Source organism: Leiobunum rupestre, chromosome 8, assembly GCF_980474605.1.
Source record: "Leiobunum rupestre chromosome 8, qqLeiRupe1.1.hap1, whole genome shotgun sequence".
NCBI classification, from domain to species: Eukaryota; Metazoa; Arthropoda; class Arachnida; order Opiliones; family Sclerosomatidae; genus Leiobunum; species Leiobunum rupestre.
This window is the reverse complement of record NC_143391.1, coordinates 50,450,838-50,511,785: the sequence shown is the minus strand read 5'-3', so window position 1 is coordinate 50,511,785 and position 60,948 is coordinate 50,450,838. Positions and strand designations below refer to the sequence as shown.

The 60,948-nt window shown below is 38.6% G+C and overlaps 6 protein-coding genes across 8 annotated transcripts; 3 read left to right on the top strand and 3 right to left on the bottom strand.

The window, feature by feature from the left end:
* Positions 1-10,680: 10,680 nt before the first annotated feature.
* LOC149933648 (uncharacterized) lies at positions 10,681-13,875 on the bottom strand. 3 transcript variants are annotated; one of them, XM_090156649.1, is made up of 3 exons: positions 13,780-13,875; positions 13,682-13,749; positions 10,681-13,012 (listed from the first exon to the last, which is right to left on the bottom strand). In XM_090156649.1, exon 3 carries the CDS (start codon positions 12,991-12,993, stop codon positions 11,572-11,574), a length of 1,422 nt encoding a protein of 473 aa, XP_090012775.1. In that variant the 5' UTR covers positions 12,994-13,012; positions 13,682-13,749; positions 13,780-13,875; the 3' UTR covers positions 10,681-11,571. The 3 variants fall into 3 exon arrangements, with proteins under 3 accessions (XP_090012775.1, XP_090012776.1, XP_090012777.1); XM_090156650.1 differs by having other exon boundaries at positions 13,713-13,749; XM_090156651.1 differs by lacking the exon at positions 13,780-13,875 and having other exon boundaries at positions 13,713-13,756.
* LOC149933647 (uncharacterized) lies at positions 13,543-20,075 on the top strand. The gene is made up of 3 exons (XM_090156648.1): positions 13,543-13,628; positions 13,698-13,864; positions 17,275-20,075. Exon 3 carries the CDS (start codon positions 17,276-17,278, stop codon positions 18,755-18,757), a length of 1,482 nt encoding a protein of 493 aa, XP_090012774.1. The 5' UTR covers positions 13,543-13,628; positions 13,698-13,864; position 17,275; the 3' UTR covers positions 18,758-20,075.
* A 597-nt stretch (positions 20,076-20,672) lies between these two features.
* On the top strand, positions 20,673-30,450 carry LOC149933646 (uncharacterized). Its single transcript, XM_090155722.1, has 6 exons — positions 20,673-20,833; positions 21,893-22,128; positions 25,824-25,992; positions 26,726-26,819; positions 28,239-28,489; positions 30,014-30,450. Exons 2-6 carry the CDS (start codon positions 21,918-21,920, stop codon positions 30,168-30,170), a joined length of 882 nt encoding a protein of 293 aa, XP_090011848.1. The 5' UTR covers positions 20,673-20,833; positions 21,893-21,917; the 3' UTR covers positions 30,171-30,450.
* A 7,951-nt stretch (positions 30,451-38,401) lies between these two features.
* On the top strand, positions 38,402-43,751 carry LOC149933645 (uncharacterized). The gene is made up of 3 exons (XM_090157361.1): positions 38,402-38,654; positions 40,201-40,942; positions 43,308-43,751. Exons 1-3 carry the CDS (start codon positions 38,485-38,487, stop codon positions 43,749-43,751), a joined length of 1,356 nt encoding a protein of 451 aa, XP_090013487.1. The 5' UTR covers positions 38,402-38,484.
* A 2,424-nt stretch (positions 43,752-46,175) lies between these two features.
* Positions 46,176-47,588, bottom strand: LOC149933644 (uncharacterized). Its single transcript, XM_090156590.1, has 2 exons — positions 47,360-47,588; positions 46,176-47,073 (listed from the first exon to the last, which is right to left on the bottom strand). The coding sequence occupies exons 1-2, from the start codon at positions 47,523-47,525 to the stop codon at positions 46,412-46,414; spliced, it is 828 nt and encodes a 275-aa protein (XP_090012716.1). The 5' UTR covers positions 47,526-47,588; the 3' UTR covers positions 46,176-46,411.
* LOC149933643 (uncharacterized) lies at positions 47,537-48,441 on the bottom strand. Its single transcript, XM_090157360.1, has 4 exons — positions 48,303-48,441; positions 47,706-48,230; positions 47,598-47,641; positions 47,537-47,545 (listed from the first exon to the last, which is right to left on the bottom strand). The coding sequence occupies exons 1-4, from the start codon at positions 48,439-48,441 to the stop codon at positions 47,537-47,539; spliced, it is 717 nt and encodes a 238-aa protein (XP_090013486.1).
* Between the last annotated feature and the right edge of the window lie 12,507 nt (positions 48,442-60,948).

Sequence of the window (60,948 nt, the reverse complement as noted above, 5' to 3'; positions counted from 1 at the left end):
TGTCGTATGACTCCGGGAGACTACATAACTGCATGCAGGCTACGTACGAATCTTTCATATTCTCTTCAATCCCTCGTAAACGTTCCACGACCTCCATCATGGCGGTGATATGCTGTTGCATAGTTTGACCTTCTTTGAAGCGCATTTTGTGTATCTTCCGAAGCAGAAAGAGCTTGCTCGAGATGGTGGACTGCTCGTGGAGTTGCTGAATTGTTAGCCACATCTTTCGGGCGCTGTCGTCGTTCATTATATGAACTAGTTGATCGTCTTGTGCTTGTCGATCGCGTTTATCCCAATCAGGCGACACGTCCGAGGCTGGTTTTACTTCATCAAAGACTTGCCACAAGTTATCCCTGGTCAGAAACATCTTCATCTTGAATTTCCAAAGCGGGTAATTCAAGTCTTTCAGCTTCGCTATATGGTACACCTGGAGTCTGCATTCGAAGTCATGACGTCTGCGATGAAGGAGCCTGAGGCGTAACCGGAACAATTAGGAAGAAGCTAAGTACTTGCGACAACTACAAAGGTGGACTGGCATAGCGGTAACTGCGTACTAACTGGGCGCATAACCTGATAGAAAATAGACGACGAAACTAATCCTATGAATGAAGAGAGTCATTTCAACGTAACATATTTATTTGAAACAAGAGAAAAGTGAATGCATATAACGACTAATGTATACAGTATATATATGAAGTTAAAAAGAACAATTTGTATTTTGCCTAAACGGTTATTTACATTTATATTGCGTTATCAGACGGACGAAGGTCACGTAATAGAGGCGCCGTCGCTTATCTCCAACATATTTTACGGTGTCATCATAGCAACCCCAATTTGAGGAATCTAGAACATTTTACGTACGCTTTATAATGGCTACTCGTAGAATCGTCTCCGGCGAGAACTACGCAACTTTTTAAATTGTACTTCAAACCATAGAATTTTAAAATTCCTGGTAATTTGCACTCCTTTTTCGTATGTTCCCCCTGTCGTTTCTCCTCTGTAAACTAAATATCAATAAGGGTTTTTTGGGAGGGGTAGACACATGGTGTGTCGTTTCATTTACACGTCTGCAATTGGGACAAGAACGATTTTCTCCTACTTCTAACCGATCCGAGTAATCGATAATTTATTTTCAATTAGGATTAATTTTGTAAATTGCCTCGAGATTATCGATACTAAAAAGGGGCCAAAATTTTGAAATTATTAAATCGAAGAACTCGACTGGGTCTTCAGTTCTACCTGATATTAATTTGTTTTCTTCTGGGGATGAAACGGTACTTTCGGAACTACTATTAATCACGTCAACGCATTGATTTAATTCATTTAGAATACTTGAACTATTGGAAAAAGCTGTAGTTTCTATTAAACATTGAAATAGGGACGCAAACCAACCATTTTGATAGGCGTTCTCAGCATCTCGTCCCGTGACGTTTTTAACGCATAAGGGTCATTTTAAATTTTTATCCATTTTAACTCGCGAAAGGGTATTTGGACTTTCGCTAAGAAATACACATCTAAAATGCAACCAGTCTTCACATTGACAACATTGAAAATATCGCGTCCCATCATTCGGTTTCTTGCAAATGCAGTACAACTTTTTTGATTTAACTAAGGGAGAATAATTATAGTTAGGCTCGATTTTAGGTTTTCTAACGCGCCCAGTTTTCCTAGTTTTGATAATTAGCAGTTGATAGACAATCAACCACCTCGTTCCCTTCTACTCTATTTTGAACTGCAGCCTCATCAGTCGAACTGTCAACTAAATTAATATCCTCACTCCTCAGTGGGGTCGGAACGCTCTATTATGGGCTGAGAAAGGTTAATTTTATCTGGGCATTGAATATAATTTTTAGCATTGTTTATTAAATCGGGTGTAACCTCGATTTCTGTAGGTATAACATACTCATGATCGAGAAATAAGCTATAAAAAACGGGAGTAGGAATATTTGTACGCGAAGAAGATACAGAATTGTTATCATCGGTAAAATCGTTAATTGGCGAGGATTGTTCTGTAGGTGGGCTTAATGGTGGACTTATTTTAGATGGGCATTGAATAGAGTTAGTGACCTGGTTTATGTAACCTCGACGTCTGTAGGTATACAGGGCCGGTCTTAGGGCAAGGCGAGTGAGGCGACTGCCTAGGGCCCCGCGCTTCACAGTGCTTTCCATGATCGAAAAATATGCTATTAGAAACGGGTGTAGGAATATTTGGATTTGAAGGACAAACAGAATTGTCAACATAGGTACACACTACACACGTTAATTGCTGAAGACGGTTTTATCGATATGCTTAGTGGTGATCTCTCTTTTTGTTCTGAATTCGCGCATAAAGGTACGACCGCATACCCATAAAGCTATCCCTATATCTTAAAAACAAGTTGGCAAGCCAAAATATACCTCTCCTCGGAAGAATGGTCCCTAGTGGTATTAATTTCTCGACATAACCCCCAAAGATATCTCCGCAATTCAGAGTTATTTACGAAAAAAGTATTCTCGGTTCAAACCCTGCCCGGTATAAAATTTTAATTTTAATATAAATAATTGAGACGAAACAATCGAATTTAATTTATTCAGAATATTATAAATTAAGTAGTTACAACAGCGAGTTAGACTTACTAAAACAATGCACAATTGTATTTAAGCCTTTTTACAGTACATGTTTATCAGTTGAATATAATACTAAGCAAATTTTAATGAAAGAAATATCTACAGATGGTATTTGTATTTTTCTCGCTTACGAAATACTTGCCGCATCTTTAACGCTCATTTTATTTCAACGCTCGTAGACTTCCAGTTGACGTTGTGACACATACCGCATGAAAAAGACCAATGCCGTCCAATTTCCAATATCATATAATGACTCGCACACCCAGGAAATCATTGACTGCGTTAGAAATCGTAGATATCCAAATATCCACACCAAATATATTTACAAGAAGCAAAAACCTTACCATCAACAAAGCACAGAGAGCCACTTGACTAACCGCCAGCTCTTAAAGCAATTAACGTTAAATTATCTCCTTTGAATTAACACAACTATATATAGGTCGTTAAGAATACCCGTAAATAAATAACAAAAAAACTAACAAAGTGGACCACCAACAGGGTCTACCCTTTAACCCTCTTATCTCGGCTGACTGCGCTAAAAAAAGATTTAACCTTTAAAAAAACCAGATTAGGCCTTCATAAATTCATTAATAAAAAAAGACTTTATTACCTATTATGCTTACGATGCGTGTCTTAATTTCAGTGAACCTAAGGAGCTATCGGTGGTTCTGTGGTAGAGCGCTCGACTGCCAAGCCGAATGGTCTGGGTTCGAAACCTGGGTGGCGCATTTGTTTTTAATCAATAGAGAAACGCTAAATTATAATTTCTTCGATGCAATAATTTCAATTTCAATTCTAGTTCAATTAAACCAAAATTTCGTACTCTATTAAATACGCTTCCGATAAAGCTGAAGGTCTAATTTTCAATAAGGCGTAACAAGTGTCGGTGGTTCTGTGGTAGAACGTCCGCCTGTCAAGCAGGAGGTCTCGGGTTCAAATCTCGCCCGATGCGATCGCAAATTGATACTAAGACGAATACCGTGTACAACTGGTGGAAACCCTGCCATTGGACGTTGAGAGGTAGTATTAAGATGAAGTTGGAGAGAAAACGCCCATATAAACACAACAGCCTCAACCATCAGAACACAAACACAACAAATTCAACACTCACAACCTACGTATAAACATTACAAAAACGTAAAACACCAAACCGTCACGACGGTGAGCGAAAAAACACCATCCGAACCAAACTGCAAATGAATCCGTTAACGCTCACCGTCACACGGTGGTTTTGCCAACCCTTCGAGAAACTGCGAACGCAGAGATCTCGAGAAACTGCGTACGCAGTGATTACACTTTGCACCGAAAATGCGAACGCGTTCGCAGGCCTGACAGACCCACAGACAGACACGGTGGTTGTATAACCCCTCCTAGGGGACTTTGTCCCCTCGGAGAGGTAACAAAGTGCGTCGTGTATTCCTAATAATTTTCTTACTTAACTGTAAATCAGAAGTAGAGACTTCCACAGGTGTTAAATTCCTCTAATCTAGATAATTCGTAGCTGATAGCGTTTAACATAGCTTCTGCTAGATCTTCATTTTTAACTCGACTCTGTTTGACAACAAATTTGCAGGCCATTTAAAAAAAATGGAAAATTGAAATACCTTATTTTAAAATAACACTATATATAGCTTAATATACATATGTCTTTACTCTTTAGTAGTAATGGACATGTTAATTTGTAATTTTAAAATTTAGGTAATTTTTTTAATGTAAAATATTTTTGCATAAGATAATTACGGAAATTTTAAGTTTCAAAAGTAGATAAATTATAATAATAAAAAATTCTTACTTTGAAAAATAGCTCTTCAGGTGTATCAACACCCACCAATAAACTATTTATTAATTGATAATATCTGAGAAAATTAGAGAATTCAGACAGAAACTCGTTTCTTTTATCCGAATGGGGAAGCTCAATCAGAAAATATAGAATGCCTTTCCAGTAAATTTGCTAATACCAGAGTATTAGCACCTGCTCAGAAATTCTTCAAATAGAAGATTGAACCAAAAACTACGAGCTGGGTTATAAGACCCCTTGAATCGTACGCCGGAACTTGGCAAAGTCGATTTCGAAAAAAAGTTTCCGAATGCGCTCCAATACCATAAAAATTTTCCTTGTAAAATTGTTTGGTTATGAGGGGGCATAATCAGGTAACGTTATCCAAAAATGTTGACGCTAATTGACTTGTCCCAAGGTTCCTAGAAAAATCTGGACTTGTACATTGCCATAGAAATTAAAAAAATTAATAGTTGCTCTTGTTTTGTCAAAAATATTTTGAGAAAATAATCTCGAGCAGTCAAATGCGAAACGCTATTAGCATTATAATTATCCTTTTCAGTGTACCAAGGAGTGTACATCGAACTATGTCACTAGCTGAAGATTTTATAAGATAAAAAAGGCACTGGAATCGTAGTAACGCGTCGCCGAGATCACAATTTTATATTTCGATATTTTGGTTTATATTATGGTAACAGATTAAGAGAAAAATGAAAAAGATTAACTTTGGTTGGAGGGGTGATTTAAAATTATTGAATTTAAAGGGAGTATAACCCCTCTTGTTTGGTAGGGTGCGCTTGGACTATACCGACTAGCTTCTACAAGCCGAGTGATACAACCAAGGCCTATTAAAAATTTAATGCTTTCAAAAATGTAAATAACGCTTACTTTGTGTTAAAATATTTATGCATTATTATATCACGAGATAAAAATAACTATTGTAAAATTATTTTAATATTGTAAACATTAAACATTAGCTAGTTATTTCAGAGAGGTTACCCGTAGACCTCTCTACAATGTCGAACGGTTCTCTCCCGCCTTTACGGGCACTACGAGCTAACCATCTAATTGTACCACTATTGAGTAAACGCAATATTTCTTGTCCCGCCTCCCAATCCCCATATAGGGCGGGCACGAAATAAAAAGAGAAAGTGAGTCACCCTTTTTTCTTTGAAATAATACACTACATGTCTACATCTCTGCTACTGACGAAGAGAACTATATACAAGCCTTAAATAGATAGCTTGTTGTTTGTTTATTTTTATCTTTGTCACACCTGTGAGATTTCGTGTCTCGTCTAGCCACGCGCGTAACTCCCCCTCAGCGGGAGGAGAAGTGACGGCCGCGTTTTTGCTTACGCCCTTACCCCCTGGTATTATACAATGGGAATTATCCTTTTTAAATGGAGTAAATATAAACCCATAAAATATGTGCATTAGTTGATAGTCACAAGTTTGAAAATTTTCAGCAATTTCTCTATTAATTCGGCTACGGAAAATTTAACAATATGAAAAAATAGGGCCCCCTTTTTTAATAAATTTGGGGCCCCCTCTAGTTTTCCACGTAGGCACGTGCCTACTCGTGCATATTGCTGGCGGCGCCACTGGCTTCATGCTTAGAAAAGATAGGGCCATCTAATTCCTGTCAACTTATTGTGTGAAGAAATAGCAGATAACTTTTCAATATGAATGTTATTTAACTGAAATGTTCAGCTTTATATCGATAAAATTTTGAATGAGCAGACAGCTTTCACATTCGATTTAAAACTCAGTCGGTAGGCCTCGATACTTCACACCAAAGTTTAAACTACGCACGAAGCTTATAGGCCTCCTATCCGGTAAAACAAATCAAGACTAACTAGTGCGGAGTTGAAAAGGCCTGCACAAAGTGAGAAATTCACTAAATCCCACTATAGGCTTCATGCGTCGTTTAAAATTTGGTATCTCCGCCTTCCGACCAAGTTTCAAATTGAATATATGAAAGCTGTCTGCTCGTTCAAAATTATCTCTGCACAACAGAAAAACATTGAAATTCAAAAGTTGTCTGCTATTTCTTCATATATTTAGTTGACGGATATTAAATCAGATGGCGCTATATTCCCTAAGCTCGAAGCCTATAAAGGGCTGTCATAGAAGGAGTAATTCTCGACCGAAAGCTATCGCTTCGTCCTCTTTTGGTTGCCGTCGAAAATTAGACAGGTAGCATATTAGCAGACGCCATACGGAGTTGCCAGCAAAGGATTTACGCTTATCAGAGGACTATGATGGATGAAATAAAATATGTAAAATCTTAATATTTGCATTTTAGTATAAATTTACAATGTTTTGTACTGAATCCATGATAGCACAGAGCAATTACGAAGTAAAGAATTTCGAATTTTTCTCTAATTTGGCAATAGAGTAGGAGCACTCTGTAGCTTGGGCCATGACCGCCATTGTGGCCGCGAATTTTTTTTTGAATAGAAAAAATCATGGGTGACGTAGCAAACGCTAGATCACGGTGCACCTCAGCAGCACGGTCCTCAGGAGAGCGTGGCGCCGAATCGTCACCTAGACTCGTTTCGGTCGCGATGTCCTCTCGATTAAGTCCAATGAAGAATTAGCAGGAAACCATGAAGGGAGGAAACTACAGGGGACCAGGAAAACATTAAGAGCTTGCCATCTACGACCAAAAACCACTGCCGTTCGAAAAAGGCGAAAAACTAAGGAATGTCGAAAGCTTGAGGCTGTTAGCTGTCTGCAATATCCCCTACATTGGTGAGACAAAAGGCGCGCTTAAGTAGGTTTGAATGCGGGCTTTTACCAATGAAATTTAGAGGAACATACCATGAAATTCGGTTTCAAGCGATAGTGTGACCATGGCTTTTGAGACTCTGGCGAAGAACCCCGTCACTGATCGTTAAAGGTCTACTGGCGACGCTTGAGTTAGGTGGACCATAGACAAATAAAAGATTATCCAGGACAGCTATCCTTTTCAAAACGCATCTTCTCAACGTAGCCCTCGACTACTAGCGCCACCTTCCGGAAAAATGGTGAAAGCGTAGAATTTCGTCACTTTGGGTACAACTTACGTCACATACTTTTTAAATAATTTTTACACTGACGAATACCGACCGGAAAAACCAGCCGGATATTGTACCCAATTCCGGTTCATCCCCTTCCCCACCCCCAAATGGAGTGTTACATTGGGGAGACGACAATATTAGTACGGGGTAAGGCACGGGATTGCTGTCCTGGATAATCTTTTATTGGTCTATGGGTTGACATAGTACCCTCAAGCCCTCACTCTGGTAAGAGTTAGAACTACTAGACCGTCGCTGACACTTTCTGTGGCCAAAAATTAATTTTTTTTACGATATTGTTTTAAATTAAGTCAGGAAAGTAAACTTTCTTTCACATTTATATTTGTTCGGATTAGCCACGTAATTAAAAATTCAAAAGGGGAAACAAATACAAAAAATATCACCAAATATAGTAACTTACACCTTACCATCTGCTTAGGTAATCAAAGAATACAAGTTGAAGAATTAAAGGGATGATACTATTACCAAAAGCGACATAAGACCCAAAAGTGTGTCAGTACGGTAGAATGTTTAATGGGTGCTTGTCTCAAAGTAAAAAGAGGGAGTGGGAGAGGGGGTTGAAAATACGTCATAAAAATTTTAAATTTTCTCCACTCCAGCGCCGCCGAGTGAGGCGTTTAAGAACGTACATGTATGTCTACGGGCGAGTATAGACTAAATATACAGTTGCTAGTACTGTTCCCACTAGTAGGTTATGTAGTCTATTGTGAGACTAGCTCTCAGTAAATATTTTAATTGGCGCAAAGGTAGAGTTGACACACTTTTGGGTCTTATGTCACTTTTGCTATTACCGCTCGGGGATCTCGAAATTTTGGCGCGATATTCGTTGGTTGGTTGACCACAAATGTAATTCTCAATGTAAACTTGATAGAAAACCACTCTTTATTGACATACACAAAATAATATTCATTATTACTTACGCTCATCCGACCTGGCTCCGTTCGAAGGGGTACATAGTAGCTAATAAACTATGAAAATTATACTCTAAAACACTAATAATATGGCACACTAGAGAAAACTGGTCAGAAGAACTTAATATTAAACAAGATGCCACGGACATTTGAGTACAACAAACTGATATAAATTACAAAAAGGAGGGGGCATTTTCTATCGATTGATTCATCAGTTACTGTTATACACTATCGGTCAAAGAGTTCAGTAAAAGAATACCAAACTCACAGAATTGGAAGTTCTGGGTATTCTGTCCCAAAAATCAATATTGGACTATCAAGATTCTCTGCCCAATAAATTTACGTATCAATGAACGTTCTAGATCTAAATTTTGAAGAGTTATGTGAGATTCGGCGGCGGCTATTAATAATAATAATCAGCTAGGCTAATACCCAAGGCACCACCTTAGGCCTAAGTCATCAAGCGACTTTTAAAGCCATTAATTCAGGTGGCTGGGTTACAATGCGTGGGAGGGTGGTGGCAAGCTCTTCAAGCCACGCGAGCCAACAGCTCCCTACACTAACTATTAACGTTAACCTCCACACGTTTTAAGGTACGTGATCTTAGTACACACAAATCCCTGAGGGATTGTGTGTCAAAACCGTGTGGTAAAAATATCGAGCGGCGGTCAAAGTATCTGGTCAGAGATAAGCTTTATTTTCGGAGGGAATTCTTATATTCGCGACCGAAACGAGTCCTGGGAGCGTATTCTGTAAATATTCGAAATCGAATTTTCGATCGAAAACTAGATTACGAACTTCGAGATCTCGACGAATGGTATTCGGTAAAGATTTCGAATAAGCATAAATCAATGCAAATTGTCGAAGTCGATCTCGACATGGTATAGAGTATTCGATTTTTTACAGAATCGCCCCCTAGGGGGCGTAACAGCTCTAGCTTCTCCGAGGTAGCGCCTATGATCTAGCGTCTGCTACAGACCAATTAAAAAGTCATAAGAACGATTTTTCTGAAATAGACTAATTGGAATATAAGCAAACGATGCAAAAATTAGATTAAAATGCAAGTATCATTATATATAAAGTCAAATTTACGAATAACGGTGAGGAAAAACTAATCTAGCGTCTAGTTTAGAAGCGACCTATATAGGTTTCAATGGCGAAACGAAGGGGGTTTAGCGATGGTTTTTGGTGGCAATTACCCGTCTAACACAATGAGATATTGAAAGGGACGAGACTCAATATTATTAAATTTTCGTGGGGATGCTTTTGCTACGGTGAGTTATTTCGACCAGGAGAAGGAGAATAAGGAAAGTTTCTACGTTATGGCTGACTTCAGACCTTTTCACACGAGCCAACTTTTTAAATCAAAATGCTGAGTCAGCAAAAATGGATCAGTGATCCATTTTTTTCTCGCGTACATTTTTGGTGGATCAACTCATCGAACTTTTATTCACACGAACCAACTAGTTGACTCAACTCAAGTTCACTCATCTAGTTGGATCAAAAAGTTGGCTAGTGTGAAAAGGCCTTTCGAGGGATCTTGGTTTCTTCGGAGGACTCTATCACTTCGGTGTCTTGAAGCTCCGAGTGTTTCAAACGCCTTCGGGGAAGACGGTACCAGATGAAGCGTTGTCTTGACGGGATGAGAGACCTGTATTTTAATATGCTAAAGGTTTAATGAATGCTCGACTAGAGATCGACCACATAAAAGACTATTTATGGACGCCTTTCCGGATCTTTTTTTAGTCTATGGTATTATATCGTAGGTAGATGGCGATAGCATCTTCACAGAACGACGAAAAATCAAAAAGTACACTAACTTTGACCATTGCTACTTAGTTCCTCCGTTCCTCACTACGAGGCGTTATTTGTTAGTTTTAACTTCCTCCCCTCCCAACTTGTATTTCGCTCGTAACATTCATTAAGAAATAGGTCCGATTGACACACTTTTGGTAATTATGTTACTTTTGATATTATTTTATTGCCACAATCTTTCTTTTCCCTTTAAAAAGGAAAGTTCTTCAACAATGCTTGGCTTTAGTCTTAGGTTTTTTCCCACGACTTTCAATTAAATAAGATTTTTTTGCCACTAAGCGCGCAAAACTTTGGGGAATCAAAGATCGTTTTTAAAAGACCTAAAGAGTGATTGGCCGCGCCACGTACGCCAGACTTCAGAAGCTAGACTACACCACTTTTTAGACAGAGTGTAAACAAATAAAAAACCACGATATTCGATTTAAACTTTTTTTAAAGAAAATTTTTAATAAAACCGTCTTTTACAATGATTTATCATATACAGGGTGTTTCAAAAGGTTATGCAAAATTTTAAGGAGTTGTAGGGCGTGAGTTGAGAAGTACGCCTGTTTTTTCCCATTTTCCTACGATGAGCTAAAAGCGAGGGGTCGGACATTTACCAAAATCCCGTACACTTTGTCTAAACTCGCAAAATCTTTTAACTCTCTCTATGGTAAATTAACATTGAAATCCCAAAATCACTTCAAAAAGTACTGATAAAATCGCCAAAACCTCTTCGAAATCCTGAAATCCCGTACAAATCAATGGCAAGTGTCCGACCCCTCGGCTAAAAGAGCGTCAGAGAGCTTCAAAGTGAGGCCTACTAGCCCCTGGAAGTAGGAAGCAACAAGCGCAAAACCCAGCAGCAGGGAAATGCGAACATTAAGGTTTGGGTTCGTGTGATTGGTAAAATAGGACTTTGTAAACAAATCGAGATAACCAGCGTAAAAAGGTAACTTAAACATTATTTATAGTCCCGGCTGCTTGGTTTGGCGCTAGTTTGAGCCTACTTCCAGAGGCTAGTAGGCCTTACTTTGAACCTCTCTGGGGCTCTTTCAACTCATCGTAGGAAAATGAAAAAAAAACAGGCATACTTCTCAACTCACCTCCTACAAGTCCTTAACATTTTTGCATAACCTTTTGGAACACCCTGTATACTACTGTTATGGTAGCGCAATTGTCATTTGAGTATCAGTACGAGTTATCCTGTTTTGAGCCAGTCTTGTATGACGGGGGAAAGGTTAAAGGGGACAAAAAGAGGTCACTCCTACTCTTCGCTACTTCGAGATAGCAGTTACAATCATTTATAATTTTCATTTTTCGAGCCCCGTTTCTGAAATTCAAACGATTCTGTGACCCTTTGAAAATTATTGAAAATGTATTTTTATTTCAACATATATTTATTTATACGAATTATTAAGTAACGTCTTCGGCGATTTCTTGTAGTCAATGACTTTGCTACTAGCTCCGGGGTAGAGCCCATTCAAATACCCGGATATCTTTTGCATGACAACTTTCAGTCGCGAATGTTCAAAATTCTTCAATTTTTCGAAGGTATACCATAGCTTTTCCATTTCAGTTTTGAGACAAATCGCCTTTTCTTCATTTCGTACGCATTCCCGTACGAAAAATTCGGCGAAGGAGTAGTCCTCGCTGTACCCAGCCGAATAAAACAGTGTCGAACAAAGGTCGAAGCCCTGATAGCTGAAGAGTATTTCCTCTTTCTTAGAAGGCGTGGTATTGCGGAGAAATAGGCCAAGATTACGAGCGTCTTCCTTATTAGCGAAACTTTCGAAGATGTCCGCGAGTATCAACGCAGGCATCTCCAAAAATTCATTTTTCAGATCGAGAGGTAACAGCAGCCAAAACGAGTGTAGAAGTTCTCGAATGAGGTAGTCACAGTCAGGAATATCCATGTTGCGAATTATAGCTCTGATGATGTAAAGTAAATCTTCGACGTTCAGTTTATCAATTACCAATCTGGCAACCGGAAGGAAATGATCTTGCCAAGGCCATTCTAACAATCTCTTGAGTACCAGACAAGGGCTGTTAGTAATTAAATTCATTTGCGACTCACGATCCAATTTTCCCATTTCATTCAGCGTGAAACAGAAAATGTCAGTGTACCGCGCAATTGGGACGAACAATTTCAGACTACGAATCTTTTGCTCTTGGCTCAGCTTGTTGAAATAGAATCTAGTGGTTGTTACATTTCCACTCGAGCACATTAGTTGAAACGCGTATTCGTATATAGAACCATCATCATAAAACAAGTTTTTAATGGAGTCTAATTTGCGCAACTCGCCACGAATTTCGTAGGCCCAAAACAAGTCCCAGGAAAAACACGTCATTCCGCAACTTTCATACTGGTCTATAAACTCATCTTGCTTCATTTCGTCCCAAAGTTGCCGAATCTGCGGCACTAAACAGCTCTCGCTGGCGATGTAAAAACGTGTTTGGAGGGAGTGGCGGGGGTCTTTCACGCGTAACAGAGCGGTTGCCTCGTCGTCAACCGTTCCACGCGCGGTCCAACTGAGATGATGAGGACATTCCTTGTAGATGTCGAGATTTCGTTGGATCTGTTGGCCGATTGGTCGGATCAATCGGAACAGTCGCTTCTTCAATTGGTCACTCAAATGTAGCTTCTTGGCTTGCTTTAATACTTCGCGTGAGAAATCTAACCACTTGATATTCGAGTCGATATCCCATTGGTTACTCAGAGGGGTGATCAAGTCTCTGATGGTTTTGTGATTCCATAATAATACTGCTATTTTCGAAAGGGCAATGTCTTCCAACGTGGGAGAAGGAATTTTAAATTCCATTTTTGCTGAAATTGTTAATCTGAAATTAAAAATAAAATAGTTTAAATCACCCTGTACATTCATTGATAACCGCAAAATAATAACCAAAAAGGGATTTTTACTAAAATGAGCTCTCCCTTAATCACCCGGTTTTTTGGTGCTGAAGTTAGTGATCAGGGGAAATTCTACATATGAAGTCATATCCACTTTTGCATTCGCGGACTCCCCGGATTTTTCAAACATTGTGGGTTTATAATTCTGTTACATGATTTAATAATTAGTACATATACTAATTTTAACGCGAGGCAAATATACAAATCCACGGTTGGCAAGAAATTCACGCCCAATGGAATCTGATTCATTATTATAATAATATATTTTAAGCTCAGTAGAGTCAGTACTGGTATAATTAAAAAAACGAGGCTGATATGAAAATGACATAATCTAAACACTATGATATAGTTCTTTTTGACAGCGGTATTTATTTGGTCTATTTAACTTTTCGTTAAATCGACGCGAGTTTGGCTTTACTTAATAATTTCAATAATATTACCCAAAAGTTAAGTTCGTAGTTTTGTATCAACTACCAAACTCGCAAGTCTCGCATACGTCCAGGCTCAAACGCGATTTTCACCTAATGCCGCTTGTCGATATTTGTAATGATGGCATTTAAACGTTATTTATTATTTTTGTTCTAAACTAACCTTACCTATTTTATTACTCAGTTTACGAACACTAACGTAAAAGCCTAAGGGAAGCTGTAGTCGACGAACCAGCCTTGAAGAAAGTCGCAGTAACTTAGCAAACTTCAGCGAAAGAAGGAAACACTACTAATAATATAAATTTGGGATATTGGAGGATACGCGAAGACGAACAACCCTGAACAACCAATGTAAGTAGTGGTTCAGTCAGAATTAAAATATTACATAAAAGCACAAAATGATATTTTCCACGAATATTGTACCATAAGTTTAATACTAACGACTATTTATTTTCTTTATGCACATAATCCTATTCTACTTGGAAATAATTACTATTTTAAGACGATTTTTTAACGTTACGCCCGATCCATCTGGACCATCTCACGCTCTAACATAATCTCTATCCCCCTAAAAATATCAGCGCCGTATGTCATTGGCGCCCTAAAACTGACGTCTTCCGACGGGTAGTCCTCTAATCTCTTGCGTATGGGAAGCAGAGATTGTGGAGGGTCGTATGAGGACGACCACCAATCCCCCAACAGGTGGTTGTCATACTTCCGCCACGGGTGTCCCGTCCTTTACACATATCTCACCCCTGATTTATCAGATGGACGAGCGCTAATAAAAAAAATATTAAGTAGAAATAAATACATTATTGACCTTACTTTTTCTACCCGTGGCGGAAGTATGGCATCCACGGTCTCTGCCTTCCAGATGCATATAGGATCAGTGGCGTAACTAGAAGTCCTTCAAGGGAGGGGTTCAAACTATGTAAAATACCTCAGAGGGCAGGGCCGTAACCAGGGGGGGGGGGGGCGGTCGGGCCGTGCCCACCCTGGACTGTATGGTTGTACGTACAATTTTTATTTTTTTTTATTTGTTTCCATTGCGTGCCCACCCTGAAATCAAATCCTGGTTACGGTGCTGTCAGAGGGTTTGGGATGGGGTGATATTTTAGTACAGCCAAAGTTACACGGAAACCCTCCCTTTGTCTACGCCACTGTATAGGATCAACACTTTCTATTATTCGCAAAATCTTTACGAAGATCTTCCCACCACACAGACTCTATAGCAAACCTCTTCGCAAGTATTGTCAGAAATTTTGCATCTCATAATTTGTAGGAGTTTACGCGTATGTCCTCAATGTTCAGGAGATTGATTCGTGTAAACGCCTAGAAATGGGTTTGATGAAACTCTCTATTGGTACTTTTATTACGCGTTCAAACATCTTTATACGTGCCTAAGCCTTGGTTCCCACTAGCGCGTGTAACGGCGCTTCACTCAAGTTTGGGACGTTCCAAAGTTTTGACGCACGTAAAGAATAGAGCCACGTTCACACGTAGCCTCGGAAACGTTTTGCCTCGGTTCGTAGCGTTTGGAAATCTTTTTGTTCACACTTTCGATTTCCAGTGAGTTTTGAAGAAAATTGGGCATGCGTAGTATAGAAATATAATTAGGAGTTCGTCTGCTCACGCATTTGAGTGACGTTTCAAAACATTCTAATTAAAAATGAATGCACCCAGAGGAAAATTGTTGAATTGTTTAAACAAATAGACAAAAAGTTGCGAGACATTTTCTTTTAAAAAATGAATAAAACTTTTTATTAGGCGCGAAAAAATTCACGTTTGACGATTTTTGTAAAAAAAAATGGCTCATGTTTAACAAAAACCGACTGGATGACGTCACGAATTGCTGCCGAAAAGGTCAACCATGGACACTGTATCTCTAAGCGGACGGGAAAAGCAGCCTAAAAGAGGTACCCCCCTCACTGTCCGTTTGCGTCCTACTTTGTATTAGCTGAAATAGTCGGCCGTACTCGATTCGCAGGGCCGTCAAGGTCATTCGAAAGAATGTAAACCCCCAAGGTTCGTAAAGAAACCCCCATTTCAAACGGAATGTTTTGTCGATCACGTGACGAATTATATGGCCTTGACAGCCCGAAACTTTCAGAATTCTTGAAACTCCCCCCCATTACAGAGAGACGGTGGCGGCGGCAGGTGATTTTGTATGGTGGAAGCTACAGCTTTTCCCGTCCGGTTAGAGATACAGTGTCCATTGGTCAACGAAGCGGTTCAGCTTAATTCTTTATGAAACGCGGGTTTGTGGAAACAAAGCATTTGACGATGATTGTTTTTATTTCGACCACGAAATTCCTAGTCATTTAGCGATTCTACTGACAAATAACAATTAAACTATACAGTTATGGTTTAATCATTTCTTAATAAAAAATGTTCTTTTCTTATTTTTTTAACGTTTTTCCTATACTGAATTTAATTTTTTTACTGCTTTCGCTACAAGTCTCCTCATTGGTTTGGAAACGATTACAAGGAAGTGTAGAAAGGCTATAAATTTTGAACCTATAGCGTTTTCCATTGGGAACCTCCGAGCACTCCCGGAGTGCTCCAAAATCAAAATCGTATTCCATTGGGAAAAAAGGGGCAACTCCGAGAGGGAGGATCGTCTTCCATTGACCAAGGTACTCCCTCCCGGAGTGCTCCCGGCTGCCCCAACTCAAGAGTCGGAGGGAACCAAAAAAGTTCTCCGAAAACGTTTCGTATTTCATTGGGAGCTACCAGGGCGAATCCTCTGAGCGCCTCCTACAGAGAGCAGTGACGTCATTCAACAAATCCGGATCACACTCGGAGGTTTCCAATGGAAAACGCTACGTGATAAATACAAGGGTTAGACAATACAAAAGATCTTTAAAGCGACGGCGTTTGCAGTATACAGTATATATTATTATATTAGCGACCGAAAAATATCGCTACGCCCCCTTTTGTTCGCCATTGAAACCTAGATAGGTAGCGGCTAAACCAGACGCTATTACTTTCTCCTCATCGGTATTCGTAAATTTTTCTTTATAAACAATGATACTTGCATTTTAGTATAATATTTTCTTTTTTTTTCTTATATTTTGAGAAGTTTATTTCAGAAAAAACGTTCTTCTGACTTTTTAATTTGTGTGTAGCAGACGCTTGACCATAGGCGCTACTTCGGAGAAGCTAGCGCTGTTACGCCACCTAGACTCGTTTCGGTCGCGAATAGCCCACGTAGGGCTCTACTTAGGCTTTTGTAAATCTTAACCAATCGGACTTATTACACTAGGTTGGGCTCAGCCGCTGACGATGCCACCTATTTAGCCATCGAGGTACTACACTAGAGCCACCACTTGCTTTAAAGCAACTGTCGGCTCTATTATTTCCACCTGTATTATGAAAAGGACCCTGCCATGAATTTATCCAATTCTTCGTAAAAAAAACCGACTTTAGTGGAGAGCGTAGTGCCATCTACTAATGGCAAAGGACGTTAAATTCAAAATAGCCAAATGATAACGTCGTCAGAGAGTCTTTGCGGAGTACTATATTTAGACAACTTATACTTTATTTAGTGGGCTTTAACCTAAACTATACATCCTATGCAAAACGACCCAATCAACGCAAGTGGTACCTATAAGTACACGCCTTTTGGGTAAACATGTAGCTTAACTAACTGGTTTTGATAACGCCGATAACGACATCTGTTTGAAAAAAGAGCTACTTGACGTCATTTTAGTCTGTTTGAGGGATACTTAACTTCTTGTTTTTCCATTCATTTTTTACAGAATGGATACCGCTCTCAATTTCATCTTACCACCAGCTTCACTCGTGCAGTTATGCAACGCGAAAATTGCGATTTCCATGCTGAACTCGGAGCTCCGGAGCAAGTCCGCGGCGAGTTCAGTTCATTCCACCGAGGTCCTGGAAGATATCGAGTTACGCCTATTGAAGAACCTGCGGCTAATGAAACTTCCAGAAAAAATTACTTCGTATTTGCGAAAATATTTGGTTTTCGTGGTAATAGAGGTGGACTCTTGGTGTCGGAAATTTTATGACATTTGCTACTTGACCTTCACCATAGATACGCCGCAGATTTTGGCGGATATATCTTGGACTGGACGCGGGAAAATCGACCTGGAGGGAACGATACGAAAACTGATTGCGGATGGAAAGCTCGGTTTGGACATTCGTTATAGATTGGCTTGCGCGTTTCACTCGGAGGATTTGATTCGCAAACTATGGAGAGAAATGGCACCGGAATATCAACGCTTTTACGAACTTAGTTCGGTGAAAAGAAGAATTAGAAACTTGGAAAAGTTCGAAGTTGTTTACTGGTCATTCGAACTGATGCGAGTGCCTGTTGTCGAAACTTTCAACTGGCTGGATGGCGAATTGCGCGAGATATTGCAGGACGAAACGGTATCAGCCGTACATACTTTGACGAACAACGTGAATCAACTCAACGCGTCCCTGAAGCAGCGCGTTTACATGTACGCTCTAGCGTACGCCTTGTTGACGGATAAACCTCATTCCGCTGGATATTTCGCCAAAAAGTGCGATGGTCCTCACAGAGTTACCGTATTCAAATCGATGGAAGCTTACTTTGATCATTTGGATAGCGATGTCGCGTTTGCCCTTTTTTCCACGATGGATCGGACGGATCTGGAATCGTTGTTCACAGATGTCCCTCAATACCTATTTGAAGTGTTCAGGCATCTTCCTTCCGAGCTATTTGTGAAAATTTTTAAAGATTTGCAGCCCGTCTTGGTAGTTGAACATTTTTTCCAAGTTCTGTGGGCCATTTCCGATCACGACGGGATCGCGAAGAACAAGTACAGTTCGCCTTTGGAGATGAACTGGTGCGACATTCTCAGAGATATCTGGGTGTACCAAGTGCCCGAATCGTACCGAACCTACGTACTGAGTCAAACTGGGAACGACTACTACGGCGCCCTTGATTTGTTATTAAGACTTTACAAATCGAATCAATTCAAAAGTTGCGAATTGTTACTGGAACAACAGACCGAGACGGGACGTAGAGCTCTTAGCGCGGACGTAATGCGAGGTATCAATCAGCATCCTAAAAATAGTCAACAACTGGAATTTTTCAGTAAAGTAGGACCTCATCTGATAAAGTCCTTGGATGACTTGGAGTACGTCAGAGAGCTCGCATCGACAGATACGCGTAACGAAGATGGGTGGAAGAAATTAATAATGACATTGGAAGGATCAGTGACTCGTAAAAGGAAAGCCGAAGATGACCACTAACAGTCTAACACATTATATCAGGAGGTAAGAAGGACAGTAGGAATTTGCAGCTTTGGCCAGTGAGTGTCGCCATTTGATCCGCTTGCCAAGACGGGGTTGGGATAAAAGCGAAAATTTGAAATACGCCAATCACAATTAAGCCACTGTGAAGTACATAGCTTGATGGGCCCGTCTGTCAATTTTTCATGATGAACTTGCTCTTTCTAGCGTTTTAAATACGTCAATTAACGATTAACCAGCTTAATTTTGTGAACAACACTTTTCATTCCCAAATAGATAAATTAATTATTATGCTGGTTATTGTCCGTTGACAGTATCAAAGAATTTGCAATTTCTGCCACCAGGTTTAAAGGAAGCTAGGGATGATTGGCGCTAGTTACGTTTTAAAACTAGTAATTCGTGTTAGCAGACGATTTTTTCTTATATACCCTTTAAAACCATAACTTTTATTCAATTTTAATGTTACATTTATCTAAAAATATGTTTATGTTATAATAATTACCTAATAAAACAGCTACACACTTAAATTTTCCACACAATATTGAAAGTTATACAAAATGCCACTGCTAAGCCTTAACTTTCGGCATATAGACTGGCTAGAGCAAGGGCCAATTTACGGCATTTTCCCCGCGCGTTGTTGCTGCTTTTTAAGGTTTATTATCCACGGAAACAGTGGCGGCGCCAGGAATTTTTGCAAGGGTAGGCAAACCAAATAAATGGGCCCCCGACCCGGGACCCCCCTTTTCTCAACGAAATGTGTCAATAAAATAAAGTAGTGATATACATGACGAACAAAAAAGTTCTAACAACAGTAAAACGAGTCCAAATATAACAGAACTGGTTTTATTTACTAGGAGATACCTAAAACATTTCTAAATATATTATCGACATTTCTTTCATTGTTATTTATAAATAATTTTATCTCTTGGGACAATTTTGAGACCCTTTCTAGATCAATTTGGGGCCCCTTATAGGGTGATTTTGGGGCCCCTCAAAATTTTAAGGTAAGCAGTGGCCTACCTGGCCTAACCCCTAGCGCCGCCACTGCACGGAAACTCTTCAGCGAGGAGTGGTACTTATTCGGAACGGGAATATTCTTGGAAAGTGTCGTCTTACAAAAATTACCCTAATACCCACTTCCTGTATTTTCTCCTGATTTTATATTTTTCGTTGACGCTTTCTTCTTAGCCCTACCAAGGAGGATAGCTATCCCCCTTGGTCCTACTTATTGCTCCACTTCTGTCCCAAGTGGCAAGGAGCCAAGGACCATATAACAGCAGCTTACATACTAGAAATTGTTAATGCATCGAGTTTGTACGCGTAGTTTACAAATGTATTTTTAAAATAAAAGGTATATTTTTTACAGTTTTATTTTGCAGTTGAAACTTTTTAATTAACTATTATGAGAACGTTCACTGAAATTTCCGATAATTATTTGTGAGTTTGGGCTTTGGTGGAACGAAAAAGAAATTTACAAAATAGAAAACATTTAACAAAAATATACAAAAAAGATTTTATATTTTATCAGAATAGGTTTATTTAAAATACAATTGTCAATAGACAGTTTCAGCCACTTATAAAGACTATGTTTACTTGAATGTTTACAACGGTTGGAAGATGAGTAGACTTTCTCGTAAAATATTTTTCATGAGTTACTGAAACTGTCTAATGAAGTAGTTTTCTCCCCCACTTCTTGGTCTCTTTACTTGTTCGCGTTTTTACTCCTAATGATTTTTAAGCAGTCCGTTCAATTTCAGGGTGTAAAAAAGATAAAATATTTATCTCCACATCACGATATTTAGTCTCATATAGATAAAATTCTAAAAATTATTTTTTAGTATATTGTAGTCTAAACATTTGTTTTGTTCGTCGCGTGTACTATTTCATCTTAAAAATTCTTGCTTGAAAATATTCGCTGTATTCAGGAATGTCACCGCTGTTGTCAGTTGGGATCACCAGACTTTATCATTTAAGACGAACTTAGTAAAGCAAAAGAAATTACAAATAAATTGAACAATAAAACTTAATTTGAGTAATTCCACAGTACTTAATGGAGCATTATCTAGTGCATTTTATGTAAGTTACCTTATTTTGTGTCTCTCCTTGAGTGTTTTTTAAGCCTTGCCGAGTTCGTTTTGGTTGGTTGGTCGACTGCAGTGGTTGGTTACCATAGAGATCACGCCGAAAACTATATATTTATCGGTGTTTTTTCCAGATGGTAAATCGTTTTGGGATTAATTTATGTTCAAGTATCACGGTTAGGTTTTTTTCAAGATGTGTTTTTTATTTGACGCCGAATACTTACCACCAAGCTGATGTTTGGAGCATACAACCAAAAATATAGCAATTACAGAGGCGTAAATAAATAATAGGCATTTATTATTGATTATTTTTATGTCTTATGAGTGATTATTGTAATGACTTATGAGTGATTATTGTAATGACTTATGAGTTATTATTGTAATGACTACTGAATTATTATTTTAATGACTTATGAGTTATTATTTTATTGACATGAGTTATTATTTTAATTAAATTAAACTTAAACATTGTTTATTTTATGAATTATAATATGCGAAAAACAGCACTTTTTAAGACTACAGGATTTCGGAGTAGTTCTAAACCTCGGTCTAAGCTACAAAATTTGTCTATTTTATATTAAATTTACCTAAAATTAAAGTGTCAATGAGGACCTATAAACCTGGCTTTGAGTTGTACCATTTCAACGGGTTCCTGAACAGAATAATAAGGGTTCATAAAAGTTAACATTTGAGAGATTAATGAGATTCATAAACATTTAAATTAATCTTTGCTCAGGAACAGATTAATGAGGTTCATAAACATATAGATTAAACTTTGCACACGAACGGATTTACGAAGGCTCGTATACGTTTGAACCTTGCTTCTGAACATATTAAGGGTCGTTCACCAAAGCTTTTATTTTTACTTCGGAGTGCTCCCAATCCCCCTGGAAAGTTCGGCCCGCCTAAAACAATCAGTGACATTTCACTTTCCACATGTCGTGTCCGGGTTTGGGGACCATAGAGATAGAACTAGACCGTGCTCAGGCTTGTAAATACACCAGTGCTGAACCGTTCAGAATAAATTGTGTTCATGAACGTATTTTATTTTTAGTCGTGGCGGCCTCCGCGAGTGTTAAATGAGCGTGGTGCGTCACCTGAGAATGGCCAGCAAACTACTGAAGAAGCAGCGCCAGGAGATCCGGCGTTTCGAGTGCGAGCGGAAGGTGCAGTTCGTCGAGGCCGTCAAGAAGAGAGACGCGCTTTGGGACCGGCGCCTCGAGGAACACCGCAGCCGGGAACGCCTCGACGCCCTCTGGCAGGAAGTGGCCCACGAAACCGGACAGTCCAGTGAGTGCAATTATAACCGTAATAATAGGAGGTTATTGCGCGGGAACTACAATTACTGGACCCTGTGCAACAATAAAATTAAATTATAAAGAATGAAGTTAATAGGGAATTCCGTTGAAAATCTTAAAATAACTGGGTATCAGTGATGGGCACTTCCGTTAGCGACGCGCTCAGCTCGCACATCGCCTCGAGGTATCTCGCGTGATATCCGTCACGCTCTCAAAATTTTGATAGCAGGAATAGGTGCTCGCGGATTTCCGCTCAATTTGAAGAGCCGTAATAGACGCTCGCGGATTTCCGCTCAATTTGGAGAGCCGTGATAGACGCTTGCGGATTTCCGCTCAATTTGGAGAGCCGTAATAGACGCTCGCGGATTTCCGCTCAATTTGGAGAGCCGTATTAGACGCTCGCGGATTTCCGCTAAATTTGGAGAGCCGTAATAGACGCTCGCGGATTTCCGCTCAATTTGGAGAGCCATAATAGACGCTCGCGGATTTCCGCTCAATTTGGAGAGCCGTAATAGACGCTCGCGGATTTCCGCTCAATTTGGAGAGCCGTGATAGACGCTGGCGGATTTCCGCTCAATTTGGAGAGCCGTAATAGACGCTCGTGGATTTCCGCTCAATTTGGAGAGCCGTAATAGACGCTCGCGGATTTCCGCTCAATTTGGAGAGCCGTAATAGACGCTCGTGGATTTCCGCTCAATTTGGAGAGCCGTAATAGACGCTCGCGGATTTCCGCTCAATTTGGAGAGCCGTGATAGACGCTCGTGGATTTCCGCTCAATTTGGAGAGCCGTAATAGACGCTCGCGGATTTCCGCTCAATTTGGAGAGCCGTAATAGACGCTCGCGGATTTCCGCTCAATTTGGAGAGCCGTAATAGACGCTCGCGGATTTCCGCTCAATTTGGAGAGCCGTAATAGACGCTCGCGGATTTCCGCTCAATTTGGAGAGCCGGAATAGACGCTCGCGGATTTCCGCTCAATTTGGAGAGCCGGAATAGACGTTCGCGGATTTCCGCTCAATTTGGAGAGCCGGAATAGACGCTCGTAGCCTGTGTTCGTAACACGCATTTAGCTCGGGCACGACATTAAGACGCTCATGGTGATCACGTGATTATTTAGCGGGATCCTCTGGTGTTTTGGCGGACTTAGCTACGACCTATGCCTACGACACCAGTCACACCACGGCACCCAATAGATAAATAATTGTTTTAAAGGAAATTTCATATTAATTTGTAAATTTATTTTGGGTCTAGAATTATCGTCTAAATAAAATAAGGTTATAAACATCCATAGACAGCCTGCGATGATGTTGTACTATGCTTACACTTATCGCTTACAACAAGCTATAACTAAAACGATTGTCAATATGCCTTTTCAGGATATATGTTGTGGATCTCACGGCAGCTACCATTTTAAGTTTTTTAGAAATTAGATGTACTAAGCATTGTTTTTTTTCTGAAAGTAGATGCCAAACGCATACCTATCAGCGAAAGTTCGTCTGCATTTTTTCCAAGTAGAAAAAATATTTTTATTATTGGGTCCTGGGTCCACTAGAATAGTTTTCTTAACCCCATGAAGAGGTATGTCAAACCGTCCGTCTAGATAATAATTATTTAGGGACATTCGAAAAAGGAAAGCTGGCTGAATTCTACTTCGAAAATGTGTATTCCTTTTGGCGAAGACTGGAACCCATAAGAAGGTTGTGCCCATCCAAAGCACCAGTCCAGATTGAGAGATTCCACCTTTCGCCAGTATTTTAGAACTGGAGGGACTTTCCTAGGTAATCACCGGTGTTCGGCTGGTCTCGGCGCAGCTAGACTTTCTGTGATGAACGTCTTATGGAAGTCGCCGCATCATGTGCCGCTGCCAGAGTGAGAAACTGAATTTGCTTTTTAATCGCAAACCGGAAACGTTAGATGGCGAAAAATCGAAAGTAGACAAATTTTCGCTGCGAAGTATGTGTATGTGTTACCAGAGTTTGATGTCCCATATTCTTTGGGACCTGTATTGATTCTTGGTATTACGAAGAACGCGTAGAAGTAATTCAGAACGATGAAAATATCGAATGCTGGCACCATCAAAGATAATATACAACTTCGGACCCTAGATTTGAAATCTGAGAGCTTTCTGATTGATGGTTTTGTAACGAAGCGTTTACACACTTCCAGCACGTGACCTCCATTGGGCGCTGTCATTATCCGATCACGGCCAATTTTGATGACGCGCTGTTGGGCGTACAGAATGTCATCAAAACCGTGGTCTTATCTATAGTTGGTTACCATGGTAACTATGGAGCTAATTTTTAGGAGTTCCGGCAGGAGTGGGTAAATGCTATAGATTACGAGCGAGGCAGTTATTTCGAATATAGGATACGAGGTCTATATTATCTTTGGCACCATGAAGTTATAGTTCTCAAACTCAGGCAGTTTAGTGGCGTCCTCTAGGGCTTACATTTTCATATAAATGGGAAAAAAATATACTCTATAATTTATTATTATTATTGTTATTTTTATTATTATAAATTATAATAATTAATTCACGGAATGCAAATTAAATGTTGGTAAAAAGTATCCCAGATGGCGCTACAGACAATTTTTTGTAGGATTTTTCCGTTCTTGAGCAACAAACACAAGGAAAACGCAGCTAGCCTTTAAACACGCTAACGCAGTGTTGCGTACAAATTTCCTTGGAGGCTTGGACGAACCTTTACGCTGAACGTTTTACTATTATTACTAGGCTAAGGCTTAGATATTTAAATGGAATGATTTATTATTAGCTACATTTGGCAACTGGCATGGACTTTTCTCTGAAAGTGGCACTGATATTGATGAACTCCAGGTTATATTACAGCTAGGAGCAACAGGGTTGAAAAAAAAGCCGGCTTTTTTTTTAAAATCCAGACCAGTGGTTTTAATTGGCTATAACCGTTTTTTTCCGGTTATATCCGGCTAAACTATAAACAATACCTTTTACTTGTGTTAGAAGAAATTGTCTGCAGTTATTGTCTTAAACAAGAAACTAAACAAATAAAGCGAAATAACCATATAAAATAACTGAATTATTTTGATTTCGTCGGGAAATTCCCCCTAGTTTTTGTGTATGACGCACCGACAGAAGCGACGCAACGAACTTTGGAACTTTAAACCTACCGAAAAACTGGTAAAAGTAAACCGGTTTCGAAATATGAAACAAAAAATTAACTAAATTTCTAAATAAAAACTATTAATTTACTAAAATATTCATATTGTAATTTTTTTTAAAAAAGCTAAAAAAATCTGGATTTTTTCAAGTGGCTATAACCGGTTTTAACCAGGTGGCTATAACTGGTATGGCTGGTTCTATGCCAACCCTGAGCTGGAGCAACAAACACAAGGAGAACGCAGCTTGCCTTTAAACACGCTAACGCAGTGTTGGGTACCAATTTCCTTGGACAAGCCTTTACGCTGAACGTTTTACGGGCGGGGGGGGGGGAGACAATTTCCGAATTTTCCCCTTCCGACGGCAGCAGGCGCCAAAGCGTCTAACGAATGAAAACTGTACGCGAGAAAAGGCACGACTTCTGACGGGTTGCGTTCTCCTTGTGTTTGTTGCATGGGGAAATGTTATCGTACGTAGTGCTTAGTTACCTATACGCGTTCCTGGTGTTACTAAAGTGTTGTATTAGGGACTACTAATTTGAATTTGTCACAGAGGAAGAGTGCCGGAAACTGTGGAAAAGCCTGGTGGACCAGTTCCGCAATATCTACTTCTCGGTGACTCTGAAACACGGAGAATTCATCGAGGAAATCCAGATGGAGAAAGTGCGCTGGGCCTACTTCGTGCCTCTGCTATTCCTCAAGGACGTCATTGGCAAAAGGGAGTAAGTAAGCAGGCAGTTAAAAGTCCGGGAATTTCCAAATATGTCTGAAAAGACCGGGAATTTCCAAATAGGTTTGGAAAGTTTGGTTTGAAAAGTACGGGAAATTGGAAATAGGTTTGTAAAGTCCCAGATTTTGAAAATTGGTCTGAAAAGTCCGGGGATTATAAAATGGGGTTGAAAAGTCCCGAATTTTTAAAATAGGTCTGAAAAGTCCCGAATTTTGAAAATAGGTTTGTAAAGTCCCAGATTTTGAAAATAGGTCTGAAAAGTCCGGGAATTTTAAAATTGGTTTGAAAATTCCGGATTTTAAAATGGGCTTGAAAAGTCCAGAATTTTTAAAATTGGTCTGAAAAGTACCGGATTTTGAAAATATGTATGAAAAGTCCGGGAAATTGAAAAAAGGTTTGGAAAGTCCGGTAATTTCCAAATAGGTTTGGAAAGTCCCGGATTTGGAAAAAAAAGGTGACAAAAGTCTGGGAATTTGAAAATAGGTCTTAAGGGTCCGGGAAAGGTTAGATAATTTAAATTTATCTTAATCATTTTATGAAAATAAATTCATTATCATCTTATAAATATAAAGTTAAATATTGAACAATTTTGACCTTAAAAAGGTCTGGGGAAAATCTCGAAAAAAGGCAGGTCATTTGAATCTGAAAATATTCTGACCACCCAGCTTTTGCTGATTGGTTTTAAAAGTATGCTCTGGATAAATGGTTGTTTGTATTTCTGTAAGGAGCACGTGGAACGGCGTGTTTCAAGTTTCCGAAAAGTCCGACAGCCAGGCTGAGGGAGAAGAAATATTTTTACATAAAGACCACGGAATTGAGGTATTGTAGTGTTCCATATCATTATCTGGTATAAAGCTGCTCCGTTGTTTTCTGCACTTATGTTTTCTGTGTAGTATCAGAAGTATATGATCTCGATCTTACGATAAGTCACCATCCAAACAGTTTTCAAAAGGCTCGATTTTCAATCGTGTTCTAAGACGCGTAATACTCGAAATCACTGTTACCTTCGACCATTGCCAAAGGAAATATATTCCGCTAAATAAAGTGATCTATTTGAAATATTATTAGATTAGAGTTAGGTGGAATTTATTCATATGAAGTAAGGGCTTGTAAAAAATAGCATTTTCATTAAAATATTTCCCCACTTCAAAATTGAATTTACGTAACAACATCCTCTTTTTCTTTAAAAATATCATGGCAACCCTGTTCAAATAGATTTTACATCTAAGGACTAACGATTATATATATATATATATATATCTATATGAGACAACTAAAGCGGTGGGCATTTAACATTAATAAACATTCGAGTAACTTCATATATAATGTTTATTAATGTTAAATGCCCACCGCTTTAGTTGTCTCATTTAACATTGATTTCGAGTATAGGCGCATTGGACCAATGATATCCCGAGACGATTTATTACTTTCTTGGTGAAGCGCCAAAATTAAATTATAAACCATTTCGTAACGAATGAAATCAAATCATGACGTCACGCCGTACCTTTGGCCATGGCCGCCATGCTGGTATACCTTTTTTGCCAGTTGGAAAAAGCATGGGTGACGTAATATCTATGTTATGCTGCTAAGTCCCTATTTGTTTCGCCCGCACTAGTTTTTCTTGAAATCTCGCTTTAACACATTAACTGTTACAATCGAATAATATTAGTAATATAAGCGCCATCTTAATAACTGTCAACTAAATGTATGAAGAAACGTATAGAGAGTGTTTAAATGGTTCTACCATCCTCGCAAGAGGAGAAATACGCCCCCCCCCGAACCTGCGCGCAGTAGTGGCGCCTGGAGCTGGGTTACTCTGAAATGTTTAAGCGCTCTAAAATCTAACGAAAGGGAGCCCTCAAATAAAATAAAAATTAACGGCAAGGTTTGAGAGATAACTTTTAATTTCCTTAAAAACAGACTGAAATGTATTTTAAGGGGGCACCACGTAGTTCGCCTACGTAACCACCGCCAATCTGAAGAGGGAGAACCAAGAGAGAACGGTGCCATACACGATTAATTCGTCTAGTCCGCATCGCCATTCTCCGTTGACGGGAAATATCCAAACTAACATCCAGATTGACTGAGCGGGGCCGCGTGTTTCTCTCAAATCGTGTCTGCTGGAACACTTTTAAATTCGATACTGTTGACCATAATTTAAACTACGCACGAAGCATATAGATAAATATGATATAATATACTTGTGGTAAAATTTTTTATTGTTCCTATTTGCGAAAGGATGAAGTAGAATATTCGATCGAAGCGACGTCGCCCACCAGCGGCACCACGATCATCGAGTCTAGCATGCTTCCTCGGCAGATAGACGTGTCCATGTCCCCGCAGTCCAACGTGTCCTCCGAATCTCTGTACCACCGGCGGAAGGAACTCAGCAGCGGCCACGGCAGCGGAGAGGCCAAGAAGAAGAAGACCAATAACGAAATTATTCTGGCCGACGAAGCCGTTCTCACTGGAATACTACGACGAGAAAGGTACGTCCTTGCTCTGTGTCACTGTCACATAGGAGCAACAAACTCAGCAGCATGGAAATCACTGAAAACTTGGAAATATCAGTGATATTTATTTAAAGCAAAAAAGTCAGTTAAATATCAGGGAAAATGAAAATTTTTCTGAAAAATCAGGGAAATCAGTGAAAATAATTATGAGAACTCCAAATTATGTGCAATTTGTTTTAGTATTTTTGAAATTATTATTTAGTATGGAATTCATACGTTCAATCTTGACTATATTATATTAGATAGTGTAACAGTAATGCTTTTAACCCTATTGTTTTAAAAAGTACACCTGGAAAATATTCAAAACTACTCTGGAAAACCTGGAAATATCAAGGAAAATGGTTTTTGAAATATTTTATGAACCCTGTCAGCAGCCCTCACAAGGAGCACGCAGCCCGTCAAAAGTCGTGCCTTATCTTGCGTACAGTTTTCATTGGTTAGACGCTATAGCATCTGCTGCCGTCGGAAGGGGAAAATTCGGAAATTGTCTTCCCCCTTTCCGAAAAACGTTCAGCGTAAATGCTCGTCCAATGAAATTTGTACAAAATACTGCGTTAGCGTGTTTAAAGACTAGCTGCGTTCTCCTTGTGTATGTTGCTCCTAGCTGTAATATAACCTGGAGTTCATCAATATCAGTGCCACTTTTAGAGAAAAGTCCATGCCAGTTGCAAAATGTAGCTAATAATAAATCATTCCATTTAAATATCTAAGCCTAGTAATAATAAAGGCTATAATCTATTTTCTAGCCGAAAATCTGGTAACTCGTCCGAAATGGCATTATATTTTAAATATCTGACTTAAATAACAAATTTAAAATTTTTTCAATTATTAGCCAGTAAAGATTTAATTGGTCATGTAGGTATTTAACACTATTTTCGACTTGGAAAACCTGGAAAAGTCAGGGAAGTTGAAAATGATCCCAAAAGGTCAGGGAAAAGTCAGTGAATTTGAAAATGGTCCAATAATGTAAGGGAATTTTAAAATGACGGCAAACAAAATCAAGCAAATAAATTTTTCAAAGATGTATTAAAAATACATAAAAAATATTTTTCAAGATCTTACCTCAAACTATTCAATTATTCTACAAAAATGGTCAGGGGAAATTGGCAATTTGGTCAGGACTCAGGAAGAACCTGAAATGTCGGGGAATTTAATTCTGAAAATCAGGTGCGACATTATTTGAACACCTTTTGGGAACCGCTACGGCGCTGCCCAGTGCCCTAAATGACTCAAACCTCCCTGCAGGGTTGCCACACGCCAGGGAAAAGAGGGAACTTAAAAATAGGCCTAAAAAGTCAGGGAATTTTAAGAATTTGTAAAAAGTCTTTTTTAAGGTAATTTTAATCTGGATCTATGCCAAATTCTGTTATTATTATTTAGATACTTGAAAGATTTTTTAACGTTGAAATAACTTTTGTACTGAAATATAATTTGATAAATTTATTAACTTCTGATAAATGCAAAATATAAATACTGTCTAATTTGAGCGCGTGTCTGCAGGGATGTCCGAATGGTGGACAACCCGGGAAGGGACAACAGCGCCGTCTTCGGAGAGTACGTCGCCAGTTTGCTGCGAAGGGTTCCCGATGCCGACAGGAGCAACTGCGAATTCAGGGTCATCAAAATATTAAACGAGTTCATCGGAGGGAAAAAGTAACACGAGGAAAGAACTTTTTCAAGCTAAGGCTAACTAAACTACCATCTGCAGTTCCTAACAGCATGAGCGAGAACTTCAATACTTATGTCTTGTATATTGTAGAACATGCTACAATGCTACGATAGAACTTGCTACAATGCTACGATGTAATATATAGTCTATTGTAGAACTTGCTACAAGTATAGTAGCAATTTTTGCAATAAACTTGATACAATGCTACCAAAAATGTGTTTTTTATGTTACCATCCTCTTTAACGAGGACCATCTTATATTATGCAATTTTTTAAACGCGTTTTAATGTATAAAAATAAATAGAATTTTTAAATGTTGTCAGTAATTCATGGAAATATATACCATTATTTACCATTCTATCACTTTTCCAATCTTATACCATTCTTTACCACCTGTTAAATAAAACCTACAGCACTTTCAAAAGTAGATACCATTTAAGATTTGTAGAACCTAGGGAAAAAGGAAATTACATACTAAAACAAGTAGCATAATATCATGAAGGATGACAATTATTAAACAATTATCACCGAACTGATTTTCAGAGCTACTCAGTCCAGGACTCCTATAATTCTGAAATGGTCCTATAAAATCCTATAGTTCCATTTTTGATCCTATATTTCCTATATTTTTAACATATTCAATTAAATAAAATTTTAATAGACTTACACACAAACTATAAATATATTTAATTTGTCATTCTTATCGTAAAAAAATTACCTCGCAAAAATTGAAACTATGGAGCAGATTCGAAAAAAATTTGAATTTTCTTTTTTGATCTGTCTTTTATGTTACGCTTCCTTTTAAATACAGTTGCCTATTTCTCTATTTTTACACTATATTTGGTAATATAACCCTATAATGATCGTATAATATTGAAATTTGTATCCTATAATTAATATATATTTTAGAACACTATTGAGCAAACAAGGTATAGCCCAGCAAAACCCCCTAGTATCTATGGGTACGTGTAGTAGAGCTCATATCTATGATTACGTTCAGTAGAGCTCATATCTATGATTACGTTCCGTAGAGCTCATATCTATGGGTACGTTTAGTAGAGCTAATATCAATGAGCACGTTCAGTAGAGCTCATATCTATGATTACGTTCAGTAGAGCTCATATCTATGAGCACGTTCAGTAGAGCTCATATCTATGGGTACGTTCAGTAGAGCTCATATCTATGGGAACGTTTAGTAGAGCTCATATCTATGAGCACGTTCAGTAGAGCTCATATCTATGGGTACGTTCAGTAGAGCTCCTATCTATGGGAACGTTTAGTAGAGCTCATATCTATGATTACGTTCAGTAGAGCTCATATCTATGGGTACGTTTAGTAGAGCTCATATCTATGGGTACGTTTAGTAGAGCTAATATCTATGAGCACGTTCAGTAGAGCTCATATCTATGGGTACGTTCAGTAGAGCTCATATCTATGGGAACGTTTAGTAGAGCTCATATCTATGAGCACGTTCAGTAGAGCTCATATCTATGGGTACGTTCAGTAGAGCTCCTATCTATGGGAACGTTTAGTAGAGCTCATATCTATGATTACGTTCAGTAGAGCTCATATCTATGGGTACGTTTAGTAGAGCTCATATCTATGGGTACTTTTAGTAGAGCTAATATCTATGAGCACGTTCAGTAGAGCTCATATCTATGGGTACGTTTAGTAGAGCTCATATCTATGATTACGTTCAGTAGAGCTCATATCTATGGGTACGTTTAGTAGAGCTAATATCTATGATTACGTTCAGTAGAGCTCATATCTATGGGTACGTTTAGTAGAGCTCATATCTATGATTACGTTTAGTAGAGCTCATATCTATGGGTACGTTTAGTAGAGCTAATATCTATGATCACGTTCAGTAGAGCTCATAGCTATGGGTACGTTTAGTAGAGCTCATATCTATGATTACGTTCAGTAGAGCTCATATCTATGGGTACGTTTAGTAGAGCTCATATCTATGGGTACGTTTAGTAGAGCTCATATCTATGGGTACGTTTAGTAGAGCTAATATCAATGAGCACGTTCAGTAGAGCTCATATCTATGATTACGTTCAGTAGAGCTCATATCTATGAGCACGTTCAGTAGAGCTCATATCTATGGGTACGTTCAGTAGAGCTCATATCTATGATTACGTTCAGTAGAGCTCATATCTATGATTACGTTCAGTAGAGCTCATATCAATGATTACGTTCAGTAGAGCTCATATCTATGATTACGTTCAGTAGAGCTCATATCTATGAGCACGTTCAGTAGAGCTCATATCTATGGGTGCGTTCAGTAGAGCTCATATCTATGATTACGTTCAGTAGAGCTCATATCTATGATTACGTTCAGTAGAGCTCATATCTATGAGCACGTTCAGTAGAGCTCATATCTATGGGTACGTTCAGTAGAGCTCATATCTATGGGAACGTTTAGTAGAGCTCATATCTATGGGTACGTTTAGTAGAGCTCATATCTATGGGTACGTTTAGTAGAGCTCATATCTATGGGTACGTTTAGTATAGCTCATATCTATGATTACGTTCAGTAGAGGTCATATCTATGGGTACGTTAAGTAGAGCTAATATCTATGATCACGTTCAGTAGAGCTAATATCTATGAGCACGTTCAGTAGAGCTCATAGCTATGGGTACGTTTAGTAGAGCTCATATCTATGATTACGTTCAGTAGAGCTCATATCTATGGGTACGTTTAGTAGAGCTCATATCTATGAGCACGTTCAGTAGAGCTCATATCTATGATTACGTTCAGTAGAGCTCATATCTATGATTACGTTCAGTAGAGGTCATATCTATGAGCACGTTCAGTAGAGCTCATATCTATGATTACGTTTCGTAGAGCTCATATCTATGGGTACGTTTCGTAGAGCTCATATCTATGATTACGTTCAGTAGAGCTCATATCAATGGGTACGTTTAGTAGAGCTCATATCTATGGGTACGTTCAGTAGAGCTCATATCTATGGGTACGTTTAGTAGAGCTCATATCTATGAGCACGTTCAGTAGAGCTCATATCTATGATTGCGTTCAGTAGAGCTCATATCTATGATTACGTTCAGTAGAGCTAATATCTATGATCACGTTCAGTAGAGCTCATAGCTATGGGTACGTTTAGTAGAGCTCATATCTATGATTACGTTCAGTAGAGCTCATATCTATGGGTACGTTTAGTAGAGCTCATATCTACGGGTACGTTTAGTAGAGCTCATATCTATGGGTACGTTTAGTAGAGCTAATATCAATGAGCACGTTCAGTAGAGCTCATATCTATGATTACGTTCAGTAGAGCTCATATCTATGAGCACGTTCAGTAGAGCTCATATCTATGGGTACGTTCAGTAGAGCTCATATCTATGATTACGTTCAGTAGAGCTCATATCTATGATTACGTTCAGTAGAGCTCATATCAATGATTACGTTCAGTAGAGCTCATATCTATGATTACGTTCAGTAGAGCTCATATCTATGAGCACGTTCAGTAGAGCTCATATCTATGGGTGCGTTCAGTAGAGCTCATATCTATGATTACGTTCAGTAGAGCTCATATCTATGATTACGTTCAGTAGAGCTCATATCTATGGGTACGTTCAGTAGAGCTCATATCTATGGGAACGTTTAGTAGAGCTCATATCTATGGGTACGTTTAGTAGAGCTCATATCTATGGGTACGTTTAGTAGAGCTCATATCTATGGGTACGTTTAGTATAGCTCATATCTATGATTACGTTCAGTAGAGGTCATATCTATGGGTACGTTAAGTAGAGCTAATATCTATGATCACGTTCAGTAGAGCTAATATCTATGAGCACGTTCAGTAGAGCTCATAGCTATGGGTACGTTTAGTAGAGCTCATATCTATGATTACGTTCAGTAGAGCTCATATCTATGGGTACGTTTAGTAGAGCTCATATCTATGAGCACGTTCAGTAGAGCTCATATCTATGATTACGTTCAGTAGAGCTCATATCTATGATTACGTTCAGTAGAGCTCATATCTATGAGCACGTTCAGTATAGCTCATATCTATGGGTACGTTTCGTAGAGCTCATATCTATGGGTACGTTTCGTAGAGCTCATATCTATGATTACGTTCAGTAGAGCTCATATCTATGATTACGTTCAGTAGAGCTCATATCTATGATTACGTTCAGTAGAGCTCATATCTATGAGCACGTTCAGTATAGCTCATATCTATGGGTACGTTTCGTAGAGCTCATATCTATGGGTACGTTTCGTAGAGCTCATATCTATGATTACGTTCAGTAGAGCTCATATCAATGGGTACGTTTAGTAGAGCTCATATCTATGGGTACGTTTAGTAGAGCTCATATCAATGATTACGTTCAGTGGGGTGGCGGAGTTGTTAGCACTTTCGCCTCGCAGCAAGAGGAGCCGGGTTCGATCCCAGTTTGTGGCACTGGGTGAAAACTCGGAACAACTCCTTCTGCGTTGAGTTTGCAAGTTCCCTCCCCGCTGGTAAAAGGGGTTTTTCCTCGAGCTCTTCGGTTTCCCCTTCCATAAAAACTTGTTGATGTTAACGGTAATAGTTAGTGTAGGGAGCTGTTGGCTCGCGTGGCATGAAGGGCTTGCCACCACCCTCCTACGCATCGTAACCCGGCCACCTGAAAAGTCGCTTGATGACTTAGGCCTAAGGTGGTGCCTTGGGTATTAGCCTAGTCGATTATTTAAAAAAAATCTCATATCTATGGGTACGTTTAGTAGAGCTCATATCTATGATTACGTTCAGTAGAGCTCATATATATGATTACGTTCCGTAGTGCTCATATCTATGGGTACATTCAGTAGAGCTCATATCTATGGGTTCGTTCAGCAGAGCTCATCGACTAAAAACCGCTGTTTTCTAAAATTTGTAATCGCTGAGCCCAGACGTCATTCTGACGTAGTTATGGTATTATTTTGTTGAAACGTACGCCCGTGTATGCTTTCAGTCATCGGTGTTTTTGAAAATGGCGATAAATGTTCTTTCTGGGTCAGAAAACCGAAAAAAGTGAAAACTTTTATTTTTAATAATAAATGAAATTGCTAACGATGAAATTGTTGAAGAAAAGTGTGTTGAAATAGTTAGTAGTGGTGGAAATTTATCACAGAAAATTAAACAGGGTACGGTTATTATCACAATGTTAATAAATAACACTGAGCCTCAGTCCCGCCATTGAGTTGGGAATATTAATCTAGAGGTCCAATCAAAACGTCGGATTTCAGTATTTCGCGTTACAAATTTTTTAAAAATAAGAATACTGCCGTCTGCTTCCAAATGACGAGAAAACTTTATTATTCTATCCGTGGCGCCGTCTATCTCTCAATGGTTCGTTCAAATAAGACGCGTTTTCCAGCAAAAAAAAAATTATTAAAAAATAATGGATGGCGCCACGGGTCATATGATAACGTTTTTTCGTCATTTTAGAGGAGACGGCACATTTGTAATTTTCAAAAACTTGTTTCGCGGGGAGCAGATTTGTTTGGATCTCTAGATTAATATTCTCAACTCAATGGGTCCCACTTCTACTAACTCGTCCCCAGTCGACTTCGCCATTTTCTTTGTGCCTATGCTAACTAAAACGCGACTCGTCGAGCCGATGACCAGGATGGCTCATCGATGAGCATTGTGACGTGAAAACCGGAAACGAGAAAAAGCGTACAGTAAGAAATCGGTGTGAGCGCTGAGCTCTACTAAACGTACCCTATTTCGTTGACTTGGTTTAATAAAGTCGTAACTTGAAAAATTTACTTTTAAGAAATTAAACTTTAAAGTTTTAGAACCTTATACTAAATCAGGTATAATATATATGAAAAACAAATTACAATGAGTTAGAAAACCAAAATCTAATGTTAAAATAGAAAATATCAAGTTACTACATTTTTCAACCCAGTTGTTTAGATTAATAAAATCGTAACTTTAAGTTACTACTTATTTAAACCCAGTTGTTTAGATCAAGAATATCGTAACTTTAAGTTACTACTTTTTTAAACCCAGATGTTTAGATCAATAATATCGTAACTTGAAGTTACTAAATTAATTTTAAACATTTTTCTGGATTAATAATATTGTAACCAAGATACGACATTTTTTAAATTGTAATATCTCCATAACTATAAATTATATTTAATTTTTAACTGTATTAGGGGAAAGATCATCCGTTTTTACATTAGGAAATGTCCTCAGTAGAGTTACGACTTTATTAAACCAATATATATGCCCAAGGCGAAATAGACTACTACCAAGGACGATAATAATCTACTCAGTTCGTTTGCAAGTCCAAGTCGGAGCTGGGCTAGAGTGTCAGTGTTGAAAAAGCCATTTAGCAAATAAACCATAAGAAGTATCACATTTATAGCTATTATGTCACTTATGTTTCTAAGCATCTCTCTTTTTTGCTGGTAGATGGCGCTCCATTCGCTGCGTTTGAGCAGGCCGTTTCACTGAAGTGGTGTTTATTTCGCTACGAAGTTTCTTACGGATATCATGATTTCATCATAGGTATATATAATTATTTTTACTCACTATGACGACGAGGCAAAAATGCTTATTAGGACCAATTGCTTTGGGCCAAAGTTGAGCAAAAATGTGTTCTTTCTAGAAATGCCTCTCAGCAAAGATAATATACAACTTCGTACCCTAGATTCGAAATCTGAGAGCTTTCTGATTGAAGGTTTTTTTACGAAGCGTTTACCCACTTCCGGCACGTGACCTCCGAAAAATCGACCTCTATCGGTCACTGTATTGCAACGCCTCATCAAAATTGGCCGTGATTTTATCTATAGTTCGTTACCAGGGTAACTATAGAGCCAATATTTTTGGAGTTCCGGCAGGAAGTGGGTAAACGCTATAGACTACGCGCGAGGCAGATATTTCGAATCTGGGGTACGAGGCTTATATTATCTTTACACTCAATAAGCGTTTAATACTCCGAAGCAGGAATCCATACCTCTACTTGGAATGCTTAACTCGGCAGATTTTCGTCTCGATGTGGCTGACGGTTTTATGGACGTCACTATGTTAACTTAACAAACAACTACGCGAGAGGGGAGCGTGCGCAAAGGGTTTTTTTTCTCGTAGACGGGGCCAAAGCCTCAAGAGTGATCTACTGATCTTACCATACGCCATACGGAAGGATCAGCATGGGTGAAGTAAGGTACACAGACACACGAGATTTTCGACCAAGTGTTATATTTATTTGATACCTTGGGCGATGAGGAATATTTGGGTGCAAGAATTATGCGGCGCAAATTTAGTATTCCCTGTCACGTGTTAGGTCTCAATAGCTACAACCCGATCTTATTTGACTAATCACAAAGGTCGTAAATTGCAAGACGTCGTGTTAAATTATCTAAATTTGCTAGACAAACTCAACATGGTGGGACTCTTTAAAGTTTGTAAAATTGGATGACCTTGAAAACGCTATTCAAGGTCGTGAAAAAATATCTCGCGATCCATTGGGTTTAGAAACTAGGTTTCAATTAGAAAAGTGCGTATCACCACATTCTCGTCCAAGTAGCTTTGAACAATGTCTTTAAGGACATTCGAAAAAGACCTTGAGAAATAACTTGAACTTGAATTAGTTTGAGAACGAAAAAAAACTATAAAATAACAGAAAAATATTTTTTTAAACGAAGTAAATAATTGAAATTAATTTCAAGAAATCTTTACAAAAACTTTACCGTCTGCAACTACACACGCTTGTGCACGTATAACAACTGCGTTCATTGTGTTCTCTAACATTTGTTGTGTGGTTTCATGGACAGCATTTCTAATTCTTTCTCGTAAAATTAAAAGTTTAATTTTTTTTTAAATTAAAGATTAATTCAGCTCTTCGGACTATATTTATTCACGCCTCGAATACAAATTGGCCCATTAGGATTAATGTTTCATGCGCTTCCATTGGGCCTTCCACTCTATGTGGTTGATTGTAGGCTTGGGTCTTTGGTCAGAGCAAATGGAGAATGCTAGTTAAAGCGGGAAATCTAAACACGAATGCGCCCAGAAAAAGTTGCTAAAGGAGTGTAAAAAATTGGACCTTTTAAAACTATCTTTTAATCTAAGACATCGAGACATGTAGTAGGCATAAAAACTATCGCTATCTTTAAACTAGTCTAAATTGGTTTATCTTTTCATTAAAAAATTATCCTACACAATCACGCATCGTCATTTCATCGTCAGAGGATCAGGCGGTAAACGACGCCTGGGTATGGATAGTGCTATTCAAGTTCATTTGAAATATTTCGTGTCTTCGTCGATTTGTATATTATTAATCTCGTTGGTATTAAGCAAATGTATCGGTTGAGGTCGTCAACGAACGTGGCGTCTCGACTGGTTGTGATAAAATCCTTTCTTTGCGACAAATGCGATTTCAACTCGAGTAGTAAAGCGAACCTGAGACGCCATCTTCGGATCCATTCCCAGAAAGCTGTTGAGTCTCAGAATGACGAAGATGGAAAAAGGTACGCTTCTTAATTTTGAAGTTCCATAAACAATTGTTGAGGGTATGGAGCCGTTGGCTCGCGTGATATGAAGTCAGCAGGGGGCTGCCGTGGTGTGGACCTCTTACAGTGTCACCCTCAGAGGGGGTGACAATCTTTCTTTTCGTCATTGTTCAATTTTTCTTTATTTAGATACAATTTTATTGTATTATTTAATTTTTGGGCAGACAAATGTTGACTGTATCACTACAAGTGATTTCTCTTATATAATAGGAAAATTGTTATTTTTCAATTACAAGCACCCTAACTTTTGTACTAATCCATTACTGCTCACTTACGATCTGGGAAGTGTGGCAATGAGACAGCGCGACGGGTGACACCTAGGAGCAACAAACACAAGGAGAAGCAGCTAGCCTTTAATCACGCTAACGCAGTGTTGTGCACAAATTTCATTGGACGAGCCTTTACGCTGAGCTTTTAATGGAAAGGGGGAAGGCAATTTCCAATTTTCCCCTTCCGGCGGCAGCCGGTGCTAAAGCGTCTAACCAATGAAAATTGCACGCAAGAAAATCCACAACTTTTGACGGGTTCCGTTCTCCTCGTGCAGTGTGCTGTGTTTGTTGCTCTTGGTGGCACCAACCTCAGTGACGCACTGGGTGTGACGGGCTTGCTATCCCCCTTCTACGTGATGTAACCCTGTCACCCGGGATAAAGTCATTAAAAAAACGTTAGCTGACTTTCCCTCATTAAAACAAAACAATCTGGTCCGTTGGAATGTTATTTCTCTTGCCGCTCCCGCCCCCCGGCCTCCCCCAACGCTACACAGCCCCGGTAATTCTCTGGTTGGGCCTGTGAATCTCAGGGAAATCGCAGTTCTTGTTAAAAAATCCAGTCCTTTGTCGCGCCTACCGTGTCGTAAAGCCAGGAAACTCGTAACATACTTGGGCCACAGGCTCTTAAAGGCAAACAAACCTTCAATATATAACCCCCAATTGTTAAGGGGTTTCCTCCGCAGGCAAAAAATGTCAAAATCCATAGGAGGGAGGTCATTATTGTTACCCTTTGGAACGGGTGATTTCACTACCCTTCCCTTTTATTACCTTTAAACTGTACAGGCTGGTTAAAAAAAATACTTTCGTATCAATTTGAATAAAAATGCGTAACTTTGATTCATTTACTTCTGGTAACGTAAGACTTAAAAGTGTGTCAGCCCTACCTTTGGTTCTTTTGGAATATTTACCGAGAGCTAGTCCTATCATCGACCACAAAGCCAACTTGATGACAATGTACGGAAAGCTTTTTCTTTGGTCTATGGACTAAATGGTCCTTTTCTCTCTTGGCTGCGCACAGAGATACATTCTAAAACGCCACATTTGTTGGCACTGAAATGGCGAAAATTCGGTTTTGATGACATATTTTTTAAGATCTGACACACGTTTGGGTCTTACGTCGCTTTCGCCTCTGGTGGTACAGTTTTCGACGTTGGAGACGCAGAACGATTGTCAGAGCGTTTTTCGAGAGAATGGTATACTAATGGTTACTGAATAAGATTTTTTTGGTCTTGCAGTGAATGCAGTTCCAAAAAATACCATTGTGGCCAGTGCCAATACTCGAGTTCGTACAAACACAACATGCTGCGCCACGAGTTGTCTCACGCTGGAATCAAGCAATTCAAATGTCCAATTTGCCTCGCGGCTTTCGTTTCTAAAGCGAATATGGCTCGACATAAACGAACTTTGCACGCCGCCCAATGTCAAGATAAAGTAGTAAACCAAAGCAGTCATCTTAAAGACAAGACATTAGGAATACGCGGTGACCAACATAAAGAGAACCTTTATGGCCAACATGAAACCCTCGATGGACAACATGAAAACGTCCATGAGAAGAAATTAACGCGTCTAGTCGCCGGGTTCAATTGCGCCCTGTGTAAATCTTCTTTCCAGTCGAAGCGAGATTTACGTTACCACATTGACAAATCTCACACGAATCAGAAGCGTTTAAGACGCAAATCTTGTAAACGATGTCGTCAGGCTTTCAAAAGCGACGTTAAAATGCCACACCACTATCAGAATCGCGTCTTACAGGAAGGTCAAAAAGTGACGCGTTCCGATACCTCCCTTTCGGTACCAGAGAGCCTAATTAATACTCCACTAAGCTCTCTATTGAACAATGGAATCGTGGAAGTTCTCGTAAAAAGTATCATTTCTAATCTTACTCTGCAACAGAACATCGAGAAACTGAATCAACTAATTGCTTCGGGAGTTACTGGTAACATCATGACCGCCGAAGAACCATTAGATAATTTATCGGTACGTGTAGTATAATCACTCGTAAGTATGCCATAAGGTTAATCTTCCCAAAAAGTGTTACGAAATATCTTTAGATAACATCACCGGCGTGTGCTTTCATCGCGTCGGTAGACGTCAGTTTTAGGGTGAAGAGGGCTACTTTGAAGCCAGGTTCACACTTACCCCTAAATCGCTTCGTTTTAGATAACTAGTTTTCAAAACCAGCGTTAGAAATCGCTTCGTGTTGGTTCGGGAAGCAATTTGTCCAACGCGGTTCGCTTAGAATCGCTTTCAAAATGAAAAGGCCGGGAAGTAAAATTGCTTGTATTTTCCCAAATAATCGGAATAAAATTCTAAATAATGTCAAATAATATTACTGTGTGTATAATAAACATGATTAACTAATTGTTTTGGCATACATTATAGTATTTTCAAAATTCTAGTCATAATTTGAAATAGCCTTAAGCCTTGGCTATAAGCGAACCGGGGTGAAGCGATTTCGCACGTGTGAACCAAGAATTATCGCCGCCGGTCAAAACTGGCATTCAAACCGACCTAAACTGGTTTTTAAGCTCTAGTGTGACCATGGCTTTAGAGCGTAAGGGAAATTCGTAGCAACGCTAAAAATAGTCTCGAAATGTTCAGCTAAAGAGACTTCCAATGGAGGTGTGAGGGGTCGATTCAACAAACGTCACTGAAACGTCACAAAGTGTGACTTTGTAAATGCGACGAACGGCGACCGAATGACGTATTTTAAATGGACTTCAACACGAGGGGTCGGACATTTGTACAAAATCCCGTACACTTCGCAAGAAATCTCCGACGAAATCGCGGAATCCCTGACGAAATCGCAAAATCTCTGACCAAATTTCAAAATCTTTGACGAAATCGCGAAATCTCTGACGAAATCCCGAAATCTTTGACGAAATCGCGAAATCTCTGACGAAATCGCGAAATCTTTGACGAAATCGCGAAATCTCTGATGAAATCGCGAAATCTTATAAAATCGCGAAATCTTTGACGAAATCGCGAAATCCTAATAAAATTGCGAAATCTTGGACGAAATCGCGAAATCTGATGAAATCGTGAAATCTGACGAAATCGCGAAATCTGATGAAATCGCAAAATCTCTGACGAAATCGCGAAATCTCTGACGAAATCGCGAAATCTCCGACGAAATCGCGAAATCTTCGACGAAATCGCGAAATCTTCGACGAAATCGCGAAACCTCCGACGAAATCGCGAAAGCTTTGACGAAATCGCGAAATCTGATGAAATCGCGAAATCTCCGACGAAATCGCGAAATCTTCGACGAAATCGCGAAATCTTCGACGAAATCGCGAAATCTCCGACGAAATCGCGAAATCTGACGAAATCACGAAATCTTTGACGAAATCGCGAAATCTTTGACGAAATCGCGAAATCTTTGACGAAATCGCGAAATCACAGAGATTTCGAAATCCCGTACGCTTTTTTTGGGAATGTCCGACCCCTCGCTTCAACACCCCCACAGCTCTCCCCTGAAAGTCCCTTTAATAAGACGTTAAAAGGAACCACCTATGGACTGCATTGCAAAGGATGAAAAAAATTAGCGAATAAGTAGATAAGTCCATTAAGAAAAGGGATAAAAAAGCTAAACCCTAAACAAATTTGAAGAAATTTAAAAACTGAATGTTTAGGTTTAGTTTCTCTCATCAGTACCAAGCAGGGAACCTGGCGTACGATTAACAAGCCGAAAGTTAAACCTTATCATTAAAAATTTCAAACCTCGTAACTTAGCAACGGAAAGCCAAATAGGTGGATAGTAGTGGATAATAAAATATATCAAAGGCGAACCACTAATGGACTGCAATGTGAATTTGACTGTTCTTTAAGTATCCGATTCATCAGTAAATTATATAAGCAACCCAACGATGACATAAATACTTTATATTTTATCAAGAATGAATTTAGATTCAGAAGGAACATGGTTCTTCTACACGAAGAGAGAGTTTGCTATCGGGCAGTAGGGTCTTCTTCCTTTACCGACAAAAAAGGGAAAAAATAGCTCGAGGGATGGCCGAGGGGCTTGGTTTATCATCCGGAAATTACGTGGGGTACAGGGTGCTTCCTAGAGGTGGACTGGCAACGTGGGCAGCAGAGTAAAATCCCACGGGCTGCAGCCAAATTTCACTTTTGAGGAATGTTCTTTGGTTTCGATCTCAGGACCGAAACCACGAATTGGTACAATAGAAATCTGAACTACCTTTTGAGAGTTCGCTTACGTCTCGCCAACAACCTTTCTAGTACTATGCCTACATGACTCTAATTTCGCCTATCTACCTCTGTTGCAGCCCACATATTCTCTGCTCACCTGAATACTTTATTGCTTTTACGTATTTCTCAGCCTAAAGAACCGCTTATGGACAGCGCTCCCAACGAAAGCACTCCATTGACTGACCAGCCGCCATTTCCCTGTAAAATCTGCGATAAAGTGTTCATCCGCAAGAAAAACCTGAGGAATCACAAGTACAGAGTTCATTGCGAACCTCGTCACCAGTGCGACGTCTGCGGGAAGAAATACAAGAGGGGAGAGTCTCTGAGCTTCCACATGAACACGCACAAGCGCAGCGAAACTCACGACGACGTTAAACCACAAACCGACAAATCATTTCAATGCGAAAGTTGTGAATCGCGGTTTATCTGTCGGAGCTATCTGGTCAGTCACGTTTCGCGGGTGCACACGGAAAAACGATTCCCTTGTGACCTCTGTGACGTTGTTTACAAACGGAAACACACGCTGAGAGGGCACCGATTTACGAAACATCCCGAAGCCCCTCCTCTTCCATAACTTCGTCCGACTCTTCACTAGAATTTTGATCAACAGATTCCGTAAAAAAACAGTCTAAATAAAATTAACTGTTGTTGTAACATGCACGTTTTCCAAAAAAAAAAACATATATATTTTTCCCTTTGAAGCTCATAGAATTAATTATTCAGGAATCATGATTAAGTTTTTTTTGTAAAAATATTTAAAAGATTTGAATGTAAAATCCTCGTCGATGGTTTTATATAATACGTTTGGAATTTTTCAATAAAGTTTGTTGTATTTCGTGGAAAAAAAAGGTAAATTATTGATATGGAATTTGTTCATTGTGAAAATATTGATTCATTTATTTAAGCTGTTATTTTGATGACGAATTGCCATGTAAAGATCAAACGTCTCGTCGCGAGGTCGTCGACATGAAAATGAAGAGTATATGTTTTTACCTATACAAACAATGTATTTATTTATAAGTTATGGATAAATATTATGTGGAAACTACCCGCGAGCATGATGATATATAATTCCCCCCCCCTGCGCGCGAGGGGGAAGGAAATACGCCACCGGGGTCTTATTAAATTAGGAAAAGATAAGATAGACCACGTAATCTAGAGCTTTCCGGTCGACGATGTTGTAACGAAGCGATTACCCACTTCTGGCAAATGACCAAGGGCGTATCGAGGATTTCAGGGGGGTTTTGAGGGAAAATTTCAAGGGGGGGTGCTGACGGAAGTGTCACTGATTTTTATTAGGCAACCCCCCCCCGTCATCAGCATTTCGGGGGGGGGGGGAGTTTGAACCCCCAAAACCCCCCCTTAAATACGCCCTTGCAAATGACCTTTGAAAAATCTGCCTCCAATGGTTGCTGTAGTGCGCTATCTAAAGTTTGTTATCATGGTAACTTTTAATTATCAAGATGAGAATGATAATTTCACTTTTTGTTGCCTTAATTCGCGATACAAGGCATTAACAACAGATTAGTACAATCTATGTTTGAGCAAGAATATGTATATGTATTTTTCTACTGAGGGATAAGGACTATGTTGATACAATATTTATCTAGTGTAAAAATTCATACATTCGTGGTATAATAATTCGCGATGTGAATTACTTACAACAGTGTGTTACAAAAATACAATTGAATAAAAGAAAGTTTGACGTACCTAGACCCCTGTAAGCCGTTTCTTGGCGAGATAGTCTTAGAAAATGTGAAAAGATCTACTTTTTCATATAATTCTAGTCATTGAAGGTTTGCAGTTTGTTGTCGTAAATAAACATGTTTTATAAAGTATCTATTTTAATTATATTTTTTGATTGAATTAGTTAAAATTACAATTATAAAACAAGGCGTAATGGAAATCCTAAGCATTTAAACTACCAAAGTTTTCCCAAAGACAAGAATTTAATGAAGGCTTGGAAAGCTTTTTGTCATAGGAATGACGAATTTAGCATCAACAACTCAAGAGTATTTTCAGAACATTTTCTTTTAGGTGATTTTGTGTTTGACATTAAATGTGAACGTCTTGGAGATCCTTCAAAAGGTATTCTAAAAGAGGTGCAATTCCTTCCATCAATCTCCACAAACGTACCTAAGAAAACAAACAATCTAGTGTCCGAATTTCTTCAGGAAAAGACGCTAGATTTCAAAGGCGTGATAAAAAGAAGATAGCTCATGCTCTTCAGGAAAGTGCTCATTCTTGTCATAACATTACTGCGCCAAATAATATTGTTAATAATCTTAGTTCTATAACACCAAGTTTACCTAAAATTGAACCATGTTAATTTAGTCATCATTTAACACTGGTGGCATTTCTCTTATTAGTAAGTTTGCAAATACTAACACCATTTAATCTTTGTTAACTAAATGAAGCTGAAAGGCATGTGTTTAACGTACAATCATAAGCAAACATTTCATGATACCAAGTGAAGCTCTGTAACGTACAATTATTGTTAGTTAGTAACAGAATATAAGTTAGTACGGTACTAAATGAATCGGCAAGCGTTTTTACACGATACTTGGTTTCCCTAAAGTTGGGATATAGAATTGAGTATATTATTTTAGTCATGCCTAGGGAAATAGCCAAAATAAAAGTTCCACATCGCATGTGTTAAGCTAAGTTATATTTCGCTGTTATATAAGATTACCTATGAAAAAACGCGAGGATGTGATCAACCATTTATAAAGTAAACTTAGATAATTCGTCAGTAGTAGTACTTAAATCCACCACACACTTAATATATAATGACGAAATACGTTATCAAATTTTAAATAATGAGGAAGATATTTTAATCGGACACAGCAGTAGGGTCATTTCCACATCTACACATGCTCTGAAGCAACGTGCACCTTTAGATAGAATTGGGAGGCACTAGCGGTATGTAAAAATCTCCCTCGTGGTACCAAAAAAAACCTTCATGTAGTTTACGCTTTCATAACAAAAACAAAGGATCTAAAAATTTCAATAATTTATTTCTTTATTCACAAAATAATTCACACAATGGTACAACCTTGATATTACCATAAAATAGTATTTACAAAAACATAGTTGCTAATAAAAGTTAAAAGTTCACATCCAAGGCACTTCCTAGTTTCGAAGACTATTTAGCGATAGCTCTATAAGTAGGAAATAAAAATCACACCTTTAGTTAGAAGGTTCTCGGTTGATACCGTGATCACAAGGAACGAGTTAGGCCTGAAGAACGTCTGGTATGGTTCCGTTTTCATTTAAAAGCAGTTCTAGATCCCCAGGGGAAACCATGTTCTTGGTGGCCTCCGCTACTTCCACGTCCTTGGTGATAGCGGTTTCCGCGGCAATTGGAAGGGCGTCCTTGACAGCCGATACCTCTACTTTCGCGTCCTCGGAGACGGCGGGTAGTGGGGCAATATGAATGGCGTCCTTGACGGCCGATACCGTTACATCCATGTCCTTGGTGACGGTAGGTTTTGGGCCAATTGAAAGTGCGTCCTTGACGGCCGATACCGTTACATCCACGTCCTTGGTGACTGTGGGTTCTGAGGCAATTGAAAGGGCGTCCTTGACGGCCGATACCGTTACAACTATATCCTTGGTGACGGTGGGTTCTGGGGCAATTGAAAGGGCGTCATTGACGGCCGATACCGTTACACCCATGTCCTTGGTGACGGTGGGTTCTAGGGCAATAGGATTGGCGTCTTTAACAGCCGATACCGCTACTTCCATGTCCTTGGTGACGGTTGGTTCTGGTTGAGGAAGAGAAACTTCCTTGACTTCCGCGATACCAACATTTAGCGTCTTGGCAGATTCGGGTACAGGAACAGCGATTTCCTTATTGGCGGAGATTGAGACTTCAATTGGTTTTTGAACGGGTGCTGATACAATACAAAAACAACTTGAATTAAGAATATCCAATTAAACAAGATGTCACGGACATCTAAGTACACACAATCCCCCCGATGGATTAATTACTTTTATATTAATTCTTGGAGAGTTTAGTTGGCAAAGTACACACTAATCCCTTAGTTATTTAGTGTAAAAACTAAAAGCGGTAAGCTTTTAGATTTATTGACACAGGAACGGACAACTGATGTTTATTTAGAGATCAGAATAAACGTGCGCAGCAAAAGCATTAAATTTGAGACAAATATTTGAACTTACGGAGAATTGGCACTTCCATTTCGAAATCTGGAATTGGTAAGAGACCCGACGCAGGTACTAAGACCTCTTTTTCTTTTAGAATGTGTGGCTGGTTGAAGCTGAAGTGGTTTTCGACAATTATAGTTGGTCGCTGCATTTGGTTTACAATAGGAGCTGGTCTTTCCATAGCGGCTATCGTTAAAGCTCCTGGTTTGTTGTAGTTAAAATGATTCTTTACGATTACTGTTGGTTGTGGTACGGCACTGGCGAGTTGAGGCATTCTTTCTTCATTCGTTGACGTACCTAAGTTAGAAATGAAACATTTTCAAAACTTGGAAGACAATTAAGAAAAACGACAATTGCATACTTAAAATGCTTTGAAATGGAGACGAAGTTAAAGCCTTTGCACCACTAGCGATAGGTTTCTGGCTGGCATCGTGTTTTCCGGATTTGGTTGTAGTTCCAATAAAGCTTGAGGTTTTACCCGCAACCAGACCGCCAACTCCTAATACTCCAACCGCGGCGGTTTGGGTGAGTTTAGCTTTACCAATAAGAGTGGCTCCGATCTTTTTGATTGCAACTTTCCCAACCACGGATCCGGCTCCAAAGACTGCCTTTCCAGCGATCAATTTCGCAGATCCGATTCCACCAGCCACTTTGCCGACAGCAGTGATTTTCGTTTTGATAACTCCCATTTTACCAGCTGCAACGATTGCTTTACCAGAGACCAGAGCCTTCACGCCAAGAAGAGCTTTATTGGTAACTTTCTTGACGACAAGACCTCCACCAACAGCTAAAAGGCCCTTTCCTTTAGCGGCGGACAAGGCTCCTCTGCCAACAAAAACGCTTTTCTTTACCAGAAGCGGCTTTACCACAGCACCTCCCAGGAGCGCTGGAAACACCATAATAAGGATTGAAAATATTATTAAAAAAGACAGCTGCGTTAGGATATCAAAGCGTGTACCTTTCTTAAGGAGCAAAGGAGTTCCGAAACCGACCCAAACTCCCACAATTGGAATGGCAAGAAATTCTTGAATAACGAGTCCAGCGCACAGAATTAATGTAAAACTTTTCTGCATGTTGGTGTCAATGGCTGCAAACATATAGTAGCAATATGTTCAATTTTAATATCTTTAAAGCTAAATAATAAGTTATCTATCTACGATATTCAGTAAGTCAATGAGTTAGGAATGTCTATCATCTTAACTTAAACTAAGGGACTATCAATCTGGAACAGAAATTAAAATTATTTTAACGACTGAAAACCAGAAACGTTCCTTACCAAATCTTCTTTTCCGAAGAGAGCGAACAACACGGCCAATCAACACTAGACAAATAGTACCGTACGTAGGTTGTTCTCACCTTTTTATATCATATTGTGAAAATCTATTACTATTTTAGAGGTCAAAAAGGTAAAAGTTGTTATCTTACTACATATATGAAAATTTGTTTTTTAAATTGTGATAATCGTTTCCCGGCAACACGATAGGCGCCGCCATTTCCGCGCTTGCAAAAGTGACATAATTACCAAAAGTGTGCCAGTTCCTATACTTTCCAATGCTAAAAATTAACTAAAGGCTTGCTGTCGAGATAGAGCAGAAGGTTAGGCTAGGATGGACGATCGATCCACTATCTGGTTGGTTTATTTACTCCGATTATGTGGTGGCGAATTGTTTGAGTCAGATTAAAAAATATTTTTTCAAAATGGCGGCCAGTGGCCTTTTTAGCAGATATATTCTGGCTGGCAGACGACAAAACCCGATTTACTCTCTTTGGAGTAAAAAGAGCAGCCCTAATACTCCGGAACAAGTTAATAGTTTATGGGGCGGAGTAATTCTCATCCCCGGAACAAACAAATAAAACGTTTTAGGTTAAAAAGAGTACACTTTTAGTTCGAGAACAGGCGAAAAGAAACCACCTCTAATAAACATCTTGTCGATTAAACAAAAAAAAATGCAATTTTTGGTATTAAATTAAGTATTTTTTTAGAAGGCTAACGAGTAATTTTCTTTTGCTTATGTAACTGAGAAATCGCCTGTGATAAAATAATTAGGCGGCGACACTTGACGGGGTATTTTTGACGTAATACGAAAAAGCATCCAAGGGTTTTTCTTTGAAGCTGCAACTTGCTTTAAAAGTAGTAGAGAGTGTTTTGAAAATTGTAGGGCAGTTATTACTCTAAGTAGCTATTGCAACTGGACCCAGAGTTAAGATATATATTGCCCGGCTACCCAAGGTTTTGCTATCGTCGGGACCAGAATCTTAGATCTGTTTTGGTATTTAGCTCGTTAATGTACCTACCTGGTGATCAGGTGATGATTGTTCCGCAGCTCACACTGCCACCACTAAATGTGACCGTCTACGCTGCAATACTTGATTTTTACCACGCCGAAGTCCATTTACACTATCAAAGACTCCTACACGTGTACAACTTCTAACGTCATTTACGCCTTGTGCTGCACTGTTTGCGGAATAGTCTATATTTGGGGAAACTGGCCGTCGCCTTGCTGACAGTTTTCGTGAACAATTGCGTGATGTATGAAGCGACCGCGACAAGAATCACGTTACTAGCTATTTTAATACGGTTCACACTATCAACGCTATCTCCATCCGCGTTCGTAAAGTCCTCATAGAGTTACGCATATAAAATAGACTAATTTTTCATTTCGGGACTAAACACCCTTTGGAAATGAACGAAAAACTTTCGTTTCGCTAATTTTTTTTCATGTAATAGTTATCTATTTAAAATTTGTTAATTCGCGACCGAAACGAGTCCGAGGTAACGCCTATGATCTAGCATCTGCTACAGACAAATTGAAAAGTCACAAGAAAGTTTTTTTAATAAACTTATCAAAATTCAAGCAACAGATACACAAATTATATTAAAATGCAAGTATCATTATTTACGAAGTCCAATTTACGAATAACAATTAGGAAAAACTATTAGCGTCCACTTTCGCCGCTACATGTACCTATCTAGGTTTCAATGGCGAACCAAAGGGGGTGTAGCGATAGTTTTTGGTGGCGAATATTTAATTTATTACGGCCACGTTTGATTCTGTACCCATGTCCTTTTTAGCACTTTTTTGTTTGTTATTATCCTTTGGCCATTTCATTTCTGTTTTAATGTCTCGTTCCTTTCAGCGCGTTCATTTTTCGCAGCCTTGTTAAACCCTTCTAGAAGCGATCGAGGGTGAAGGTTTTCCTCCCCCCTCTAGCGCCGGAAGTAAATTAAACATTGATGGCTGCGGATCGTCTCAACAGAGTGACTCTCCCGAAGTACGAATAAATACATTCAGGCTTCTACCATGGACGATAACACACTACTCAGTTCGATTACAAGTCCAAAGTCGGAAAAAGGTTTCATTTTGAAAATTAGCATTGAAGCAATAGGAAGTTAAATTATGTACTTATGCCATAGCCTCAACATGGATTTTTCCCACAATGAATTTTTACACATCGAGTTTTCCTGCCACCGATTTGTTCGCAGCGATCTTTCGCAAACCCGATTCGATAAAGCAAACGCCTCGAACGCGTCATTAATCCTTCAAACATTTTGCGACGCATTTTTGCCACAAATTTGTAAGTATTAATGTCGGTACGAGTTGGTTTACGTATTCTCTCCGCGACAAGAAGAGCCGCTGAGAGAACTAAACCCAGGGTCCAAGTCAACAAAATAGTTCTGAGCACGAGCGTCGTGATGGGTTCCAAGTGGGCGTCTGCTTTGAACGTCTCTTTGTCGACGACGGTGTTTTTGCCCGTTAATTTTAACATTTCCAAACGCACGGTTTCTTTGCCATAGTTCCACAGTCCACTTTCGAAGTACCGGTGAATTCTAGGGAGATACAACGAGATAAGTGAGGTTCAAAATGTTTCAAACTATGCAGCGTTGCCAGACCTAGGGCAATTATCTTACTCGTCGATAATTCCGAGAAACTATAATTTCAAAAGCTAACGCAATTTCTATAATTCACTCTGAGATTACGATAATATGAGATAATTCGCGAATTTTATGGTAATCGGATGAAATTGTAATAACGCGTTATTGGACACACAAGATGATGAGGGTTTAAAAGACTTTATAGAGAACTTTGACGCCCAACACGGTGACGGTGTAATCGATCAACAACCGGATCCCTTAAACAATCTATTAGACTCTCAAGCCGAAGACGAATGGATCGGAAACCATTGGGATAATATTCAAGCCCAACATCAACAACCAACCGCAGTTGGTTCAGCCGTTGTTGGCCAGCAAGCAATCGACGCTCCTAACCCACCCACTAACCTACCCACTAACCTACCTACTAACCAACCCACTAACTCACCCGCTAACCCACCCATTAGCCTACCCGTTGCCTTTCCAGTTAACCAACAACCACCAGTGCTACCAGCTGACCCACCAGCAGTACTACCAGCCATCCATCCACTTCAAATAGAAGAGGTTAACGCGCTTGGTGACGCAATTTTTTCAGCTAGGATAACGGCACCAGATGGTGTTACCGACCCTGTGTTATTTATAAATGAACACCATGCTAAGGTAGAAACGTATCTTCAAAACAAACTAAATAACAATAAAGGAATAAAGTGGTATATGGTTGTGCGTGCGTGATATACACGTGAACTTGGTAATACTGGTATGGACGTTGAGGCAATGCCGTATTTCAGGGGATTTACACACGCGACGCTGTCACCCAAGGTAATACCCGAACAAATAAAAAGTCGAGACAAAATTGCCGACAGTAAGAACAATTATGAAGGACTAGGAAGTGGTTGGGTTTTGGATAAAATTTTGTATTTACAAATAAACATTATTCAATACTTGCCTCTCGTAGGTGGTACATATTTTCAATTATCGCCCGTGATTGAAAATAAACGGGCTACGGTAAATGGGAACCCTGAAGACCCAAGTGACAATAAATGTTTCTTGTGGTCAATCTTGGCCAAACTACACCCAACCAAAGACCACCCTAGCCGTATTTATAATTATAAGCGTTACGAGAACCAACTCGATTTGTGCGGTATTACATTCCCATTCGAACTGGATGCTTATAAACTTAAAAAGTTCGAAGAGGCGAATAACCTATCAATTAACATTTTGCATACGAAAAGGGTTATTTCCGGCGATATGTGAGTGAGAAAAGAGTACCAGAAACAAGGGAAATTGATTTACTTTTGGTGACAAATGGACGGAAAAAACATTATGTGCTAATACGTCATTTAAGCCGTCTGTTCAACGGATTCTCCAAACACGGTCCCAAAACCTTCTATTGTCGACGGTGTCTAAAAAGGAGTAATTCCGAAGACATTATCAAAGACCACATGCGTGACTGTAATGTTCACCAACCACAACGCGTGGAGATGCCAACCAAAGAACCAATTTTAAAATTCAAAAATTTTGGTTGGAGTCAAATGGTAAATAATTTAATACTTCTTTTAAATTCGAAATATTTATTTATTTGTTTCATATAGGTTCCTTACACAATTTTCGCCGATTTTGAGTCGATAATGTCAAAAATAGCGACATGTTTGCCAGACGCAACATTATCATCGACCACGACCCTAGCCGTACATGTCACGTGTGGATTTTCATACGCAATTGTCAGACCCACTTGTACGTTTGATCACTTGAAATTCTTTTAATTCTTTATCTAATATTTATTTACTATGTAGGAAATCTCGTAAAGCACGAGACCTACAGGGGACAGACAAGACGGTGCGTTGAAGTTTTTGAATATGCTTTTGGACGAGTCTACGGCTATATCGGAAGCGTTGAAGGAAAACCTCTCCAAGCAACTTTCTGAAGCTGAAGAAACATCCTACCAAACCGCAACTCATTGTTAGGTCTGCGAAGAAGCATTCACGAAAACTTCAATTAAAACAAGTGACCATGACCATTATACAGGAGCGTATAGGGGCTGTGCGTGTCAGAACTGCAATTTGAAAATGAAGGCGCCAAAATTCATCCCGGTTTTCCTTCATAATCTGAGCAGGTAAATTAATTGTCTATATTTTTAAAAGTATTTTTACTTATGATATAAAGCATTTGTAGATATAACGCCCACCTCATTATGCAACAAATTGCAAAGATCAAAAATAAGAATACGGACTGTATCGCTACCAACAGCGAAACATACATTTCTTTCACCTTGGGTAAACTACGGTTTGTTGACAGCATCCGATTCTTGCCAGCTTCTCTCGAGACACTCGTCGGAAATTTATCGAAAGGTGGGGCTGACAAGTTTCCGCTCTTAAACTCGGTTTTCACGTCGGAAGAGGTTAATTTACTTCTGCGAAAAGGAGTTTATCCGTATTCCTACATGGATTCGGAAGATCGTTTTAAATAAACACAACTTCCACCTATCGAGTGTTTCTTCAACGATTTAACCGATGAGCCTCTCTGTGAAGCCGACTACGAGCATGCGAAAAACGTCTGGAAAACTTTCAACATCGGAAATTTGGGTATAAACACTATTAAAATAATAAATATGTGTAATCTTTAATTGAAACTTTTATTTTTAAAGGACGGTATAACGACATTTATGTTTTGTCTGGCACATTACTTCTGGCAGACGTCTTTCAAAATTTCCGTCAGATGTGCGTGAATTCGTATAGTCTAGACCCCGCACATTCGTACACAGGCCCGGGTTTTACGTGGCAAGCGGCCCTTTTTATGACGAAAGTGCGCTGGGACTTATTTCTAGATGAGGACATGCATTTGTTCATGGAAAAGGGTATTCGAGGTTGCGTAGCCATGATAAGCCATCGCTTCGCGCAGGCGAACAAGTATCTGGATACGTATAATCCGTCCAAGCTTGAGAGATATGTTATCTCGGTAAGAATAATCAAAATTTTGATAATAAATTTAATTATACAAAAAAATAATTATAATAAATTTAAAAAGAAGTATTTTAAAAATTTTATTAAAAAAATTAATTAAAAAATTAATTTTAATGATAATTTTAATCAACATACGCAAATAACTTATATGGAACAGTCATGTGCGACGCCTTACCCATGAAAAATTTCAAATGGATTGATCCGTCTAACAACAGTGAACTGGAAATTCTAAGATGTCTCGACGATGCTCCGGAAGGTTTTATTGTCGAAGTGGATCTAGAATATCCTAACGCTTTACACGATGATCATAATTGTTACCCGCTGGCACCTGAATCAATGTCAATTAAGCCCGAGGCATTATCCGACTATTCCAAATCGCAAATGACGAAATTGAAAATTCCAATCAAGGAAAGTTTGCCGAAATTGGTCCCTAATTTTTTCAATAAAGAACGATACGTAGTTCATTATCGAAACCTGAAATACTACGTAGAAAAGAGGCCTAAAATATCTAAAATTCATCGAATTTTGAAATTTGAGCAAGGAACCTGGTTGAAGTCTTACATCGACTTCAACACAGAGAAAAGAAAGATGGCGGCAAATGACTTTGAAAAGACCTATTCAAATTAATGAATAATGCAGTGTTTGGTAAGTAATTAAATTAAATTAACATTAACATTTTAAAATTTTTTTCAGGTATAACGATGGAAAACTTACGTTTACGTAAGGATTTCAAGTTAGTCACCACACCGGAAAAGGCGGTAAAGAAAGCTAGTTCCCCGGCGTTTGAGAAATTTACTATTTTTCAAAATGATCTCGCGGGAATTCATTCTACCAAGAAAAAGCTTATTCTTAACCGTCCTATATATACGGGTTTCGCTATTTTAGACCTATCGAAACTCCTGATGTACAGATTTCATTATGACGTCATTAAAAATCAGTACGGTGAAAAGGCTAAACAACTTGTTACCGACACCGGTAAGCACATAAATCTTCTAAGGTTATTTCGTAACATAACTAATAATGTATTCTATGTTTACAGACAGTCTCACGTATCAAATCGAAACCACTGATTTGTACGAAGATTTCGCCAAAAAGAAGGAAATGTATGATTTTTCTGGATACCCTAAAGATCATCCTCTGTTCGACGAAACCAACAAAAAGAGGCTAGGCAAATTTAAGGATGAGATGAACGGCACACCGATTGAAGAATTTTGCGGACTTTGACCTAAAATGTATTCAATTCTATCATCTAAACGCGAGAAAAAGACTTGCAAGGGTGTGTGTAAACGCGTTGTGCAGAAGCGCGTCCGTCACGCGGAGTATCGCGACTGTCTCCTAAACACTAAACTAATGGTCGCGGAAATGAAACGGATTGTTAGTAATAAACATATTGTGACAACCGTGCGCCAGAACAAATTGTGTTTGAACCCCTGTGATGACAAACGTTTTATTTTAGACGATGGTATCGCAACTTTAGCCCATGGGCATTATAAAACCAAATAAAATATTTTTATAACAAATTTATTGAGTATTTCTTATACATGAATTCAGATATCATACGATCGTTTAAATTTTTGTTTTCAGAAAATCTTTCCAATATACTAAACAATTTTATTCCCCGACACAAGTTAATAGCAAAATAAACGCAATAACCACTGCAAGTCTTACTAGAATTTCCTTGTAATTGAACAGAATTATACGTTACAGTTATGCTCTTTCGCTCTATAAAATAGTTAAATTTAAACAAATCAGGGCTGTTCCCGAAACTCTCGAAGAATGTACAGTTGAGTGACCTTGAGATATATATCAAACACCAATGTTCTCCTACCCCATTGGACGTATCAGTGTTCACGATGTAAAGTGAAGCGTACGTTTTCACATTCTTGGGAAGTTTATCGGCAGGGAAGACTCCTCTGAACAAATATTTGGTATACGGGTCATTCTTGAGTATGATTTCAAGTTGTTGCGAGTCCATTACGAACTTTGATCATATAAAACTACTCTGCTCTTGTCGATCTCGACCAAAGATTGATATTCGGAATAGTAAATCACGCTAACTGTTGACGGCAACGATTCTCCTAATATTAATACGAGACGAACACTACCGTTCTTTACGAGGTTGAAACAGTCAGTTGAACTTCCGTTGAGATCGGGAGTTAAGTCAAATACGAATAGTGCGTTTCCATTGGCGAATTCATCATGGTCGATGAAATTTCCTTCGTCAATATTCCATTGACCAGTTTGAAGAAAGAGATTAGCGTATGATCACATAAACAACTTATCTTTGAAATTTGGATTTAATGGTTTTGCCGGGACACTACTACCATCAAGGCTTAGGGCGATTTGAGTTAACGAAAAATATTTAAAATTAAAAGGCGACATTTGGTAGTCCCCCAAATACGCATTCTGGTCTACAAATCCGATCACGACCTTACTCGGTATTTGACCATTATATAAGTTGTTTTTGACACATATTTTGTTCCCTTTGGAAATTGAAAATGAATTACATTCCGTACGGGTGTTAGGATATTTCATTGTTGCCAGTTCCAAAGTTTTAGCGTGGGATAACATAATCTCTGGCGTCAATCTAACTTTTCTGACAAACATTGATGCGTGTGTGAAAATGACTTTGCATTTTTCACCGTCTGTGTGTAAACAAAACTCGTTTGAGCTTTTGATAAACTTGAAATTTAGGTTTATCAGGTTAGGAATAAGTCGATTTTGTTGACAAATATCGGCTCGTTCAACTCCTATCATGTCAATAACAACTTCTTGAGCAAATTTTGCACGTTTCTTAAATCCGTCGTTATTGGAAAATTCGTCAAATTTCCCAGCTTTGTCTTTATAGAATAGAGAAGCAGTTAAGAAACTTTACTTGGCTGGCCCCCCATATGTCAAGAGCGTTTGAATCATGCTCTTGTAAGGGTACTGTTGAGGGCATGACGTTACTGATCTGTCACCCAATGATACGTGAACTTCGCCAACGAGACTATGTAAAAACAAATTTTCTGGACCAACTTTGTCCGCAGGAGTTGTGGTTTTAGATACAGCGTCGTAAATATCGGGTTTTGGTAGAGTTCTATCTGCTTTCACAATTTTCACTTGAACTTGAAGTAAAGTATTTTTCAAATCAATGTACACAGTCCTGATCAAAAGTTTCTGGTCGTTTTTGTTTGGCAGTCAATTTGTTTCTATTTTAGGTAGAGAGCCGAGTGTGGACTTCACGGAAAGATTACCCTCACGAAAATATTATGCCGTTTGCGATAATGCGCTACCACTAGTAGGGCACAACCCATACCAGAAATAGTAAAACCCCTCCGAAATGGCGTCACGAAACAATTAGTATAATTTGTCGTGTTTACGCTCGTTCGACGCGTTATCCTATTTAAAAACCAAATCTGTGTTCACTTTTCTAATCGGAATTGTGGTTGAAAAGTTATTGAAGAAATAGTGACGACGTAAAACAAGAAAATTTACCCTAATTTGGTTTTCAAGTGAAATAAAAGCAAACGTGAAAGTAGTAATATTTGAAATAATGTCGCGCGAGACCATTTATTTTTTTTCCTTCACCCCAATTGCTGGCTTTAACGCGTATTTATTTCATTCAAATCAAAAGGCCACGTCAGCGTCAAACTATTATTTTGCGAAAAATGGCTGATCGAATTGCAGTTCGTCATCCACACCGCCAGACTCGCGACGGCGGCGCTAGAAAGACTTAGTGCTATCCACGGTTTTAGGGTGGATTTCTTTAAGCTAATTTCGAGTAATATAAACACAACGATTGAAGTCTTGTTAAATTAGATCATGAATTGTCCTTCCAAAGGCTGCGATATGAACCCCATCGAAAATCTGTGGGCGGAAATGGTTCGAATCGTGGACCATACAAACGTAAGGAACGCTGTGGAGCTGTTACAAGCGGTGCAGAATGCTTGGCGTGACTTGAAACTCAACGTGGAGCTATTTCAGTCGTATCAATGCCAGAGAGAATGAGAGAGGTTGTTGGCAACGATGGATATTGGTCCCATTATTAGTTGTAGTCGATTTTATGGGAATTGAAAAACATTTATTCGTATTTACCAAATTGAATCGATTTGATCCAAATTTATTTTAGTTTATCTAATTTAGTATAATTTAAAAATTTTAAAGGGAATTTAGCGCATATTACTCTCATTTAACTTCATTTATTCGTATTTACCCAATTTATTGGAGTTTGTCTAATTTAGTATCATTTAAACAAACTTTACTTGACTTGGACATTTTACTCTCATATATCTTAATTTATTTTAATTTATTCCCATTTAATGGAGGTTATCCACTTTAGGTTCACTTGAAAAATTTACTTGTTTTTCCTAAATATTGCTTTAATTTATCTTAGCTTATAAATATCTGAAATTACTCGTATTTACCCAAAATATTTAAGTTTGTCTAATTTAGTATAATTTAACCAACTTTACTTGATTTTAGAGTATATAACTCTCATTTATCTTAATTTATTCATATTTAACCATTTTAATTGTATTTCACCGATTTATTTGTATTTCCCCAATGCATTCGTATTTATCTAATTTAGTTATATCTCATTTATCTTAATTTAGTTATATCTCATCTATCTTAATTTATTCATATTTAACCATTTTATTTTGTATTTAACCGATTTATTTGTATTTACCCCATTTATTTGTATTTCCCCAATGCATTCGTATTTATCCAATTTAGTCAGATTTCACTCAATAAACTTGGATTTAACAAATTTCAATATAATTCCAAACATTTCATTTATCTTACATATTTTCTAACAGTTAGTCTCATTATAGCCCAATTTTAGCTACTTTGCAGTCAAATTGCAATCCATTTAGAGTTGCAGTCATCCCTCTGCAGTTATTTGGAAACCCGCTTCTCATATAGTGGTTTATGACAATTAGTTTGAAGTCCCGCTTCAGTAACTTTGTAATACAGAATGTTGCATAATAACGATATATAGTGTTTCGATATTAGAATCACTTAGTATTGTCTTACCACTCAGGAAATATTAAACATTTTCTACATGGCCATCATTTCAAGATTTTTCAGGAGGAGGCAAAACTCGAGTGTCCCGGGGTTTGGTGGCGGGAGCCCGCAGCGCCCCGGAAAATACGTCTTTAAAGGCAAAGAACGCTTTAAATTAAATGTGTTTTTTTTTTCGAATTTATTCTAAATAGTTTTGGCGCCAATACATGAAATTATAGAGGAAGTTTCTAACGCAAATTTCTTCGTCAACATTTTTTAATAATAAATATTTAGAGGGGAAATGCCCTTTGCCAATCCAAATGGCGACCCTGATTTTCTATAAATACTGAAGTGGTGAATTATCCGTAATTACTTAATTTATTTCATATTCACCCGAATGCATTCGTATTTACTTAATTTATTTCCTATTCACCCAATTGAGTGAATGCGAATATTCGCATTCACTCAATTTTATCGATATTTACCCAATTTAAAAGAGCTTGTCCAATTTAGCTTCATTTACCCAACTTTATTGGCTTTTAACATAAATTATTCTCATATGTGCCCAATTTAATGAAGTTTGTCCAAATTTAAATTAACCAACAAAACTTTATATATATATATATATATATTACTTTCATTTATCCATCATTATTCACAGTTATCGGAAATTAATCGATTTGACCCAATATATTTGAGTTTGTTCAACTTAGTATAATTAAACTAACTTTAAGGGATTTTAGCGAATATTGTTCTCATTCGTTTGTATTTACCCAATTTATTCATATTTACCCAATGCACTCGCGTTTACCCAATTTATTAATAAATTGGGTATATAATTAATTTGGTTATAGATATATAATTAATTGAGTTAATCCAGATTAATCTAATTTCAAGAAACTTTTATTTAATACATTTTCATATAATTTTACCCATATCCTTGATCTCACTTTTTAAAAGAGCTGTTATTTACCAAATAATTAGCAAATTCATCCAAAAGAAATTAATTTTCAGAAAAATACACAAGTTTACTCAATTTCATATTTTTTAAATTTTTTTTTAATTTTAGAATATTATCCACATTTTTGATTTTTCCATGTTAAATTGCACAATAAATATAAATTTTTTGTTTTCAAAAACATTTTAGGTTGCCATGGCAAAACTATTAAACGTTTATTACCAACTGACACCCGGTCATTCGCAATTAAGTGGAAATTGTATTATACACAATTCTATGACCTTTCTGACGCCAGCAATTGGGGTGAAGGAAAAAAAATAAATGGTCTCGCGCGATATTATTTCAAATATTACTACTTTCACGTTTGCTTTTATTTCACTTGAAAACCAAATTAGGGTAAATTTTCGTGTTTTACGTCGTCACTATTTCTTCAATAACTTTTCAACCACAATACCGATTAGAAAAGTGAACACAGATTTGGTTTTTAAATAGGATAACGCGTCGAACGAGCGTAAACACGACAAATTATACTAATTGTTTCGTGACGCCATTTCGGAGGGGTTTTACTATTTCCGGTATGGGTTGTGCCCTACTAGTGGTACCGCATTATCGCAAACGGCATAATATTTTCGTGAGGGTATTCTTTCCGTGAAGCCCTCACTCGCCTCTCTACCTAAAATAGAAACAAATTGACTGCCAAACAAAAACGGCCAGAAACGTTTGATCAGGACTGTACGTCTCCGAGTTTCCAGCGATACTAAAGATAATTGCTTGGTTTTCATTTATGTTCGATGTTGTATTATATTCAACCCATTGACTTATGCCAGTT

What these genes read in the sequence shown, in the direction of transcription:
- LOC149933646 (XM_090155722.1), top strand. Translation starts at nt 21,918, where the DNA reads ATGAGCGTGGTGCGTCACCTGAGAATGGCCAGCAAACTACTGAAGAAG. An exon ending in GACGTCATTGGCAAAAGGGA is followed by an intron (nt 25,993 to 26,725) that starts GTAAGTAAGCAG and finishes TATTTCTGTAAG; the next exon opens with GAGCACGTGGAACGGCGTGT. An exon ending in GGAATACTACGACGAGAAAG is followed by an intron (nt 28,490 to 30,013) that starts GTACGTCCTTGC and finishes GCGTGTCTGCAG; the next exon opens with GGATGTCCGAATGGTGGACA.
- LOC149933643 (XM_090157360.1), bottom strand. Translation starts at nt 48,441, where the DNA reads ATGTTTGCAGCCATTGACACCAACATGCAGAAAAGTTTTACATTAATT. An exon ending in TCCTTTGCTCCTTAAGAAAG is followed by an intron (nt 48,231 to 48,302) that starts GTACACGCTTTG and finishes TGGTGTTTCCAG; the next exon opens with CGCTCCTGGGAGGTGCTGTG. An exon ending in TCCATTTCAAAGCATTTTAA is followed by an intron (nt 47,642 to 47,705) that starts GTATGCAATTGT and finishes TTTCTAACTTAG; the next exon opens with GTACGTCAACGAATGAAGAA.
- LOC149933645 (XM_090157361.1), top strand. Translation starts at nt 38,485, where the DNA reads ATGTATCGGTTGAGGTCGTCAACGAACGTGGCGTCTCGACTGGTTGTG. An exon ending in AATGACGAAGATGGAAAAAG is followed by an intron (nt 38,655 to 40,200) that starts GTACGCTTCTTA and finishes TTGGTCTTGCAG; the next exon opens with TGAATGCAGTTCCAAAAAAT. An exon ending in AACCATTAGATAATTTATCG is followed by an intron (nt 40,943 to 43,307) that starts GTACGTGTAGTA and finishes CGTATTTCTCAG; the next exon opens with CCTAAAGAACCGCTTATGGA.
- LOC149933644 (XM_090156590.1), bottom strand. Translation starts at nt 47,525, where the DNA reads ATGGAAAGACCAGCTCCTATTGTAAACCAAATGCAGCGACCAACTATA. An exon ending in AATGGAAGTGCCAATTCTCC is followed by an intron (nt 47,074 to 47,359) that starts GTAAGTTCAAAT and finishes GTATTGTATCAG; the next exon opens with CACCCGTTCAAAAACCAATT.
- LOC149933647 (XM_090156648.1), top strand. Translation starts at nt 17,276, where the DNA reads ATGGATACCGCTCTCAATTTCATCTTACCACCAGCTTCACTCGTGCAG.
- LOC149933648 (XM_090156649.1), bottom strand. Translation starts at nt 12,993, where the DNA reads ATGGAATTTAAAATTCCTTCTCCCACGTTGGAAGACATTGCCCTTTCG.